Consider the following 72,089-nt stretch of genomic DNA (forward strand, 5'->3'; position numbering starts at 1 on the left):
TACTTAACAGTTTTCACCATTCAAAAACAGTTTTCAAACTTTCTCAAAACACCTAAGTGTAAACAATCGGTTGTTTCGATAAAACAATCGGTTGTTTCAACTTAGTTTGAAAAACATTTCACTTTGATAAAGATTGAGATGCTAATTGCTTGAGATTTAATCCAAGGGTGGATTACAACATTTAACCTACCCCAAAACAAAGCTTAAACCAGCATAGCAACACTAAGCAAAGCAGAGGCTTCAACATCCTTCAAAGGATTTGGATTCTTCAAAACATTGAACATCAGTTGGTTCAACATCTACCTCCATTGGTGTATCCGAAACAGGCGGAGGATCAAGTACCATGAATACGCCTCTCTTTGTCTTCAAGCTATTTTCATAGCATTTCCGGGCCTCCTCTTGATCAGATTTGATCACGATTACCTTGCCACTAAGATCTGACATCTTCATCTTCATGTGGCGCGTGGAGGCCACTGCTCTTAGCCTATTCAGCGCTGGTCTTCCCAACAAGATGTTGTAGGGTGAATCGGCATTCACAACTAGATACCGGATGGTTTTGGTTCGCGACGTTGTTCCATTGGTAAACGTCGTCCTCGGCTCCAGGTAGCCACGCACCTCAACTTGGTCCCCTGTGAACCCATACAAGCATCCAGTGTAGGGCCTCAGCAGGTCAGGAGACAAATGCAACTTATTGAACGTCAACCAGAACATGACATCTGCAGAACTGTCCTGGTCGACGAGAACCCTTTGCACCTTTCTCCCAGCTGTGACAATCAAAATGAGCACGGGGTCATTGTCATGTGGGACAACATCTCGTACGTCAGCCCTCGTAAACACAAGGTTTGACTCCCACTGATTATCCGAGCCCCCTCAGCAGCTGAAGTCACTGCCCTCACATACCTCTTGCTTTGAGAGGCAATGGGCCCTCCTCCAGAAAAGCCACCAGAGATGGTGTGCACTTCTCCATGGATTGGCATTTCATCTGCCTAATCCTCCTCTGGTACTATCAGGACTGTGGTCGTAGCAGACCCAGCAAGATAATCCTTCAGGAAACCATTCTTCACAAACTCATCCAACTGATAGCCCAGCGCCAACAGTTGTTGATATGGTGCCCAAACGCCTCGTGGAACTCGCACCACGACTCTTTGTGAGGCCTCAACACCTTGTCAGACTTCACCAGTGGCCTCAACCTGTTAGCTATGTTGGGCACAACAATGAGGTCTTTTAGCTCCACCACGAAATTGTGCCTCAGCGGTCTAGTTCCTTCCCTCATTGGCTTGTTTCCCTCTGCTCAACCCCTGGGCTGGGGCCTCCTTACGTCGTAGGGGCGTCTCCTCTCCTGGTTCTTCCTTCTTGTCGTGGCCTCGTTGACCCTGGCGGGTTGCGCACGCGTCTGCATTCTTGGGCGTGTGGGCGCAACACTTGTGCGTTTCTCGTACACTTCACCCTCAGAGGCGATGTGTTCCACCGCGTGACGCCTTATCTCAGCAAAAGTTTTGAGGCGGTTGCGGATGATTGACTTGCAGAAAGGCCCAGGGCACACCCCCTTTCTGAATGCGTATACGATCATGGGCTCTTATGTGGTGCCAACCTTCACCACTTGCGCCCCGAAATGATTTATGTATTCCTTCAAGGTCTCGCCTTGATACTGCTGCACGTCGAACAGGTTGTATGAAACTGGTGGTGAAGCCTTGTTGGCTAGATACTGCTCTTTGAATAACTGCGAAAGCTGTGCGAAAGACGTGATATGACCCTCTAGGAGGCTGATGAACCAGTCCATGGACATCCCAGTCAATGTGCTCATGAAGAGCTTGCACCTTACGGCGTCGGAGCCGCCTACCAGCATCATCTGCGTGTGGAACGCAGTGAGATGCGCCTCAGGGTCCTCCATCCTTGTGAACGTCACCTTGGGCCCAGTGAAAGTGTTGGGGATCACCATCTCCAGCATCGGCTGCGAGAACGGTGGAGTGAAATGTTCAGGCTCATCTATGTTGTGTTGTCCTGTGTGGTTGCGCCACCCGCGGTGCAACTCCTCATTCATGCGATAGAGCTCCTCATTTCTTGCCTGAGACGCCGCAAGATCCTCCTGCATGCGCTCTTGTTCAACCTTCGACGCTGCCATTGCTTCTTGCAATCCCTGCATCATACCCATGAGCTGTTGCATGGTCATCTCTTCACTCTCAGCGCACGTCGAACCTTGCCTTGTGGACCTCATCAACTGCGGTTTCTTGAAGAACTTTGAACTTTGACGGTGATTCTTGAAAATCCTCCGGTGAAAACCGAACGAAAACACAAACGAACGGTTGGAAAGAAAAAACTTGAACAAGACCGAAAAGAATCGGTGAAACTTCAAGATAAACGGTGAATCTTGAAAGATTCTTGAAAAACTTTCTCCAAATCTGCTACTGAATCTTCAACAATCTTGCGGTGGGACTAATGTTTTAAATCGGCCCCACGGTGGGTGCCAAATGTTCCCGTCGGTTGACCAGGAAAGTCTTCGTGCGTGGCTTCTACTCGCGAGCTAGGGCACCTTCATCTTCAACTTCAGACTCCCGTCTTTTCCCGTCGTGAGCACCTGAAAAGAAGTGAATAAATGGGCGCCCTCGCGGCCGTTTGCACTCCGACGATCAAGTCAGCAGGCGAGAAACATCAAAAGGGACGCACCTCCGTATCGGAGCATCGTGAATGGATGCTCTGAAGGTGGTCAAATAACTGAGTAACTGATTATCTCTCTAATTTCCTGTGCGTACAGTGGGTTCGCGAGCAAGCAACTAAAGTGTGTGTGTGAAACTAGGTCTGGATCACATCCCCTGTCTCAAACGTCTAAGGCCTCTTTTAAACGTCTAAAGCATTCAAAGCGTCTTAAAGTGCAGTTAAAGCGTCTTAAAGCGCATTTAAGGTGTTTAAAAACATTCAACGCATTTAAAACGTTCAAAGCATTTAAAGCGTTTAAAGTGCTTTAAACCAACTGAAACGTAAATTGAATAAAGACGTACCTTAGCAAACTTTCTGGGAAACTTATATACCTTGATGTTTCAATGCTTACTGCCACGTGTTCTTCTGACTTGACCGCTGTTCTACGTGGAGGGCCTTACAGCGCCGTAACCCAACTTAGGGATAATCCATCGTGTAAGTCCTCCTTCCTCGACGTGCATCTGGTGCAAGGGGTGACTTTCTGGGTGCCAACTCATGCGCCCCAACCTCTAGTCACTCGCCCTAGGAGTGTATCTACCTTCCTCTCGTACCACGCACATGGTTCGCCCCAGGGCGTGGCCCTCTCATGGGTACTTCACATGTCAGGTTACTCGTCACTGATACTGGGAATATGGCCTTGAAGCCACCTTTCTCTTCTCTTTATTACTGTTCTGAGGTACTGAGGCCCCTCGTGGTGTCGCCCCCTCCACGTTCTTTCCTACCCGTGGGTATCGGGGGGTGACACCGTCGACGCCTTAACCTGGCGACGCCCACACCTAGCGATGCCTACACCTGGCGACGCCTCATATTGGCGACGCCTACACCTGGCGCCTTAAGCGGTCAACCCGTTGACAATCTTCCTTGGGCCCCCTTGAGGGGTCCCACCATATGTTGACTTTGACTTTGAATTTGACTTTGGTCAACGCCCGGGGACGGGACGGTACAAGAAGTATATCAAAATTCAAAATAGAAAAAAAATGGGAGATGAAAAACGGACAGAGTGCAAAAAGAATCTAACTCTAGAAAATTTGAATCGGCAGTGAATTTGAAAAAGTTATTGTAATATTTGGCGCACTGTTTTTGTGAAATTCCAACACAAAAATTTAGCTTAAACATTGAAGTTTCTATGGTTAAAATTTGAAATTTAAATTTGAAGTAATTTGTGCAGCATAAATTAGGCAAGTTAAAATAAAATTGGCACAAAATTTTGTAATGTTGTTTTGGTTTTATTCATCTGTTCTAGTGTCATTCTCTATGATTCAATTTGTGTGCTACCTTTTCTTGTGAGCTTTAATTTTTTGCTTGTCAACTTCTTGACCACTCTTTCAAGTCATGTCGATTACCAATTCCATTTGAAGTATTCCTTAATTTTTAAATTTGAGTTTTGTTGCTTTGAAATTGTTTAACATCTTTTGGTGGAAGTGACCTAATGTACTTTGGTGAGTTGTGGAGCTGAAAATTTTTGGTGCAAGCTACATCACTAAAGAGGTAAAAACCTAATATCTAAGGTTGAATATCCTAAAGAGGTAAAGCAAGAGACAACAACAAACTCACACAAAAATATACACAACCAAAAGGAGTTACAAGTGAAGGAGTGCACAGAATAGGCCTTTAATTTTTTGTGCATAAAAATTGTTGACCTAAATTTCTTTGTATTTCTTTGAGTTGTAATTTGGAAAAATTTGATTAATTAGTGGATTAAATTCGTCTTATTCGGTAGTGTGTCTTCAAGGTTCAAAGTGCCAAGAAGCCTCACCTCAGGAAACACCTAGTTCAAAAGCTTTCTAGTTTGCAATTTCTTTCAAGTGTTTTATTGCTTTGCATTTTTCTTGCATAACATTTTGTTTTCATCTTTGATTGTGCTCTAAGTAAATTTCTTAGAGAAAGATTTTTGAAAGTGTAGTGGGATAGTATCTGGCAAGGAAAGGCTTAGTACTTAAGAGATCCTAGTGATCCACCTCCCTTTCCTGGGAAATTACCTACTTCACTCCGTCTATCTTTCTCTTTGGAAATTACTTTTATCACATAACTCTAGACATGTCTACTCTTTCTTCAAGTCATAGTTAAAGTGATAGGAAATCTACAAAATCTCTTTTGAAACAATTGGCTAGATTTTTTCAATCACTATCACTTATAAAATTGCAATACGAGGCTCAAATTTTGGAAAAAAAGAAAGAAAGAGATGCCCATCTTGCAATCTTGGAAGAAGAGTTGAAAATTGTTAGAGAAAAAGATGAATATATTAGAGAACTAAAAAAATGACATGCATCTAGTTCTAGGTGGAGTGACTCACATGTTGAGGGGAGTCTTAAAGTGAATGAATATTATCAACCTCCACCTAGAATAACTAGAAGAGAATGCCAACCAAAAGAGAATAGGGTAGACCTACCTTATTTTTATGGGAAGGAAAATGTTGAAACTTACCTTGATTGGGAAATTAAAGTAAAAAAACTTTTTGCTTGCCATCATATTAGTGAGTTAAGGAAAGAGGGGATGATGGAAGAGCCCCCAGCCACTCACAACCACACAATAAGGAGGATAAAGACCTAGAGGTTGTTTATGGATTAATTTGCACATATTGGGATTTTGTTTATTTTTTTAGGCCCAATAAAGAGGAAAACTCTAGGGTGAAACAATGTACAAAAATATCCAAGAAGACCTCCAAGTCATTAAAACATAAACTAGAGCTTTGGTCAAAAGAACACAAGAAGACTGAGTTTCTACTGACTAGTCAACATTATTTCTGGGACAAACTTTATCTTAAATAGATTGTATAAAGTTTTTTAAGGATTTCATGGGCCATGTATTGGGCGTAGTAGCATAAAATAATTGGACCAAATATTTGGACCAAGTAGTATATGTTTTTTGGCTTGTATTTTTGCCAATAGTAAAATAGGTCTAGTTAGGGTTAAAAGTAACTAGTTAGGGCAACAATTGGACTTCTTTGAGCCCAATGTAACCCTAAAACGTCTAGGGTATATTAGAGGACGAAAATTACATTGTCATGGAGCACATGGACATCCACATGACAGCCTAGGAGTAGAGAGAATTTAGCATGGAAGGTGTGAGCTTAACATGGAAAGCATGACTCCACATGGCACCTTCTCATTGGAGAGTTTTACTTTGAATTTTCAAATTTTTTCTCCAAAATGTTCACCTCTCTCTCCTTTAAATTTTGGTGCTTGGCTCATGAATTATTAAGAGCAATATATGAGTGAATTGCAGCCAAGTTTGCAAGCCTGCTCACTCCCTTGTCTAGACCTCTTTAGGATAGACACTTTTATCTTCTTCTTCTTCACCTCTTCAAGTGTTATGCCCAACCAATCATTCTCCCTACTCTTCATGCACCTTCAAGGAAACCTTAACTCCATTGGAGCCATCCTTGTTTCATTCCATCCATCAAGCTTCCACTAATCCTCTAAAAAATCCAAGGAAACAATCAGTCATGAAGGCAACACCGTTAGTGATATATGACGAGGAATTATTTATTATTTCATTAACAAATATAATGGATGATTCTTCACAATCTGAATGCTAAGAGTTTAAAATTAAAAGGGATCTAACGCAATAGTGAAACATTCGACGACGATGAGAGACAATAGAACCACTCACCCACACACGAAAAAATTTCCATTATGCTAATTCTTACAATAATATGGAAAGGAAATATTACACAAACTCCATGGCAGGCACAACATGTGACATTGAAAGATGAAAGCGGAAAAAAGGAAGGAAGAGGGATCACTCAGTACCCACAACGGTAAGAAACTCAGAAGAGGGTGAACACTTTTGGGCTATTGGGCTCACTAGAAAACTGGCCCAAACACAAGGTGGACGAGATGTAGCAAATAGGCCCACTATTAGGTTTCAAGGAACAATATGGCTAATTCTCCCTGCACCATACCATTTTTGACATGCACCCAACATCACTATGTGAAAATTCCTTTGTACCCTTAATGAGGAATCTTTGTCTTCTAGATATTAATATCCGTAAGCTTAATAAAACCATTTCGGATATGGAAATACGAAACTCTAACTAACTTCTGGATATGAAAATCCAAAAACTCAGAAAACACTTCCGGATATGGATATTCTGAACTCATAGTTCACTTTTGGATATGTCCATTTGAAACATAAATGAGAAATAAAAATTACTTTATGTGATGGCAAATTCATGGAGCTCTTCTCGGAATCATGTGAAGAATGGTGCGGAAGCTATGGATGTATATGTGCAAGATCCTCCTAAGAGCTATGGTGATCTTGAAGGTGCATGATGTGTATGGAAGTAGGGAGGTTCGGCCAGCCCTATGGTTGGTGAGGAAGATGAAGATTAGAGCCTAGAAACTAGGTAGAAGCAAAGCTTGGCACAATGTTGGCAGCATAACTTTACTCTCATTAATCTTGGAAAATACAAGAGATGGCTTCTCCTTTTATAGCCAAGGAGGCCGTAAATCCTAAGCTAATTACACATGAAATGTGAGCAAAATGAAATGCAAATGAGAAGGTACATGGCACATGGCCGGTCATGTGTGCTAAGGTTCTAGAATGTGCACAAATCTAGGGTAAATCACATATAAGACAAATTTGTGCTTTCTAACACTACCCTAATTACTAAGCCACCCCCAATGGGCCTCCATGTAACATATACAAGGTCTTCTCTCTTCCATCCGTGGCTAGGTCCATTTGGGCGTGAATGTGCTTAGCTATTGACCTTGTAATAGGGCCTAGACGGTCTAGGCCTCCTCCTAGACGCTCCATGTGTAGCCTCCCCTCATCATGTCCTAGACGCTCCCTTCTTGAGTCTAGACGCTCATCACGGTCTACTCTTGGGTCTTGGCTTCCATGGTGAGGTGTGCTTGGCTCTTCTCCATCATCCCCTCCCCCTTGGAAAGGATTTGTCCTCAAATCCAGCTCGTCCTCATCGTCATTGGTAGAGAGATCAATTACATTAAAAGTGTCATGTACTCCATATTCAAGAGGTAGGTCCAACTTATATGCATTGTTATTGACTCGCTTGAGGACTTGAAAGGGTCCATCACCTCGGGGACTTAGTTTGGACTCCCTTTGAGTTGGAAATCTATCTTTGCGAAGGTGAAGCCAAACTAAGTCTCCTTCCTCAAAAATTATTTCTTTCTTCCCTTTATTGTTGTATTTGGTGTACTTCTCATTTTGTTGTTGTATTTGGAGTTTAATCTTCTCATGCATTTTTTTCACAAAGTCGGTTTTGATTACTCCTTCCTTATGCACAAAGTCTTGTGGATTAGGAAGAGGCAACAAATTCATGGGTGTGAGAGGACTAAACCATATACTACTTCAAAAGGAGAAGCATTAGTAGTCTTGTGAACTACTCTATTGTAAGCAAATTCAATGTGGGGAAGATACTCATCCCAAGATTTATGGTTACCCTTCATGATAGCCCTAAGCATAGTCCCAAGAGATCTATTGACTACTTCGGTTTGGCCATCCGTTTGAGGATGACAAGAAGTTGAAAATTGTAGTCTTGTTCTAAGTTTGCCCCAAAGAGTTTTCCAAAAGTGGCTTATAAACTTGGGATCTCTATCGGATACTATACTTCTAGGGAGACCATGAAGTCTCACCACTTCTCTAAAGAAGAGTCTAGAAATATTTTGAGCATCAAATCCAGCCACATACATCCACATAATGATGATGAAGAAGAAGCATTGGATTTGAGAACAAATCCTTTTCAAGAGGGAGGGGATGATGGAAGAGGCCCAAGCCCATGATAGAAAAAGCCCAAGCCCAAGCCCAAATACAAGTTCAAGCTTCAACTCAAGCCCAACAAATAGAAGATATGAGCAAACTAAGCATCATTGGATGTCTTTCTTTTGTAATTACTTTTGAGTATTTTTTAGTAGAACATAAAGGGAGGTGTAGATATAAATATAAGAGGTGAAAATGTATAAAGCTAAGTCACACCTTCCATGTGCACAAAAGAAGGTGTAGGTATAGATTTAGGAGGTGCCAAAAATAGAAACCAAGTCACACTTCCCCTGTGACTAGGAATTCGCTTCAAATTCAAATGCTTCTCATTTGAATTTCCCTCCACTTTCTTTTGAATTTCCAGCCCTATAAACACTATAAATAAGAGGGCTTGGCTCATGTATTTTCAAGATTGAATAGAGTATTGTTATGCTGCCAATTTAGTGCCATACATTACTCCTTGCCTAGTTTCTAGGTTTTAATCTTCATTTCACCACCTTCAAAGTGGCTGGCCGAACCTCCCCATTTCCACACTCTTCATGCACCTTCAAGGTCACCACACCTCTTAGGAGGACCTTGTCCATCTCCTCAATTAAGCTTCCGCACCATCATCAACAAAAATCCAAGAAGAGCTCATAGGAAATCCATCATTTGGTATCATGAGCTATGGTTCTTCAAAGATGAATATCTCTTTGTCATTTTCTTTTTGAGTTCTTCTTAAATCCGTGTTGTTCTTCATCTTCCATATTTGCTTGCTGTTTTTTAATTTTTGTTTTGAATTGGTGTGCTGTTTGGAAATTCCAATCGGTGCATCTTGTTCAATTGTTCTTGAGCAATCTTTGTGCTATTTTTGGTAGGATTCCATATACTTTGTGTTGTTGTTTTTTATTTTAGGTATTTGAGTCCTTATTGCAATTTTAATTGGTTCATATTATGTTCATTTGAGTCTTTTAATTTCTGAATCTATATGTGTTTTGTCTAGTCATGTTTCTTCCAAAAATGTCATCAAATCATAGGAGTACTTTGTTTGGCTTATTTGTTTCTTGTTTTTGGTATAAATGCTTGATCTGAATCTGCTGTGTTTTTGATCCTTTGGTTCTTTTTATTTTTAGCTTGAGTTCATATTTGTGTTTAGATCTACACAAATTCCATTTCACCAATTCCATTGTGTTTTTCTTTTGGTATATCTTGCTGTTTTTTTCCAGATTTACAGAATCCCCTGTTTTGCATAACTCTGTGTTGGCTGTTTTGCTTAAGAAAATTATTTTTCCCACATAAAAAAATTTCGAGCCTCTGGATTTTGCAAGATTGAGGTGTTAGAGAAAAGACAAAAAAAGAATCAGTTCAAAAAAACAAATAGAAATAAAATTGATAAATATTATAAAAACAGTGTGCAATCCTGACGCTACAACTGGCGTAACTGAGCACTGATTTTAGAAAATTTATTAAAAGAAAATGGTGCATGCGTTTGGAGTGAAACCAACGCCAGAATTTTGTTAAGATCTTGATCTGTTTGCATATAAATTTTTAGAAGCAAATATTAAAAGTCCAGCTCAGCATAAATCAGTGAAAATCACGCTCTCTGGACCACAACAATTATTTTAGTGGTGCTGTTTTTTGATTTTGAAATCAAATCTAGTGCTATTCTATAGGTTCCATTTTGTGTGCCATCCTTTCTTCGAGTACCTTTTTATTTGCTTGTCTAATTTCATTGGAACTCTTTCTAGTTGTCACAATTAATTCCTTTTGTGTGGTACTGTTTTTCAAATTAATTTGTTTCTTGCTTTAATTCTTTGACCTCTAAGCTTGGTGGTGGATTAATTATCAATTGGTACTTGATTGAGTGGGATTTGACTTGAGGGGAGTCTAGTTTGCTTAATAGGTGCTGGATTGAATAATTAATTACCTAATTCCAAGAGGAACAAAGGCAAGGGGCAGAAACAAACACCTTCTAAATACACCACATACATTGGAAGGCCCAACAAAGAAGAGACAACAAAGAAGTGCAAATAGAAAAATCAACAAAAGGGAGTTCATCTAATTTCTTTCTACTTAACTCTTATTAATTACTTGTTTAATTACGCAATTAGACGGTGAGTGTGTCTTCAAGGGCTCCAAGTGTCCAAGAAGCCTCACCTAGGGCTGACTAGTTTAGAACTATCTAGCTTAGCAATTGTTAATTGTTTTAATTGCATCTTTTTACCTTTAATTAGCTACGCTTATCAAACGGTTTGTCTTGTTTAAGCTTTGTTAATTTTGCTTGTTTAATTAGATAGTTTGCATTTTTTTCTTGCATTAAAAATTTGATTTCTCCAACTTAATTGTGTTTTAAGTGGTTTACCAAGAGAAAGATTTGTGTGAAGACATTGAGGAATAGTTTTTGGCTAAGGCAAGACTTGGTATTTAAGTAGTCCATTGTGACTCACCTCTCTTACCTGGAAAACTACCTTCTTTAACTTCCCTAATTTTTCTCAAAGTAAAACACTTTTATACACAAAACTCTAGCCATGTCTTATCCTTCTCATTCTGCAATGTCTATTGAAAGTTATGTAAAGTCCATGAAATCTATGTTAAAACAACTTGCAAAGGACGTACAACTCATTTCATATAGACAATTGGAAAATGAGTCTAAAATCAATGAGTTAGCTAGAGAAAAGGAAGAGAAATCCCAAAGTTCAAAAAAATCCAATAACCATGCATCTCTTTCACAAATCAAAGAATCTCCAGGGGAGGGAAGCCTTAGAATCCATGATTACTACCAACCACCCCCTAGGAGAAATAGAAGAAGAGAGGAAGAGAGCCCAAGGGAAGTAAGGGTAGACCTACCCCATTTCTATGGTAAGGAAGATGTAGAGGTATACCTAGTTTGGGAGATGAAAGTAGAGCAACTCTTTGCTTGCCATAGGGTGAGTGAAGAAAGGAAGGTACCCTTAGCAACCCTTAGTTTCCAAAGTAATGCCATGTATTGGTGGACCTCTCTAGAGAGAGACCGGCGTCTTCATAGGGAGCCTCCCATAGAGTATTGGAATGACCTTAGGGGAGCCCTAAGACATCGCCACATACCTTCCTACTACCATAGGGAGTTAATGTACAAGCTCCAAAGACTCCAACAAAAGAACATGAGTGTGGAAGAGTATAGGCATAAAATGGAGCTCTACATGATGAGAGCATCCATTAGAGAGGAAGACATCACCACCATATCTAGGTTTTTAAGTGGGCTCAACCTTGAGATAAGGGATAGAGTAGAACTTCTACCTTACCAAGACTTGAATGACTTGGTTCAACTTTGCATTAAAGTTGAACAACAAAATTTGCGCAAAACTTCAAATCAAAGGGTGGGTTCTTACTCCAACTTTTATCCCAAGAAAGACTTTAAAAGGGAAGGTAGCACATCTAGAGACGAACCCAAAGAAACTACCAAACCTTTAGTGAAAGATGCCTCCACCCCATCCATCCATGCTAGGGACACCAAGTGTTTTAAGTGTTTTGGAAGAGGGCATGTGCAAGCGCAATGTCCAAACCAAAGGGCTTTGTTCTTAAAAGGAAAAGATGAGTACACTATTGGTGAGGATGAACCTAGTACACAAGAAAAGGGGGAAGGAGAGAGGATAAATCCTTTGGAGAGGGACTTATTGATGATTCAAAGAATCCTCCACAATCAACCTAGTGCATCCATCGAGACACAACGAGAGAACATCTTCCATACTAGATGCAATGTTTTAGAAAATATATGCTCTCTTATTGTGGATGGTGGATCATGTTGCAAATGTTGTAGCACTAGATTGATTGAGAAACCAAATATTGTCAAATTGAATCAACAAAGGAGAAGGAAAAGAGCAAACCGAACAGAAATTAAAAAAAACTAAACAGAAAATAGATGCTGGAAAATTAAAGAAACCGAACAAAAACAACTCAAAACTCAAGGAAACAAGAACAAATTGAAGAAGAAGAAAGGAAGGAGAAGAGAATGCTCATGAAGATGGAGGAATGGTTGGATGATCACGCCACTAGAAGAATGGATGCTCCTAGATGAGTGTGGAAGCCGCCACTTGAGGAAACCATGGTCCTTCAAGATAAGACTAGAGAAGAAGCTCAAAGCTCTCCAAATGCTCACTCCAATTTTGAGTATAGTTTCTTTAGATAAAATTCAAATCTGAATTTTACAAAGGAAGCACCTCTATTTATAGCCTAAGGTGCTGAAAAATAGGTGGGAAATTTCAAATAAACTCATTTGAAATTCCCACCAAAAACAAGTCACATGGGAGGTGTGACCTTTTTCTACTATGACACCTCCCAAAAACTATACCTACACCACTCTCCTAAGTCACATGGACAATGTGACTTTATTTTACATTTTCACACACCTTTATTTAATAACCACACCTCCTAAAACTATACAAGAGTATTTCAAAGCTTGGCCTTGCCCCTCATGGGATGGACTTGGGCTCTTTGGGCTTTGGCCTTCTTGGGCTTGGGCTTGGGCCTCATCTTTATTTTATGTCTTCTTTTAATTTTGAGAAGACTAGAAGGAAGAACTTCAAATGTGAGGGTGGATGTCCTCTTCCTCCATTAATAAAAGCCTCCTTTATTTGATTCTCATCATAGTTCCTCATCCAAAACCTTACAATTTACAATGGATCAATGAGAATGGGGAACTACGTGTAGACAAACAAGTGGAAATTAAGTTTTCTATAGGTAACTACAAAGACAATGTTTTAAGTGATGTAGTACCTATGGAAGCTTGCCACATCTTATTAGGTAGACCATGGCAATTTGATAAGAAAACCTTGCATGATGGTCTAACTAACGAGATTTCCTTCATCCACAAGCACAAAAAGTTTGTACTTAGCCCTTTACCACATTCCCAAGTGGTAAAAGACCAAATACAAATGAAACATAAGAGGGATGAAGAGAAAATAGAAAAAGAGACAACTTTTGGGAAACAAAAGGCGTGGGAGAAGAGTGTTCCTTCCCACAAGGTCATTCAACAAGACAAGCACATTGAAAATACCCTTGAAAACATGCTTCTTGTTGAACAGCCTAGCCTTACCTCTTGTAAAGGAACCCTTGCAAGCATAAGCAAAAAAGAAGAGTCTTTAAAAGAAGCTTGCATAGATAAAGACTATTTCTCATATGTGCTAGGATATCACCAAGAGAATGTCAAGTTATCTATAAGCATCTACAAAAACAAATTTTTGTGTGAAGTAGTGCCTAGAGCAACTTGTCCTGTCTTATTGAGACAACCATTGCAAAGTGTACAAATTTCCATAAACAATGGTTGTAACAACGAGACTATCTTTACACATAAGAGAAAAAGTCTACATGAAGGAGAACTCATGGGCCAAATTAGAGTTGATAAAACTCTAAAGCTTTTAAAAGGAAAACTTTTGTCACCCATGAGAAAAGAGGTTCAAAGACATTACTTTAGGTACAATTCTTGTTTTCAAACTACACCTAAGGCAAAGTCTCAAGAACTGTATACTCCTTAACCTTTTGTAAATGATCCTTGGGAAGACACAAATTTCATATTAGAGCTTCCTAGGACAACAAAAGGTTTTGATTCCTTCTTCATGGATGTGGATAAACTCTTCCTAAGAAAAGTGACAAGTCTCCATGATTTATCTTCAAAAATAGTGATGGATAGAGCTCCAAAATTTGAAAACATAGCTCTTCCTTCTATGCTTCACGAAATCATGAGGGACACCCACAATTCTTGGGATAAGAATCCTTTTCCTATTGAGCATACATACAATGGATTAGTCCACAAGATTACTCATATTTCTCCATTAGAAGTTGTATGTGAACATAGTCCTCTTGCCCTTTTAAAGTTGTTACCACCTCCTAAAGGAATTATGCCTAAGGGAAAAGTAACTACTATAGGAAATTTTAGAAAACATAAGAGGATTAGAGGACACATATAACCATCAAAAGGGAAATATTGTGAGAAGTTGCCAAAAACAAAAGAAAAACAAAAAATGGCAACTTCACACAATTAAGTTTTCTCCAAATGCTCACACTAACTCCTTTGCTTTGTTTCAAGGTTCCCATAGATTGACATTTGATCCGGGAGGACACACCTTGACGAAGCAAGAGGCTGCTATTCGAGATCAAGTCTGTAGATCTGAGGACAGATCTTCTCAAGAAGGAGGAGATGATGGACACCATCCAGCCACAGCCATCCCCCTAGTTGAAGAAAAAGCATTGGATTTGAGGACAAATCCTTTTCAAGAGGGAGGGGATGATGGAAGAGGGCCAAGCACAACCTCCCATGAAAGGCTAGACCCCAAGTCAAGAGCGTCTAGACCCAAGCCAAGCATCTAAGACCAAGCTAGGAGCGTCTAAGATCAAGCTAGGAGTGTCTAAGACCAAGCTAGGAGCATCTAAAATCAAGCTAGGAGCGTCTAAGACCAAGCTAGGAGCATCTAGGACAAGAAGACTTGGATCAAGCTATGAATGGGAGAATGACATATTGGTACATGTTCCGTGAAGGCCCATCAAGTGTAGCCTAGTTTTAATTGGGGTGTAAATAGCATAGCCATGTGGACAAATGTTTATTTTTATGCACATTAGAATTAAGGAGGAGTTAACCTTGATTAGCTAAAGGTTTCTAGAAGCCTTCACTAATCAAGTTCGGCCATGTGTAAGTTGGAGGGCCATGTGCACCCATGTGCCATGTGCTCCATGTGCCTCCATGTGTCACCTCATTACATTTCATTTGGCTTACGTTTGTGTAGCATTTAGGTCATCAAATCTGGTCCTCCTTAGCCTATAAAAGGAGGAGCCTACACCTTGTATTTTCAAGATTGAATAGAGTATTGTTATGCTGCCAATTTAGTGCCATACATTACTCCTTGCCTAGCTTCTAGAATCTTCATTTCACCACCTTCAAAGGGGCTGGCCGAACCTCCCCATTTCCACACTCTTCATGCACCTTCAAGGTCACCACACCTCTTAGGAGGACCTTGTCCATCTCCTCCATTAAGCTTTCGCACCATCATCAACAAAAATCCAAGAAGAGCTCATAGGAAATCCATCATATATTCTTTAAATTGGTTTAGTTTAGGGGGTTTTAATCCATTAAAAGTATCAAAATCATCATATTGCCAAAAAATAAAAGTTGAGGATGATTGGCTTCCGGATATGTATATCCGGAAGCATGATGGTGCCTTCGGAATAAACATATCCGTAGTCAAAGAGTACAATTCCGGATGACAATATCCGTAGGCAAGTATGGCACTTCTGGATACCAATATATGTAGCCAAAGCTAACACTTCCGGATAGCAATATCCATAATCAAATATGTGACTTCCAGATAATCGCATCCATAAACAAATATGTGACAAGGGAAAAGTTGGATTTAGAAATTTAGGTTGGGTGCATATAGAAAATGATATGGTACATGGAGAAATCTCCGAACAATATTGAGTCATAGCACACGTACCAAAGGCCATTAGACGCTCTTAGTCATCAAATGACAGATAAAAAATAATTTTTCAAACCTAGAACCCTAAGGATGTCAATATTCTCCGATCAAATTCGGCCGGGATTGACAACACTTTCAATGAAAATCATGAGTCATCAACATCGATAGCTAGCGTCCAACCAGAGGACGAAGTACTTGGGGATAACAACAAATGAAGCAGATAAAGGTCACAAACATTACCCCAGATGAATTCACGTACAAAATAAATTTTCATGAGGGGGAAACGAGCAATACCAAGAGATTAGGAATGGGTGAAGCTAATCATTGCAACTCAACAGCCATACGGTGATAAACATCTAGGTTAGATAGTCTCGATATATCATAGGACAATAAAGGGATATATCATAGCTTAGGGGATATGGAGGGAAGATATAAATTTACCAATAGTGATTGCAAATATATATTCTCCAAGCAGGGTGTGTGACAAAGTAACCATGTGGGAAGAGATTAGTAACATAAGAAGGGTACAAAATAGTAGGGCATGGTGGTTCAATGCACAATTAGATACCCGAGGGAAAGGAGAGGAATTAATACAATTGGAGAGATTCAGAGGTTTTTAATGGATTTATAAAAGGATGCAAGTAATGGATATTTGAATGGTAGGAAGAAGATTCACATAGCCTAATGGGTAGGCCAAAAGTAAACTAGATAGAATTATAATTTCGCTCAAGTGGTTGGAAGTTGGAAAAGTGGGTTGAGAGTAAGCAAGAAAGAGGTTAAAGATTGGTGACCGAAACCTTTCAGGAATTTGGAAGTCTGGAATAACGGTTTGAGGTTTAGAGAATCGATCAAATCAAAATGGAATATCTATAAGCTTAGAGGCAACGAGTTGTTAGTGATGAAAAAAAGCTAACAGGCTTAATTCAGATATAAAGGTGTGAAATAAGGAGTTGTTTGGAGATGTAAATAACCGAGTGGAGGAATTGAGAAAGAAAATAAAGGTATTAGATGTTAAGGACCTTGACTTTAAAGGGAAAAAGGATAGAAAGGTGTTGCTCGCTGAACTTAATAGTTGGACGTCCCAGGATGCTGTAGCACGGCAAGGCTAAAAAATTGGATAGTACATGGCTACTTGAACACAGTTTTTTCACAATGTCATCAGATGGTTAACGGAGTAGTAGACGGGGACGAGTGGTGTGAGGAACCTTCTAGAGTCAAACAAAAGTGAAGGAATACTTCGAGGCCAAATATAGATGGGTTGTAGGTTAGGTTAGATAATATTAATTTCCAATCAATTAGTGGGGAGGATAATGACATGTTGATTGGACATTATAAATGAACAAGAGATTATAGATGTAGTTTCAAGTTGAGATAGTAACAAAATCCCGGGCTTAGTGAAGATTCTTTTTACGACAAGTGTATTGAGTCAAAAGTAATAATTTGTTTCTAGGGATGGATATCGAATCCACAAGGAGTAGTTGTTTAAAATCTGAATAGTAACATTCACCAAGTATAAGAATATGTACAATAATTTAATTTTATATGATATTGATAATAGTTTGCATGAAATTTAAATAAAAACAAAGTAAAGAGTTAGTTGATTCAATTGAGAAAATTGGGATTGAGGTTTGTCCTTCTTACTCCTTTTGTATTTTGATTAGCATGATAATATTTTATCCTTTGATTGATATTGATGCCCGTATAAAAATTATTTATATCAATTCCTCACATATAAAATTATTAAGGAGTCTCCTAAATATTGATTCATCGCATATTTATAAAAACTTCTTATCATTATGATCAGATGTTGATAAAAATTAACATTTCAAATCTATTTCTAGCATTCAAATATGTTAAGCATTATCATTTGGGTCAAAAGCTTATAAGTACTTTCCAGTCAAATCTAAGGATCGAGATCATGGTAAACCGGCATTACAAACAAAATTACAATACCAATCATCAATCAAGAACATAATATTATATTTAAATATCACCTCAATACATAAGAGATTTGAAAGATTACTCTGAATCCCAAATGGTAGAAATAGCCATACATGTTGGTTGTTATAAGCATGGAGAGCAAGAAAAGAAGATCCAGGATGGTTCTCCTTGACGGTTGCCTCTTCTGGGGTTTCTAACACCTCATATTCTCCAAATTCGATGTCTATGGTTCTTCCTCAAGCCTCGTATTTAACCTATAGTTGGGGTTGGGTTAAGTGACTTCTCGCCTAAGCGTTATTGGGCTCGTCTGGGTGAGTTGCACGAAAAAGGCCCAATGTCATTGGAGTGATCTAGCCTGGGCAAGATTGGGGCTTGTTTAGGCCAGATCCTCTAGGGCTTCTTATTTGGGCGAGTTTGGTCAAGCTTGGGTGAGTGTTGCTGCGTTCCAACTTTCCCTTTTTAGCTTTGTATATTCTCTTTCTGCCCTTTCATCTCCATTCTTCCCTAGAATCCTGAAATTAACACAAATTTGGGATAAATTGTTCTTATTCAAATTAAAATAAAAAAATATGTAAAAAGGTAAAAATTCATAAATTAGGGGTGATATTATAGTTATTTTATCAATTAATATCCATAAGTGTATGTATTTTAATATGCAATATTACTAAAATATGACATTTATCAACTCCTCCAACTTAGAATCTTGTTTGTCCTCAAGGAAAGTAAATGAATATAACTAAACAATATTTTAATTTAAATATCAAAACAGTTTTATTCAATAAAAAGCATATTAAAGTAGAAACTTATGATACTTCCAAATTCAAATATAGCAAAATATAGATACATTCAACTTCCAGGATCAAATCAAAACAATAAAATGACAATTCATAAAGGAACTTCTTATATGCTCACAATTAAATTTTTCTCTCTATTTTCACTTAATCATATCAAATCACATTTGCTTTTCATTTTCTCTTCGAAACACAAACATATTAGAAATATGAATCTTGAGGTCTTTTACAGGGTTATAATGAGGTTGGGCTTCCAAAAAGTATTGGTTTTTCAGATAACAAAATGCACATATTAAAGAAGAAGAACATACCTACTGATCCTGCCTATTGACCGGAGCGCTGGAAACTGCCTCGTCAAGGGATCGACGTGCGCACCGCTTCTCACCTCCGTTCCTCCTCGGGATCTATCTCAAGAACCTGCAAAGAAACAGTACGGCGCCGCTGCGGCCGATCGCACTCCGACGCTCAAGTCAGTGACGGTATCACCAAATACTAAGAACAAGAACCGTGCAAATCCTCTCTCACAGTCAGCTCTATCACTCGCAAGCGTAAAGTGTATAAACTGAACGTGCGTACCTCAGAAAGTTTGTTAAGAACTCTTATATACCTGGTAGCTTTCTCTCTCCTGGCAGTTACAGACTTGGACACGTGGCCCGCATCCAACTGTACACGTGCCATCATCTGGAGGCTCCCTGACTTGGCGCTGCTTCTACTCTCATTTTGGCTAAGTTACTTATGCATGGTACTGCCCAGTGCATAGCTAACTTGGGAGTGCGATCTCTACTGGAACTGGCGAGTTAGGGGCCTTCATACTCCTTCCCTGTGGTCTCGCCGGCCGCCTTCACAATCTGCTTCTCCTTCATCTTCGGCGATGTGCTCGCTCTGGCGATCTCCAACGACTAGGCCGCCTGAATCTACATCTGGCAACTTCACCTTCAACCTGGCGATCGCCGCTTCTGGTAAGCTGGAGATCGGAACACGCCAATATAACAACTGGCGACTACACGGGCCCCCCGACTTCCTTCCCTTCTGCCAACCTGGCGTCTTGTCAACACGCCTATACTGTAGCAGGATGCCTCGTCATCACACCCGACCACCGGGCGGTACACAAGCCCCCCAGTCTTAAGCGAAGACTTGTCTAGCGAAAAGACTGAAAGAGCCTTCGTTAACACCGATCTACGTGGCACTGACGCGGAATTCCAAGCGGTTGTACCTTCTGCTGCTCTGACGCTCCACCAAACCCTTCACTCATCGCTCGACACGTGGCTTCATCAACGACTCTCTTCATTTGCCGTTTGCGCTTCCTAAACCATTTCGAAAAAACCCTTAACCCATTTTCACTCAGCACTGTTTCATCACTTTCCCTCGCATTCACGAACGCTCCAACTTCTTTCTGCGAAAACTCTCAACACTCTTCAACGCTCTAGATCACCATCTTCCTCCACCGTCTTCCTGATCATCGTAAGGTAACTACTTTCCTTCATCTGCTGGGTTTCCTTGCATTCTCACCGATTTGCATCATCCTGTAACTGCCTGGTGCATACGCTGTGGGTTGTTTTTTCCATTTCTCATTCTGCACAACTTAGGGCTTCGTCAATCGTCGCAATGAACCTTCATTCGTTCGTTCTTCACCTTCCTTCTATGATCAAGTCAGCCTCTGTAACCCCCTGACCATTTTTCCTTTCTTCTTCCTTTGCAGCTGCTATCATGACTCGCACAAAGATTACCCCGAACCCTCCTCCTTCAGCACGAAACCTTCCTTCACAAGCACACGACTCAACACAAGTTCGTGGCGCTTCGTCTTCGCAGGCTGAGAGGCCTGCGTCTTCCCAACCTGTCCTGGCCCAGGCGACTCCATCTAACGCTGGAGGAGCCCCCGTTCCCCTGCCCGACTTCAAAACTTTATACCCCTGGGCTAACTCAACCCTTCTGAAAGAGACATCTTCCGTGAACACTGCGGGAGCAGTCTTGCGGCTGACAAAGGGGGACGAGATCCATCAATCGTTTCACAAGGAGCACGACGAGAGGATGATGGTGCTGCCTTGCCCCGCCGATCTGCCTGTGTGTGTTGATGACAAAGTAAGCGCCGACGGGCCCTTCTGCTTTGTCTATACGACTTTTTTCAAGAAAGTCAAGCTCAGGTTCCCTTTCACCCGATTCGAGAGGGAACTTCTGACCGAGCTCAACATTGCTGCCGCCCAGCTTCACCCCAACAGCTGGGCGTTTGTTCGAGCCTTTCAAATAACGTGCGACCACCTGGGTTTGCCCGCGTCGGTGGACGTGTTCTTGTTCCTCTTCGAAGCCAAGCACCCAGGAGAACGCCTGTGGGTCAGCTTGAACGCGATTGCTGGGAGGTCCATTTTTACCATCTTCCAGCAATCGTACAAAGACTGGAAGGGGAAGTTCGTCCAAGTACGTGCGAACGACAAGGACGCCTCCCTTCTTGATGGCTTCCCCTTGTACTGGGTGGACAAGGGGAAGAAGGAGTCCAAGAGCTGCTTCAGGAGGCCCAGAAGTCCTGACAGCATGGGAGCATTGGACAGAGACCTCTGTCTTTTCTGGAAGAGGGTGGCGGACGCCAATATAACATTCCTGACCACCACCCTGATATCCTTCGAATTCTATGAAGATCAGCTAGAATTTCAAATAGGTTAGGACATTCAAACTGTTGCTTCGATACTGCTTCTGTTTAACTGTTCTGGGCGTCTTGTGCGTTATGCACAAGACTTTGGTTTTATCTTTCCTGCACATACCATCTGCTCTGCTGTTTATTACCTTATACACTTATCTTTTTCTTCTTTGAGTTAACCCATATGCGTTTTCGTTTTATGCAGACAACATGCTGGGGAAAGGCATGCTCGCCGAATTGAAGGCGCTCGCCCGAAACCACGGGTTGGCGACCGGTTCCCAAACGGTGCCCAACTCGGCGGTCGAGAAGGCCATCGTTCATGGGCGATCACCGCCCAAGGAACCCACCCAGCGCAAAAAACTGGTTCTTAAGAGATCCAAAAGAAAGGCTCCTCAAGTCATTCATGAGGAAGAAGAAGAAGAGGATGACGAGGTCACTAAGGATGGCCTCGTTACGAAGAGGAAGAGGGTGGCCCCTTCTTCACCACCTGCCCCGCCCCCTCTTCCAACCTCAACACCACCATCGACGCCTGCTCCTCCTCCATCATCACCAACACCGCAGGCTCCTCCCTCTCCAGTCCAAGCGGTTCCACTGGCCACTGCGCAACCTGCAGCTGAGGCCCAAGAGCCAAATTTCCTGGAGGACCCCCCAAGCGCCTCTACGCCATACATGTCAGCTGGAGGGGGCCCCGCTTCAAACGCTTCAGCTGCAGAAAATGCTCCCATCGGGGATGAGGTTGCTCATACCTCTCCAATTCTGATTACCGAGTCCCCGATTGCGTCGCCACGCCAGGAAGCAACTGCTGAAGATATTGCTAAGGAAGGTGGCGGCGAGAACCCACAACAAGCCCCCCTGGCGCCTCTCCAAGCAGCAAACCTTTCCCTTGAAGTCACAAGGATGTGGGAGCCTCTAACCGCCAAGCTGAAAACCATAGCAGAGGATATCCCCGCGACCATAACAAGGGCTGTGGAGAGCTCCACCAGGAGGCTTCAAGACGATCTCTTCAACCTCAAGACTGACAATAGCACCATGAAGGTCGAGGTGGAGAAATTGTCTTTCAGCCTGACGCTCGCCGAAATCGAACACTCCCGAGTGGAGGATGCCATGAATACCGAGCTCAGGCTAGCGCGCAAGGAAGCCGCCGACCTTCGCCACAAAGTCCACCAGCTTGCCCAAGAGAAGATCGAGCTGGAAAGCAAAATCGTGCCTCTTCGCGCCAAGGCGGTCGACCTGGAGGCTCTCATGAAAGCTGACGCCGCTAAGGTGCAAAAACTAGAGCAGAGGTCGATCGACCGAGAGAAACTACTTGGGCAAGTAGAAAAGGTGAGGGACGACGCCATGGCTGATCTCGTCGAGGCCAACAAAGAGAAAGAAAAGATGGCTGCTGAGTTGGCCCAAGCGCAGTCAGAATCCAAGAAGGTTACTGAAGACCTTCTCCATGCTCAAGAGACCAACGAACAACTTAGGAAACAGGTTGAAGAGCTGGAGCAGCAGAATAAAGAGCTCAAGAAGCAGGTTGAGGAACTTCAAGGGCAAATTGAAGAACTTAAACTAAACTCTGCTCAGATTCTGGCTGCCGAATTCGAAGCCGCTCGGGAACAATTCGCATGCTTATTCCCCGATCTCGACATCAGCATGGTGTCGTTGGACAACGAAGTAGTAGATGGAAAGGTCGTTCCTGCTGAAGACTAATCAACTCCACCTCATCTGCTACTTTTACGATTTCCCTTGTATATACCTTGTAATAAACTCGTGCATATGTGTTGTAAACAGATACTTAACTCGATGACAAAGTTTGGATATTCTTTCTCCTGACTTCTTTAAGCGCTTTAACCTTCTTGGCATGTTTAACTTTGTCGGATTTAACTTAACGATTTTACAAATACGACTTTTTGACTTAACTGCTTCGAACCGCTTCAAACTTAAGCAATAAACACTTTAAACAACTTGTACTCTTAAGGAACTAACCTTATTGTAAGAATAACTTTCAAGCAACGAACTGTAACTCAATTATTGGCTCAAACACCGTCCCACTCGATCTGCTTCATCAAACAGGTATTTTAACCTTCTCGCCGCTATTTGAACTCTTCCCGATCGCCAAGAACTCTTGGTAATATCAGCCTCTTTTTGGCCTCATGCTTTGGCAATTGTTTCTTTATCTGGGGTAGAAGCGTCCTCTGGGACCTTTCTTTGCCCCCCCCTGAACTTCAGAGCGAAAGACCGGCAGACTAGGCGTTCTCTTCGAACCTACCTTAGCCACCTTCCAAACTTCTTCCACCCTCCGCGCCATACCTGAACTCGTTCGAGACGAGAAGGATTTTATCTTGCCTATGCTCGCATGTAAGCGAGAAGGTCTTTAACTCGCCTGAACTCGCTCATCGGCGAGAAGGACTTTAACTAGCCTGAACTCGCTCATCGGCGAGAAGGACTTTATCTGGTGCCTCAACTTGCTCAGGGTGTACATCTCCTCCCCCTGGATGCACTGAGGACCTTTTCTCTTTCTCGCCTGCGCTCGCTCGACGGCGAGGAGGTCTTTATCTTGCCTGTACTCGCTCAACGGCGAGAAGGACTTTACCTGGTGCCTCAACTTGCCCAGGGTGTACATCTCCTCCCCCCTGGATGCACTGAGGACCCTTTCTCTTTCTCGCCTGCACTCGCTCGACGGCGAGGAGGTCTTTAACTTGCCTCTACATTGCCCCAGGGGTTACATCTTCTCGCCCCCAGAAACACGGAGGACTTTTACCTGGTGCCTCAACTTGCCCAGGGTGTACATCTCCTCCCCCCTGGATGCACTGAGGACCTTTTCTCTTTCTCGCCTGCACTCGCTCGACGGCGAGGAGGTCTTTAACTTGCCTCTACATTGCCCCAGGGGTTACATCTTCTCGCCCCCAGAAACACGGAGGACTTTTACTGTTTCTCGCCTGCACTCGCTCGACGGCGAGGAGGTCTTTAACTTGCCTCAAAACGCGCGAGGGCGTTGAGGTCTTTCATCTGGTGCCTCCGATCGCCGAAAGACGATGAGGACTTTGAAAACTTAACTGATGCCTCCAATCGCCGAAAAACGATGAGGACTTAAAAAACTTTAACTGATGCCTCCAATCGCCGAAAAACGATGAGGACTTAAAAACTTTAGCTGGAAAACATGCGACATGTCTTTTCTTGCCTTAAATCACTTACAAGTGACAAGGTCTTTCTTCAAAACTTTTGGAAAACAGCAAACATGCAACCATAAAACGCCTTATACTTCGAAAACTCTTCTTTTATTGGGTGGTCTCATTAAAAACCCTCCTTAGGGAAAAAAGAGTGCCCCCTTTCAAACTGTTTCATCAGAGACATTGTATTATGACTTTGTGTTTGTCTTTACTTACAAAGCTCTTAGCTATAGTACAACTTCAGGTGTGTGGCGTTCCAGGTGCGAGGAATCGCCCCTCCTTCCAGCGTTTCTAAGCGGTAGGCTCCGTTCCCGAGCGCCTCGGTTATTCTGAACGGTCCAGTCCACTTGGGTGATAGTTTATTCTCCATCTCGTACTGGTGGGCCTTTCTCATCACCAGATCGCCTTCTCTAAACTGCCTTGGCATCACCTTTGAGTTGTATCTTCGTTCGATCCTCCTCTTCACCGCCTCAGCCTTCAGCCTCGCCTCTTCCCTGACTTCATCCAGTAGATCCAGGTTCAGCCTTCTCTCTTCATTCGAGTCTTCCTCTACGAAGTTCTGGAATCTCGGCGAGCTCTCCTGGATCTCCACCGGAATCATGGCGTCACACCCATAGACCAAGCTAAACGGGGTCTCATGGGTTCCTGACTGCTCGGTGGTGTGGTACGCCCAGACTATACGGGGCACCTCCTCAGCCCAACTTCCCTTGGCTTTCTCAAGCCTTCTCTTCAAACCTCTCAACCTGGCCATTTGTCTGAGGGTGCTCGACGGATGCAAACACTTGTTGAATTCCAACCTCTTCACAAAGCTTCTTCAACAGGTGGCTTGCAAACTGCGTCCCATTATCTGACACCAGGCGTTTAGGCACTCCAAACCGGCACACGATGTTCTTCCATACAAAACCTTCGATCTTGTGCGCGGTGATCTGGGCCACTGGTTCTGCTTCAATCCACTTGGTGAAATACTCAATCGCCACCACCAAGTACTTCATCTGCCTGATTGCCAGCGGGAAAGGTCCCAGGATGTCGATTCCCCAAGTATGAAACGGCCAAGGGCTATAGATCGACTTCAACTCCTCAGGAGGTGCCTTATGCCAATCGGCGTGCTGCTGGCATTGTTTACAACATTGGGCATATTTCTTGCAATCTTCTCTCATGGATGGCCAGTAGTAGCCTGCACGGAGAGTCCTTGCGGCCAGAGCTCGACCCCCGACGTGGCTTCCGCATATACCTTCGTGGAGCTCTGCCATGATTCTCGTGCACTTCTCACCGTGTATACATTCCAGGAGTGGGTGAGTGAACCCAAACCTGTACAGATCGCCATCAATCAGTGTGTACTTGCTGGAATTTTTCTTTACCTTCCTAGCTTCTGACGGATCCAACGGGAGGAGACCATCTGCCAGGCACCGCTTGTACTGTGTTATCCAAGTGTCTGGCTCATGGGCGGCGCAGACCTGCATCACATTCACCTTCTCTCCTCGACATGCTCTAATTCTCGGCGATCTCAGAGTTTCTTGCGTTAAAGACTTATGGCTTCTCGCTGCTCTCTCCGTCGACCTGCTTATCTGAAGGACCAGGTGATCTGCTACAAATGCCCTTGGCGTCTTCAGAGTTTCTTGGATCACCGTCCTCTGCCTACCCCCTTTGCCTGAGCTGGCGAGCTTAGCAAGCAAGTCAGCTCGGGCATTCTGCTCTCTGGGCACATGTACTACTTCAATGGAGGCAAAGGAACTCTTCAATTCCTGCACATACGCCAAGTAAGCCGCCATTTGTGGATCTTTAGCCTGGAACTCGCCTGTTACTTGCCCCGTGACTAGCAGCGAGTCACTCTTTGCCATCAACACCCTAGCTCCCATTTCCTTGGCCAGCAAAATCCCGGCGATTAGCGCCTCATACTCTGCTTGATTGTTGCTGGCTTTGAAGGCAAACCTCAAAGATTGTTCAATCAGCACGCCGTTGGGCCCTTCCAATATGACTCCAGCACCGCTACCTTGCTGGTTCGACGATCCATCCACCGAGAGTACCCAACGGAAATCGTCTCCTTCAACCCGCGTCGCCTCTGATGAGAGCTCAACCACAAAATCTGCAAAGATTTGCCCCTTGATCGGGCCTCGAGGCTCGTACTTAATATCAAACTCTGACAACTCTACCGCCCACTTCACCATCCTTCCCGCAACGTCGGGTTTCTTCAAGACCTTCTGGATGGGCAGGTCAGTCATCACCAGTATTGTGAAACTGTGGAAGTAGTGGCGCAACCTCCTCGCCGAAAACACCACAGCCAGCGCAGCCTTCTCCAGGGCCTGATATCTCGTTTCTGGGCCCTGCAACACCTTGCTCACAAAATAAATAGGCTTCTGAGCCTGATCTTGATCCTGGGCGAGCACCGCACTCACCGCCCTCTCAGTTACAGCAAAATACAACCTGAGAGGGATCCCCACCAGCGGTTTGCACAGAACCGGCGGGCTCGCCAGATACTCCTTCAGCTTGACGAAAGCTTCCTCGCATTCTTTCGTCCAAGCGAACTTGCTATTGCGCCGCAGACACTGAAAATAGGGATGCCCCTTTTCTCCGCTAGCTGACACGAAGCGAGATAGGGCCGCCATCCGACCTGTTAGCTGCTGGACTTTCACTGTAGCCGGGCTCCTCATCGCCAAGATGGCGGCACACTTGTCTGGGTTGGCTTCAATTCCTCTTTCAGTCAAGAGGAAACCCAAAAACTTTCCAGCCTCCACGCCAAAAATGCATTTCTCCGGATTCAGCTTCAATCTGAACTTGGCGATCGTCATGAACAATTCTTCCAAGTCTGCAACGTGCTTGCTCTTTTCCGGCGAGGTCACGACCATGTCATCGACGTAGGCTTGCACGTTCCTTCCCAGCATCGGTGCAAGTACTCGATCCATCAGCCTCTGGTACGTGGCCCCCGCGTTCTTCAGCCCAAACGGCATCACCTTATAGCAATAGCACGACCTCTCCGTCATGAAGGCTGTTTTCTCTTCATCCATGGGATGCATCTTGATCTGATTATATCCTGAGAAAGCATCCAGGAAACTCAGCAACTTACACCCTGCAGCACTATCAACCAGGGCATCAATGCTTGGCAAAGGATACGAATCCTTTGGGCAAGCTTTGTTCAGGTCGGTGAAGTCGACGCACATGCGCCACTTCCCGTTACTCTTCTTCACCAGCACGACATTTGCCAACCATTCAGGGTACTGGACTTCCCTGATGTGTCCTGCAGCGAGGAGTTTCTGCGTTTCATCTCAAATCGCCTGCCTCCTCTCCTTGTTGAACTTCCTTCTTCTCTGTCGCACCGGTCTCACCATGTTGTCCATCGCCAGATGATGGCACAAGAAGTCGGGATCAATCCCGGGCATGTCCGAAGCGGACCATGCAAACGCGTCCAGATGCCGCCCAATCACCTTGGCGATCTGGTCCTGGAGATCGACCTCCAGAGATCTTCCCAGCTTGAAGATTTTCCCTCCGATCTCCTTTTCGAGCTACTGCTCGACGGGTTTAGGCCTGGATTCTCTGGCGATCACCGCCCTGGCGATTCCCTGCTCTCTCGCTTCTTTAGGGCGATTCCGCGCCTCTTCCTTCTCCAGACCAGGATTCCTCTCCCCAAGCTCAGCGTCTACCATCTCTACATCCCTTCCGACGGCCTCCTCTGTTACCGGTGGTCTGGGCTTCACACCGGGAGGCGGGGTGGTTGTTACATAACTCACTGATCTTTTGTTTTTCAGGCTATTCTCATAGCACCTTTTCGCTTCTTTCTGATCAGACTTGATCGTGATCACCACCCCTTCCATGGACGGCAGCTTTACCTTCATGTGCCGCGTCGACGGAATGGCGCCTATCCTGTTAAGCGTGGGCCTTCCCAACAGGATGTTATACGCTGAGGGTGCGTTTACGATGAGGTACTTGATTTTCTCCGTTCTCGAACCAGCCTCATCAGTAAACGTGGTTCTCAGCTCTATGTACCCCCTGACCTCCACCTGGTCACCAGCGAACCCATATAGGCACCCTCCATAGGGCCTTAGCTGGTCAAGGGGCAACTCCAGCTGCGTGAAAATTGGCCAGAACATCACGTCTGCCGAGCTTCCTTGGTCCACTAGAACTCTGTGGACCTTCCTCCCCGCCGTAACCAACGAAATAACTATGGGATCGTTGTCATGAGGAACAACGTCCCGAAGATCCTGCTTGGTGAACGTGATGTCCACTTCGGGCGAGTGATCTTCAAACATATCCACTGTCATCACCGATCGCGCATACTTCTTCCTCTGCGATGCGGTGCATCCACCACCTGAGAAGCCCCCCGCAATGGTGTGGATCTCCCCGTGGATAGGCATCTCGTGTTGCTGAGCTTCTCCACCTGCTGGCTGGGAACTCGACGCTCCCCTCGTCCTCCTGTCCAGCAGATAGTCATTTAGGAACCCGCTCTTAACCAGATCGTCGAGCTGATATCCCAGAGACAAACACGAGTCCAGAGTGTGGCCAAAACACTGGTGGAACTCGCACCAGGTATCCGGCTTCGACCCCAGCACCTTGTCGCCCACCTTCTCAGGCGCTTTCGACCTAGCAGATATGTTAGGGATGGCGATCAGGTCCGCGAGTCCCATGACAAATTTGTGCTTAGGCGGGCGATTGTATTCCCGGCGTGCTGGTTGCTGGCGCGCTTGGCTTCTTCCCTTGCTCCTCCTATCGTAAGGATGGCGAGTCCTCTGGTCCTTCCTGGCCGCCGCCGCCGTTTCCAGCACCCTCTGCAGCTGGATCCTGGTCTGGGCGCGTGGCCTGGCGGGAGCCACGCTCCCTCTCTTCTCGGCGACTTCATTCTCGTTAGCGATGTGAGCCACCGCAAGTCGCCTGACTTCAGCAAACGTCGCAGGGTGAGCCCTGATTAAGGCTTCGCAGAATGGTCCTGGCTGCACGCCCTTCTTGAAGGCATAGACCAGCATTTCTTCATCCTTGGCCGGCGATCTGACCATCTGCGCTCCAAAGCGATTCAGGTACTCTCTGAGGGACTCTCCCTGGTACTGCCTTATATCAAACAGGTCATAAGACACCCTGGGCGGTGCCTTATTTACGATGTACTGCTCGACAAAAATCTTCGAGAACTGTTGGAAATTGGTTACGTGGCCGTTAGGCAGGCTCACGAACCACTCTAACGCCGTTCCCTGGAGCGTACTCACGAACATCTTGCAGTAGACGACGTCTGACCCTCCTGACAGCATCATCTGCGTATGGAACGTGGTGAGATGAGCCTCAGGATCCTCCACGCTGGTGAAAACAGCCTTAACCGGAACCACGCTCGCGGGAATGGGCGTGTCTGTGATCGCCTGAATAAAAGGCATGGGAAAAACACGAGGTGGCGACGATGGCGCAACCTCTTCCGCGGCAGAACGCCCTTGCTGCTCCTGAAGAGCTTGACGCAGCTCCTCAGTCATCTTGCTGAGCTCCTCATTCCTGGCGCGAGAGGCGACCAGGTCCTCATGCATTCTCGCCTGCTCCACGCGTGAGGCTTCCACAGTTGCCTGCAACGCGCGCATCATCTCCGCCATCTGCGCCATGGTCATGGCAGCGGCACCTTCGGCAGCGGCAGGCGCCACGGGCGCAACCGGACTTGATTGATTGCTTCTCGTTTTTCTCATGAACTTCAGCGAATCACAGGAATGCAGCGAACAACACTTCAGCCTCGATCGAATCGGCGATCAATCGGATAAAATAGCGCGAAACTGCGCAAGAAAACTCAAGAACACCGTAAGCCTTCAAAGAAAACCACAACTTCACCAGAAATCCTACAAACAACCGATCGAGCGAAAGAACTAAAACTCCACCGAACGAATCGTGCGCAAACAGCAGGAAACCTCACTCCACCGATCGAAAAGCCAAACGAACGGTACAAAACGCAAATTCACCGAACGAAACTCAGACAAACCGTGAACGATGGTTGCACCAGCACACAACCACGCAGAAAACTTCGAAAACCCCCACAAACTCACGCTGTGGATGGGAGCAAGTTTTACACGGCCCCACGGTGGGCGCTTGATGATCCTGCCTGTTGACCGAAGCGCTGGAAACTGCCTCGTCAAGGGATCGAAGTGCGCACCGCTTCTCACCTCCGTTCCTCCTCGGGATCTATCTGAAGAACCTGCAAAGAAACAGTACGGCGCCGCTGCGGCCGATCGCACTCCGACGCTCAAGTCAGTGACGGCATCACCAAATACTAAGAACAAGAACCGTGCAAATCCTCTCTCACAGTCAGCTCTATCACTCGCAAGCGTAAAGTGTATAAACTGAACGTGCGTACCTCAGAAAGTTTGTTAAGAACTCTTATATACCTGGTAGCTTTCTCTCTCCTGGCAGTTACGGACTTGGACACGTGGCCCGCATCCAACTGTACACGTGCCATCATCTGGAGGCTCCCTGACTTGGCGCTGCTTCTACTCTCATTTTGGCTAAGTTACTTATGCATGGTACTGCCCAGTGCATAGCTAACTTGGGAGTGCAATCTCTACTGGAACTGGCGAGTTAGGGGCCTTCATACTCCTTCCCTGTGGTCTCGCCGGCCGCCTTCACAATCTGCTTCTCCTTCATCTTCGGCGATGTGCTCGCTCTGGCGATCTCCAACGACTAGGCCGCCTGAATCTACATCTGGCGACTTCACCTTCAACCTGGCGATCGCCGCTTCTGGTAAGCTGGAGATCGGAACACGCCAATATAACAACTAACGACTACACGGGCCCCCCGACTTCCTTCCCTTCTGCCAACCTGGCGTCTTGTCAACACGCCTATACTGTAGCAGGATGCCTCGTCACCACACCCGACCACCGGGCGGTACACCTACAATCCAATTATAACACATATATGTTATCTAATCACTATTTTATTTTTACTTCCCGCTTGTCCTGATTTTTTTTTTACTTATTCATGATTTTTTTTTGTTTCTCTTTTTTTTCATCAATAGGAATAAATTATTTCTATTTTGAACTTTTAGCAATTAGACCTGACCATTTCCTTTTCTATACATATTACATCTATGTTCTGCTTCCTTAAACATATCAAAGGGTAGGAAAATATATCATTAAAGGTTTGGGTGCAATAATAACAAAACTTATTGGCTCAAAGGGATATATGAAAAAATTGAATTCTAGTAAGATAAATGTTGACTATTTGGTCCTAAGTGCCTAATTAACACAAATGCGTCAATCATCTTCATGCTCGTTTATGATGTAACAAAAAATAAAAATTAAGCAACCATAACTATCAATTAATCAGTAAAAATCTCAAAACTTTTTAAGGTTCAGACACTCACTTGGTTTAATAGGTCCCATTCATTATTATTTTATCATTCTTTGTTCTAATCAAATATCCTGATAAATTTTCATGTATCACAATTTCAATTACATTTAAATAGGGATTAAATCATATTTTCTTTTTTAACCTCCTTCTAATTCATTTCACTATTTAATATTTAAACATAACGTCCTTTTTTCCACAATTCAAATTTCAAATTTAATATTGCAATTATCTTTTTTTTAAGAAAATTAAAACTACAAATATACTCAACAATTAATTTAAAACTGAAATTGATTCAAGAAAAATAAATCAAGACATAAAAATAACAAAATAACAAATAATCAAAGAAAATTATTCAAAAATACCAATACAAACCATTTAAAACAAAATAAGCAAATAAAAAAACAAGAAAATAAGGAAATAAAATAAAAAATAAGCAAATAAAATAAAAAAATAAGAGAATAATTAAATAAATAACAAAATAAGCAAATAATCAGAAATAAACTAAACAAAAACTGAAAAGAAAAGAAAACTAGAAAACTAAATCATAATTTTGCTCAATCCTCTCTTCCTAAGAAGTCATCCAGCTCTGTGTTAAAGTTTTCATCTACAGCTATAAATGACCTTGCTTTGTTTGCTCTGTTTGAGGGATTTGCTCCCACTAAATAATAGAACCTATCCCCATGCCAAGCTACATAGGCTGCAATTTGATTGGGAGGCATGTAGGGATTGGGTTGCCCTTAAGGGAAGTTTTCATATATATATATATATATATATATATATATATATATATATATATATTGTTGTAATTGTTGATCAAGAGTGATCATGTGCTCAGTGGTCAAAAGCATTTAATAAAGGAGCCAAGTGAGTTAGGATCATTAAAAAATATTAAACCTGCTTAACAGAATTTTGTTAAGGTTTTCAGGAAAACAATCGATTGTTTTGTCGAAACAATCGATTGATTTGGTTTGATAGCAAAGTCAACCAAGTCAAACAACTTTCAACTCTTTTCAAAAACAACTAAGGTAAAACAACTTGTTGTTTCAAAAAAAACAACCTGTTGAATTTTTGACAGCTTTTTAGAAAACACATCTTTTCAAAAGGTTAAAGATTCAAATGAACTTGGATCATCTTAAGGAGTGAATTAACAAGTTTCAAACAACTAGACAACACACACACACCCAATAGCAAGGTCTTCAAGCTTTTCTCTTGGATTTGGAGACATCAAAGCATCTTGTTCAACAAGAGTATCTTTCTAATTCATGATGTCTTGTACGTGGAAGGACTAAAACACAACCTGCTTAGCATTAGCCAACTGTGTGACAAGGGTTATCAAGTCATCTTCAAGCCAAACTCTTGTGAAATTTTCCTTCCCACTTCAAAGGAGGTAATGTTGATTGGTAAACGAATCAACAATGTCTATATCTTAAATATCTCTTCTCCTTGTTCCATTGGTTGTCTTCTCTATAAAAATGATGAATCTTGGTTATGGCATAGGAGAACACCTCACATTCACATGAATCATTTGAACAAATTGATTTCAAAAGATCTTGTGATAGGGTTGCCCAAACTTAAGTTTGAGAAGGACCACACATGTGAAGCATGTCAAAAAGGGAAACAAAATAAAAATTCCTTTGAACTTAAAAATGTTGTTTCATATTCAAAACCCCTTGAACTGTTTCATATGGATTTGTTTGGCCCTTCCAGAACCATGAGTCTTGGTGGCAACTATTATGCTCGTGTTATTGTTGATGATTTTTCTAGGTGCACATGGACACTCTTCTTGGAATCAAAGAGTGATGTTTTCTCTGCCTTCAAAAAGCTTGCTAGAAATTTACAAAACACAAAAAACAGCAGCATGGGCTCAATAAGGAGTGATCATGGAGGGGAATTTCAAAATGAGAAATTCATCAAATTCTGTGAGAAGACGGGGATCTTGCACAATTTTTCTGCACCAAGAACTCCTCAACAGAATGGTGTAGTGGAGAGAAAGAACAGATCTCTTGAAGAATTAGCAAGAACCTTGCTAAGTGAATCTTCCCTACCCAAATATTTTTGGGCTGATGTTGTTAGCACCTCTTGCTATCTGATGAATAAAGTACTAATAAGGTCAATCTTAAAGAAAACTCCTTATGAAATCTTCAATGGAACGAAGCCAAACATTAGTCACCTAAAAGTGTTTGGATGCAGTTGTTTTGTTCTGAATAATGGGAAAGAAAATCTGGGAAAGTTTGATGAAAAAACGGACAATGGCATTTTCATTGGCTATTCCTCAAATAGTCATGCTTATAGAGTCTACAAGAGGCTCATGATTGTAGAAGAATTTGTTCATGTGGTGTTTGATGAAGTTGATCACAAATATTTGAAACCCTCAAAGAACAGCACAGAAGAGGATGAATAGAACATCGTTATGCAGAAGCTGGATTGTTGTCCAGAAAAACAATCGATTGATTCATCGAAACAACCGATTGAAATTCTGCAGTAGGATGAGTTGCCTAAATAATGGAGAATTCCAAGGGATCTGTCAGTGGAAAACATTACAGGACAGATAAAGGAGGGTGTTTCTACACGTAGTTCTATCTCAAACTTTTGCAGGCACACTGCTTTTGTCTCTCAAGTTGAACCAAAGTCAATTGAAGAAGCTCTTAAAGATGAGAAATGGGTGGATGCAATGCATGAAGAGCTGAATCAGTTTGCTAGGAATGATGTGTGGTTTCTTGTTCCCAAGTCAGATGAGAGGAGCATCATTGGATCTAAATGGGTCTTCAGAAATAAGTTAGATGAGGCTGGTGTGATTACTAGAAACAAGGCAAGGCTAGTTGCCAAAGGTTACAATCAAGAAGAAGGAATTGATTATGGTGAAACCTTTGCTCCTGTTGCAAGATTAGAAGATGTAAGGTTGTTGCTGGCTTTTGCTTGTATGAGTGGATTCAAACTATTTCAAATGGATGTGAAGAGTGCTTTTCTCAATGGAATTATCAATGAAGAAGTCTATGTTGAGCAACCACCGGGCTTTGAAGATCATCAATATCGGAATCATGTTTTTAAGTTGAAAAACGCATTGTATGGGCTTAAGCAAGCTCCAAAGCAGTGGTATGAGAGACTTAGTAACTTTCTTTTATCTAATGGCTATGAGAGAGGGATGATTGACAAAACTCTTTTCGTCTAGAAAGCAAATTCTGAAATTATTTAGGTCCAAATCTATGTTGATGACATCATTTTTGGTGCTACAAAAGATAATTTATGTGATGAATTTGTAGCTTCCATGCAAGGTGAGTTTGAAATGTCCATGATGGGGGAGCTTTCATTCTTTCTTGGACTGCAGGTCAAATAATCCAAAGATGGAATTTTCCTATGTTAATCAAAGTATTGCAAAGAAATTCTCAAGAAATTTGAAATGGAAAGTTGCAAAGAAGCTAGCACACGTATGCCTTCAAGCTGCTACATGGATGCTGATGTTGCTAGAAAAAGGGTTGATCAAACAAAATATAGAGGTTTAATTGGTTCTTTACTCTATCTCACAGCAAGTAGACCGGATATCATGTTTGTCGTGTGTCTTTGTGCAAGGTATCAAGCAAATCCAAAGGAATCTCATCTCAAGGCTGCAAAAAGAATCCTCAAGTATCTCAAAGGAACAACCAATGTTGGTCAATGGTATCCTTCTTACTCTCATATACACTTAATTGGATATTCAGATTCTGATTTTGCATGGTGTAAGCTGGACCAAAAAAGCACCAGTGGCACTTGTCATCATCTTGGATCAAGTCTTATTTTGTGGCATAGTAAGAAACAAGCTTGTGTAGCTCTTTCCACTACAAAAGCTAAATATATTGCTGCTGGAAGTTGTTGTGCAAAAATTCTTTGGCTTAAACAACAGCTGGCAGATTTTGGTTTGAAGATCAGTAAGGTTCCTTTGCTTTGTGACAATACAAGTGCTATAAATCTCACCAAAAATCAGATTCAGCACTCAAGAACAAAGCACATTGAGATTCGTCATCACTTCATAAGAGATCATGTGAACAATGGAGATTGTGAGATGAAATTCATTGAAACAAAACTGCAACATGCTGATATATTCACAAAACCTTTGCCAAAAGACAGGTTTTTCTTTTTAAGAAATGAGTTAGACATTCTTGACTCTCAAAATCTCTCTTAAACTGTTTTCTCTGCCTAAAGTCTATTTGTGAAGACAAATAGGGGAGAATATGGTTCATGTGTTGTCCTACAAACTGTTATAACCTGCTATAACTCTGATTTTAAATTCTTGCTGCATTCTGGTTTGTATGGAGTTGCTGTTTGGCTAGTTTTTCTACTGTTATGGTTAAGTAGAAGATTGGTTTTTGTGCCATCATAACCTGCTATGAGAGATGCTTTGCTTTTCATAGCTTTGTTGTTTGCAGGTATTGATTTCAGATTCAATCAGGATTAACACAAGCAACCAAGGATTTGTCTTCATCAAATAGGGTGAGATTGTTCATCAAGAGTGATTATGTGCTTTGAAGAATCCAAATCCAAGGTGTTTGATGAAAGGTTGGTGTTGCTGTTGTGTTTGGGTGGGATCTGGGTAGAATAAAGTGTGATCCACTCCTTTGTTGAATCTAAAACTGATGTGATTTAAAACCTTTTTGAAATCAAGTGTTTTTCCAACTAAGTTAAAAACAAACTGTTGTTTTGTCGAATCAACCGGTTGTTTTGCTCTTAGGAGTTTTGAAAAAGGTTGAAAACTATTTTGGTTTGGTTGACTTAAATGTCAAGCAAAACAATCGGTTGTTTCGTGGTTTCAATCGATTGTTTCTTTGAAAATCCTAACAGAATTCAGTTTTGAATGGTGAATCTGTTTTAAATGTTTTCTAAATGAATACGCTCCTTCATTAAATATTTTGACCAATCTTTGGAAAATATAAATGGTTTGTTTATGTTTTCAAACAAGTAAGAAAACTGTTTAGAGAAATTCGGTTTGACAGATTTGATTCTAAGATTTCAAGATTCATATCAAGCTTTGGATTTTCAAGAGATAGTGGAATAAGATTGCAATTGTATTCAATTCAGATTGTACTGTGATCAGGTGTAATCCTTTCTAAAACTACTGTATTTCTGGTGTTGTGTTGTCAATGAGTGTTGTGTGTTCTTGAGGTGTTCAAGATCAATACTCTTGGTGTGGTTTGCCTAAGGTAGTGTGTTTTTTGAAGGGTTTAAGGTCACTACTTTCGTGGTTTGTGTTTTCTAATCTGGTTTGATTGCTCAATGGATTACCCAGTGGTATTCTGGGGACTGGATGTAGCTTTTGGTTAGATCAATTGGATGTATGATTTTTTTATGATGGGTTTACCTTAACCGCATGAGTTGCACAAAAAGCAGTTATTAAAGCAGGAAATCCCAAAGAACCCTTTTCCTTCTGATTATTCTAGCTAACTTCTAATCTAACAAATTTATATATTTCTTGACAGATAATCTTAACAACATCAGCCGAATAAATCTTTCAAGAGGCAATAGAGAAGATGACACCTAAGAATAGTTAAGTTTGACACATCACCAATGGGTACCATGTTGGTCAACATGAATAACATCCAAACGTGAGATATGATTGATGACTTTCTACGACAAGTGCCCGCGTTTTTCATAAGTAATAATTGTCCCTAAGGACGAATATCGATCTCACAAGGAACAATGAACTATCGAGTACAATAATCGCTAAATATGAAACAAAACAATTAAAATGAGTGTTGAAGTGATTGTGTTGGTAATCATCAATAAGAAAACAGATAAAGAATTAGTTGCTTCAAATTGGAAAAATGGGGATTAGGTTTCATCTCTCTCACTCTCATATATTTTGATTAGCATTTCAATATTAAGTTCTTTGATTGAAATTGATGCTCGTGGAAAATTCATTTATATTGATCTGTCGCATATACAATTCTTAAGAATGTTTCCTAAATATGGATCTCTTGCATACTTATAAAAATAACTTAACATCATACTTAGACGTTAATGACAATTAACATTTCAAGTCTATCTCTAGCACTCAAATATGTTAAGTATTGATGCTTAGGTCCAAACCCTAAAAATACCTCTCGGTCAATTTGTCACGGAAATTTAGAAGTAAAACAACAACACCAATAATCAATCAAGAACTGAATATTTTAATATAAGATATCACCTCAATATGTAAAAGTTCGAGCAGATTACTACCAATCCCAAAGGATAGAATTAGCCACGCATACTTCTAACACCTTCCATTCTCCCAATTGGGTTACAATTCACTCAATGGTGTTTTCCTCTCAATCAGGTATCCTAGGGTTGAGCCTCTAGCCCCCTATTTAACCTAACTTTTTAGGGTTAGCTTGCTTCCTGAGTCTTCTTGATGGGCTAAGTGATAAAACATAAAAGAGGCCCAATTTGTCTAACGCATTCTCGCTTAAGCGAGAATCTTCTGTTGCAAAATTGGCTTTTTGGACACTTTTCTCCATTTTGGGACCTTCCATTTTTATCTCTTTAGCTCAAATCATTCTTCTTTAATCCAAATCTCCAATCTTTCCTGAAAACCTGCAATTAACACCAAATTTGAGATTAAAATGCTCTTATTCAAATAAATATCATAAAAAATGCAAAAAGGTATAAATTCGTAAATTATGTATTATTTTATATGTAAAATAGAAATAAAACCTCATAAATGCCTATATTTTAATATGAAATATTACTGAAATTAGACCCTTATCATTCTCCCAAACTTAGAATCTTGTTTGTCTTCAAGCAAAGTAAATGAATATATTTGAATTTAAATATCAAACAGCTTAATTTACTAAACAACAGATCAAATTAGAAACTTATGATGCTTCCAAATTCAAATATAGAAAAATGTAGACACAATCAACTTTGAAGATCAAGTCAAAACAAATAAATGACAATTCATCAAGGAATATCTTCTCATATGTTCACGGGTAAGTGTTTCTCTCTATTTTCTCTAAATCATAACAAATCACAGTTGCTTTTCATTTCATCTTTAAATCACAAACATATTAGAAACATGATTTTTTAGGTCTTTTCCAGGGTTGTAATGAGGCTGGGCTTCTGAAAAATATTGGTTTTTCAGATAAAAAAATGCACATCTTAAAGAAGAAGAACATACCTACAATCCAATTTATAGAGAACATATATATTATCTAATTACCACTTTCTTTCGATGTCACCTTTTTCCTCATTTTCTTTCTGACTTTTCATGATTTTCATGATGATTTATTTTTAATCAAGAATAGGAAAAGATTCTTCCTATTTTCAACTTTTTGAGCTTTCACAATTAAAACCAACCATTCCATTTTCTTTATGTATTACATCTATGTTCTCCTTCCTTGACAATATATCATTAAAGGTTAAGGTGCAATATTAACAAAAAAGTTATTGGCCCAAGGAGATATAAAAAAAAATGGAATTCTAATAAGATAAAGGTTGGCTATTTCGCCCCGGTTTCCTAATTAACACAACAAATGCCTCAATTATCTTCATGCACTTTTATGATGTAACAAAAATAAAAATTAAGCAACCACAATTGTCAATTCATCAGCAAAACTCTCAAAACTATTTAAGATTCACACACTCACTTGGTTTAATTGGCCCTATTCCTTTTTGTCTTGTCATTCTCTGTCATAATCAATCATCTTGTTAAATTTTCATGTATCATAATTTCAACTACATTTGAATAGGGATTCAATCATTTTTTACTTTTCTAACCTGTCTCTAATTCATCTCATTATTTACATTTAAATACAAATTCCTTTTTTTCCAAAATTCAAAATTAATATTCTAGTTCTTTTTATTTGAGAAAAATAAAACTAGAAAACACACAATTTAAAACTGAAATTTATTCAAGAAGAATAATTCAAGACATGAAACTAATAAAACAAAAAATTTATTCAAACTACAAAATAAGGAAATAAACAAACTAAGCAAATAAGAAAATAAACAAAAATAACCGAATAAAAAAAACTAAAGAGAAAAATAAAACAAAATTCAAATAGCTGAATAGAAAAAAGAATTAGAAAGAAAAACCATATTTTTTGCTAAATCCTCTCTTCCTAAGAACTCATCCAACTCTTTCTTAAAATCTTCATCTATAGTCTTTCTTTATTTGCTGGATTTGCCCCCCTTGAATAATAGAACTTGTCCCTAGGCCAAAATACATAACCTGCAAACTGATTAGGAGGCATATAGGAATTTGGGTGCCTATAAGAATTTATTTATTTAATCAATTAAAATAACAAATCATAAAACTAAAATTTTTTAGGAAGGAAAGGAAAAGGGAAAAAAATTATTTTTATAAAAAAAATTATTTATTTATTTAAAAAAAAAATCTAACTTGAACAAGAATTTCCGACGTCAAACTTGCTTGAGTGAGAATCCTTGCAGAAAACTCAAATTTTGCGTTGTAGAACTCGCTTGAGCGCCATTTGTCTCGCTTGAGCGAGATTCTATTCATGAAAGCTATATTTTTCGACGTCAAACTCGCTCAAGCGAGAGTTGACTTGCCTGAGCGAGAATCTCTGGAAGAAAACATAATTTTTGTAAGTAAAATCAAAACAAAAATAACAAAACAACATAAAACCAAAATGTGGACTTGGTTTTTTCCTAATAAGCGCGTTTAACGTCATCTAGCTTGATGCCTGTTTATTTCAAGGTGGAAATCTCTCTTTGATCCATCCCTTGATACACATTCTTCTGCAGCATTAAAATTTTTTAGACCATAAAAAAGATTTAAAGTTACCTCCTCATCTTGAGTTTTAACTTGAAGTTCTCCTTTGTCAACATCAACTGTGATTCTAGCAGTCTTCATAAAGGTTCTTGCAAGTATCAAGGGAACCTCCTCATCTTCTTTCATGTCCATCACAACAAAATCCATAGGGAGTGTGAATTTATCCACCTTGATGAGAACATCTTCAACCACACCATATGGATACTTGATTACTTGATCAGCTAACTTTGATGTTATCTTGGTCGATTTAATCTCTAAATCATCTATTTTCTTCAGCATTGCCAAATGAATTATATTAACGCTTGCCCCCCAAATCCAGTAAAGCATTGTCCAAAAATAAAGCACCTATAGGCACGAGAAGGTTAAAACTCCCTGGGTCCTTGGATTTTTTAGGCAAGCCTTTTTTAATAATGGCATTGTATCTATCCTCCAACTCTATATTTCTCTATTCAATATAACTCATGTTCTTTCAAAATCTCTCAAGTGTTTGAATCTTGCTTCATATTTCGTGCAAAATAATTTTTAGGGAGCAAATTGTCAAAATATTTTATGTCCTTCTCTTTTTTTGAAGAAGCATGAGGATATGATAAATCTTTTTTCAAGAACACCTCTCTCCTTATTTTCACTTTTTTTTCTTTTATTTTTTCCTCCACACCTCTTTTATTTTCTCTTTCTTTCTCATCTCTCTTCCCCTCCATCTCATCTTTTTCTTCTTTTTCAATCACTATATTATTGCAATGCCCTTTTGGGTGTGTGATGGTGTTGGCTGAGAATTTGTAACTTAGTGCATTTGCAATTTGTGCAATTTGTTTAGCCATCTGTCCCATCTGGATCTCTATACTCCTAATCGTGGCCATGCTATTTTCCTGCGCGATCACAATCTTTGCTAGGGCGTCTTCAGTTTTACTCATTCTTTCAAGAACGGATGGATCTTCAACTTCAGGTGAATTTTCTTGGTAAAAACATTGACCATTGGGATGATCACCTTCACCAAAATCACACCTGATTGGTTGACTTTGGCTTTGGATGAATGAACAACATATAATTGTTGGGGAAATTTCGTCATTTGTGCGGTTAGTTGATCAATTTGCTGTGTCAGAATTTTATTTTTAACCAAGAGTGCATCTTCTAACAACCCTTTATTCTGAAGACTTTGTCCACCGTGTTGGGCTTGATAATGAGTTGATGTCAATGCATTAATAATCCTTGTCGTCTGTTCTACATCATGAGCCATCATTGTGCCACCAGCTGCAGCATCTAAAAGCATATTTGTGTCGGATCTTAGACCATTGAGAAATATTCTTAGTTGAGCAATATCTTCAAACCCATTATTTGGGCATTTTCTCAATATCATCTTAAATCTTTCCCATGTCTCACAGAAGACTTCATTTCCCCGTTGTCTGAACATAGAGATTTGAAACCTGGCTTTTATGTAGCGAGAGATTGGTAAAAATCCTTGTAGAAATTTTTCCTCTACCTTTTCCCAACTAGTGAGGCTCTGATTTGGAAGTGATTTGAGCCACTCTTTAGCTTTACCTTCCAATGAAGAAGGAAACAAGCACATACAAACATTATCAACATCATCTGATTTAAAGCTCATTGCTCCCACCAAATCATAAAATCTCTCTCACTCATGTATTTTGATTAGCATGTATGATGACTTTGAGCTCTTGATCTTGCGGTTTTAGTGGTGGTTTTGGCGGAAGCATTCACGGATTGAGGTGGAATAAGGCTCTCCTAGGAGTTGTGTAAGCCTTAGAGGTGCATGAAGAGTATGAAGATGAATGATGGCATTCCTTTGAGCTCTTCTTTGATTTTGATGATGATGGTTGCGGAAGCTTAATGGAGGAGAGTGGAACAAGGCCTTCCTAGGAAGTGTGGGTTCCTTGAAGGTGCAGGAGGAGTAGTGAAGGTTGGAGTGGTTCGTCCATCTCCATTTGAGGGTGAAGATTGAAGACTAAAAACGTAATTCTAGAGAGCATTTGGCAAGGGAGTAATTTGAATGGCACTTGGGCAGCATTTCATTACTCAAAATAGTCTTGAAAATACAAGGTGTAGGCTCCTCCTTTTAAGGAGGACCATAATGCAACCCTAATGTTAATCAAAATGAAATGCAAATTATATCACATGGAGCACATGGCCGGCCATGTGGAGAATCCTTCTAGAATGTGACCAAATCTTTAGCAAATCTAGGTCAAGTCTCATGGAATCAAGTTTATGCTATTTACACCACAACTAATACTAAGTTACCCTTAATGGGCCTTCATATAGCATATACAAGTTGTTTTCTCTCCCATCCATAGCTTGGCCCAAGTCTCACATTCGTAGCTTGGTTATGGACCTAGTAATAGGTCATAGACGCTCTACCCTTCCTTCTAGACGCTCTCCCTTTAGACGCTCTCCACCTTGTGCTAGACGCTCTTCACTTTGGCCTAGACGCTCCTTCCTTTGGCCTAGAAGCTCTTGGTTTGGCTTTGGATGCTCATGTCTTGGCTTTTGTCTTTTTATATGAGGTTGTGCTTGGCCCTCTTCCATCATCCCCTCCCTCTTGAAAAGGATTTGTCCCCAAATCCAATGCTTTTTCTTCAACTAGGGGGATGAGTGTGGCTGGATGGTATCCATCATGTCCTCCTTCTTGAGAAGATCTATCCTCATATTTACAGACTTGATCTCGAATAGCAGCCTCTTGCTTCGCCAAAGCTTGTCCTCCTGGATCAAACGTCCACCTATAGAAATCATCAAATAAAGCATAGGTGTTAGTTTGAAAATCAATTTTACTAAGTTGCCATTTTTGTTTTTCTTTTGGTTTTGGCAACTTTGGACAATGTTTCTCTTTTGATTGTTGTATGTGTTCTCTAATCATCTTATGCATTTTGAAATGTTCATTTGTGGTTACTTTCTCTTTAGGCATATATCCTATAGGAGATGGTAACAACTTAAAAGGAGAAAGATGATTTAGCCCACATATAACCTCAAAAGTAGAAATACAAGTAGTTTTGTGAACTACTTTATGGTATGTATGCTCATCTCTAGAGTTGTGTTTGTCCTTTATGATTATTCTAGGCATAGTAGAAAGAGCTATATTTTCAAATGTATTTTGACCATGCTTTTGAGGATGATAAGAATTTAAAGTGTACAACTTAGTTGCAAGTTTTCCAAAGAGAATCCTCAAATCATGGTTTGCAAAATTTGGAGCTCTATCCAACACTATGCCTGAGGGTAAACCATGAAGATGTATCACTTCTCTAGATAAGAGTTTATCCATATCCATGAAAATTGAATCAAAACCTTTTGTTGTCCTAGGAAGCTCTAATATGAAATTTATGTCTTCCCAAGGATCATTTGCAAAAGGTGAAGGAGTATAGAGTTCTTGAGACATTGCCTTAGGTGTAGTTTGAAAACAAGAATTGTACCTAAGGTAATGTCTTTGAACCTCTTTTCTCATGGGGGACAAAAGTTTTCCTTTTAAAAGCTCTAGAGTTTTATCAACTCTAATTTGGCCCATGAGTTCTCCTTCATGATGACTTTTTCTCTTATGTGTAAAGATAGTTTCGTTGTTACAACCATTGTTTATGAGAATTTGTACACTTTGTAATGGTTGTCTCAATAAGACATGACAAGTTTCTTTAGGCACTACTTCACATAAAAATTTGTTTTTGTAGATGCTTATAGATAACTTAACATTCACTTAGTGATATCCAAGCACATATGAGAAATAATCTACATCATCTTTATCTATGCAAGCTTCTTTTAAAGACTCTTCTTTTTTGCTTATGCTTGCAAGTGTTCCTTTACAAGAGGTAAGGCTAGGTTGTTCAACAAGAAGCATGTTTTCAAGAGTATTTTCAATGTGCTTGCCTTATTGAATGACCTTGTGCTTACCAAAAGTTTTCTCTTTTTCTATTTTCTCTTCATCCCTCTTATGTTTCATTTGTATTTGGTCTTTTACCACTTGGGAATGTGGTAAAGGGCTAAGTACAAACTTTTTGTGCTTGTGGATGAAGGAAATCTCGTTACTTAGACCATCATGTAAGGTTTTCTTATCAAATTGCCATGGTCTACCTAATAAGATATGGCAAGCTTCCATAGGTACTACATCACATAAAACTTTGTCTTTGTAGTTACCTATGGACAACTTGATTTCCACTTGTTTGTCTACACGTAGTTCCCCATTCTCATTCATCCATTGTAAATTGTAAGGTTTTAGATGAGGAACTACTTGTAGATTTAGTTTCTCAACCAATCTAGTGCTACAACAATTGCAGCATGATCCGTTGTCCACAATGAGAGAGCATATATTTTCTAAAACATTGCATCTAGTATGAAAGATGTTCTCTCGTTGTGTCTCGATGGATGCACTAGGTTGATTGTGGAGGATTCTTTGAATCAACAATAAGTCCCCCTCCAAAGGATTTATCCTCTCTCCTTCCCCTTTTTCTTGTGTACTAGGTTCATCCTCACCACTAGTGTACTCATCTTTTCCTTTTAAGAACAAAGCCCTTTGGTTTGGACATTGTGCTTGCACATGTCCTCTTCCAAAACACTTAAAACACTTGGTGTCCCTAGCACGGATGGGTGGGGTGGAGGTATCTTTTACTAAAGGTTTGGTATTTTCTTTGGGTTCTTCTCTAGATGTGCTACCTTCCCTTTTAAAGTCTTTCTTGGGATAAAAGTTGGAGTAAGAACCCACCCTTTAACTTGAAGTTTTGCGCAAATTTTCTTGTTCAACTTTAATGCAAAGTTGAACAAAGTCATTCAAGTCTTGGTAGGGTAGAAGTTCAACTCTATCCCTTATCTCAAGGTTGAGCCCACTTAGAAACCTAGATATGGTGGTGATCTCTTCCTCTCTAATGGATGCTCTCATCATGTAGAGCTCCATTTTCTGCCTATACTCTTCCACACTCATGTTCTTTTGTTGGAGTCTTTGGAGCTTGTCCATTAACTCCCTATGGTAGTAGGAAGGTATGTTGCGACGTCTTAGGGCTCCCCTAAGGTCATTCCAATATTCTAAGGGAGGCTCTCTATGAAGACGTCGGTCTCTCTCTAGAGAGGTCCACCAATACATGGCATTACTTTGGAAACTAAGGGTTGCTAAGGGTACCTTCCTTTCTTCACTCACCCTATGGCAAGCAAAGAGTTGTTCTACTTTCATCTCCCAATCTAGGTATACCTCTACATCTTCCTTACCATAGAAATGGGGTAGGTCTACCCTTACTTCCCTTGGGCTCTCTTCCTCTCTTCTTCTATTTCTCCTAGGGGGTGGTTGGTAGTAATCATGGATTCTAAGGCTTCCCTCCCCTAGAGATTCTTGGATTTGTGAAAGAGATGCATGGTTATTGGATTTTTTTGAACTTTAGGATTTCTCTTCCTTTGCTCTAGCTAACTCATTGATTTTAGACTCATTTTCCAATTGTCTATATGAAATGAGTTGTACGTCCTTTGCAAGTTATTTTAAAAGAGATTTCATGGACTTTACATCACTTTCAATAGACTTTGCAGAATGAGAAGACATGGCTAGAGCTTTGTGTATAGAAGTGATCCTGCCTGTTGACCAGAACGCTGGGAACTGCCTCGTCAAGGATCGACGTGTGCACCGCTTCAAACCTCCGTTCCTCTTCGAGATCCACCTCAAGAACCTGCAAAGAAACAGAGCGGCGCCGCTGCGGCCGATCGCACTCCAACGCTCAAGTCAATGACGGTATCACCAAATACTAAGAGAACAAGAACCGTGCAAATCCTCTCTCACAGTCAGCTCTAACTCGCAAGCGTAAAGAGTATAAACTGAACGTGCGTACCTCAGAAAGTTTGTTAAGAACTCTTATATACCTGGTAGCTTTCTCTCTCCTGGCAGTTACAGACTTGGACACGTGGCTCGCATCCAACCGTACACGTGCCATCATCTGGAGGCTCCCTGACTTGGCGCTGCTTCTACTCTCATTTTGGCTAAGTTACTTATGCATGATACTGCCCAGTGCATAGCTAACTTGGGAGTGCGATCTCTACTGGAACTGGCGAGTTAGGGGCCTCCATACACCTTCCCTGTGATCTCGCCGGCCGCCTTCATAATCTGCTTCTCCTTCATCTTCGGCGATGTGCTTGCTCTGGCGATCTCCAATGACTAGGTCGCCTGAATCTACATCTGGCGACTTCATCTTTAACCTGGCGATCGGAACACGCCAATATAACAACTGGCGACTACCTTCCCTTCTGCCAACCTGGCGCCTTGTCAACACGCCTATACTGTAGCAGGATGCCACGTCATCACACCCGACCACCAGGGCGGTACACAAGTCCCCCAGTCTTAAGCGAAGACTTGTCTAGCGAAAAGACTGAAAGAGCCTACGTCAACACCGATCTACGTGGCACTGACGCAGAATTCCAAGCGGTTGTACCTTCTGCTGCTCTGACGCTCCACCAAACCCTTCACTCATCGCTCGACACGTGGCTTCATCAACGGCTTTCTTCATTTGCCGTTTGCGCTTCCTAAAACCATTTCGAAAAACCCTTAAACCCATTTCGCTCCACTGTTCCATCACTTCCTTTGTGCTTGCAACGCTCTAACTTCCTTCTGTGAAAACTCTCAACGCTCTTCAACGCTCTAGATCACCATCTTCCTCCATCGTCTTCCTGATCATCGAAAGGTACCTACTTTCCTTCATCTGCTGGTTTCTCTTGCATTTTCACCGATTCGCATCATCCTGTAACTGCCTGGTGCATACGCTGTGGGTTGTTTTTCCATTTCTCCTTCTGCGCAACTTAGGGCTTCGTCAATCGTCGCAACGAACCTACATTCGTTCGTTTTTCACCTTCCTTCTATGATCGAGTCAGCCTCTGTAACCCCCTGATCATTTTTCCTTTCTTCTTCCTTTGCAGCTGCTATCATGACTCGCACAAAGATTACCCCGAACCCTCCTCCTTCAGCACGAAACCTTCCTTCACAAGCGCACGACCCAACACAAGTTCGTGGCGCTTCATCTTCGCAGGCTGAGAGGCCTGCGTCTTCCCAACCTGTCCTGGCCCAGGCGACTCCACCTAACGCTGGAGGAGCCCCCGTTCCCCTGCCCGACTTCAAAACTTTGTATCCCTGGGCCAACTCGACCCTCCTGAGGGAGACATCCTCTGTGAACACTGCGGGAGCAGTTTTGCGGCTGACTAAGGGGGACGAGATCTATCAATCGTTTCACAAGGAGCACGACGAGAAGATGATGGTGCTGCCTTGCCCCGCCGATCTGCCCGTGTGTGCTGATGACAAAGTAAGCACCGACGGGCCCTTCTGCTTTGTCTATACGACTCTATTCAAGAAGGTCAAGCTCAGGTTCCCTTTCACCCGATTCGAGAGGGAACTTCTGACCGAGCTCAACATTGCTGCCGCCCAGCTTCACCCCAACAGCTGGGCATTTGTTCGAGCTTTTCAAGTGATGTGCGACCACCTGGGGTTGCCTGCATCCGTGGATGTATTCCTGTTCCTCTTCGAAGCCAAGCACCCAGGAGACCGCCTGTGGATCAGCTTGAACGCGATTGCTGGGAGGTCCATATTCGCTATCTTCCAGCAATCTTACAAGGACTGGAAGGGGAAATTCATCCAAGTACGCGCTAATGACAAGGACGCCTCCCTTCTCGATGGCTTCCCCTTGTACTGGGTGGACAAGGGAAAGAAGGAGTCCAAGAGCTGCTTCAGGAGGCCCAGAAGTCCTGACAGCATGGGAGCATTAGATAGAGACCTCTGTCTCTTCTGGAAAAGGGTGGCGGACGCCAACATTACTTTCCTTACCACCACCTTGATCAGCTTCGAATTCTACGAAGATCAGCTAGAAATTCAAACAGGTTAGGACATTTGAACTATTGCTTTGATACTGCTTCTGTTTAGCTGTTTCTGGGCGTCTTGTGCGTTATGCGCAAGACTTTGGTTTTACCTTTCCTGCACATATCATCTGCTTTGCTGTTTTACTACCTTATGCACTTATTTTTTTCCTTGAGTTAACCCATGCATTTTCGTTGCATGCAGACAACATGTTGGACAAAGGCATGCTCGCCGAACTGAAGGCGCTCGCCCGAAACCACGGGTTGGCGACAGGTTCCCAAACGGTACCCAACTCGGTGGTGGAGTCTGCCATCGTCCACGGGCGATCGCCACCCAAGGAACCTGCCCAACGCAAGAAACTGGTCCTTAAGAGACCTAAAAGGAAAGCCCCTCAAGTCATTCATGAGGAGGAAGAAGAGGATGACGAGGTCACCGAGGATGGCCTCGTTACGAAGAGGAAGAGGGTGGCACCTTCTTCACCACCTGCTCCACCCCCTCTTCCAACCTCAACACCACCATCGACGCCCGCTCCTCCTCCATCATCGCCACCCCCACAGGCTCCTGCCTCTCCAGTCCAAGCAATCCCACTGGCCACTGCGCCACCTGCAGTGGAGGCCCAAGAGCCAGATTTCCTGGAGGACCCCCCGAGCGCCTCTACACCATATGTGTCAGCTGGAGGGGGTCCCCCTTCAAACGCCTCCGCTGCAGAAGATGTTCCAATCGGGGATGAGGTTGCTCATACCTCTCCGATTCTGATCACCGAATCCCCGATCCCGTCGCCACGCCAAGAAGCAAACACTGAAGAACCTGCTAAGGAAGGTGGCGGTGAGAACCCACAACAAGCCCACCTGGTGCCTCTCCAAGCCGCAAACCTCCCCCTTGAGGTCACAAGGATGTGGGAGCCTCTAACTGCCAAGCTGAAAACCATAGCAGAGGATATCCCAGCGATCATAACCAGGGCTGTGGAAGGCTCAACCAGGAGGCTCCAAGACGACCTCTTCAACCTCAAAACCGAAAACAGCACCATGAGGGTCGAGGTGGAGAAGTTGTCCGCCAATCTGACACTCGCGGAGATGGAACACTCCCGAGTAGAAGACGCAATGAGCACCAAGCTCAGATTGGCGCGCCAGGAGGCCACTGACCTTCGCCGCAAGGTGCACCAACTTGCCCAAGAGAAAGTCGAGCTGGAAAGCAAAATCGTGCCTCTTCGCGCCAGGGCGGTCGACCTGGAGGCTCTCATGAAAGCTGACGCCGCTAAGGTGCAAAAACTGGAGCAGAGGTCGATCGACCGAGAGAAACTACTTGGGCTAGTAGAAAAGGCGAGGGACGACGCCATGGCTGATCTCGTCGAGGCCAACAAAGAGAAAGGAAAGATGGCTGCTGAGTTGGCCCAAGCACGAACGGAATCCAAGAAGGTTATTGAAGACCTTCTCCAGGCTCAAGAGACCAACGAACAACTCAAAAAACAGGTTGAAGAGCTGGAGCAGCAGAATAAAGAGCTGAAAGAGCAAACTAAAGACCTCAAGAAGCGGATTGAGGAACTTCAGGGGCAAATTGAAGAACTCAAGCTAAACTCTGCTCAGATTCTGGCTGCTGGATTCGAAGCTGCTCGGGAACAATTCGCTTGCCTATTCCCCGATCTGGATCTCAGCATGGTGTCGCTGGACAACGAAGTAGTAGATGGAAAAGTCGTTCCTGCTGAAGACTAATCAACTCTTCTTCGTCTACTACCTTCGTGTTTTCCCCTGTATTACTCTGTAATAAACTCTTGTATATGTGCCTTTAACAGATACTTATCTTAATGACAACGTTTGGATATTCCTCTTCCTGACTTCTTTAAGCGCTTTAACCTTCTTTGCATGTTTAACTTTGTCGGATTTAACTTAATGATTTTGCAAACACGACTTCTGACTTAACTGCTTCGAACCACTTCAAACTTAAGCAATAATTACTTTAACCAACTTGTACTTTTAAGGCACTAACCTTATCATAAGAATACCCTTCAAGCAACGAACTGTAACTCAGTTGCTGGTTTAAACACGCTCCATCCGACCTGCTTCATTAAACAGGTCTTTTAACCTTCTCGCCGCTGTTTAAACTCTTCCTGATCGCCAAAGACTCTTGGTGATATCCGCTTCTTTCCAGCCTCCCGCTTTGGCCATGGTTTCTTTATCTGGGGGTAGAAACGCCCTTTGGGATCCTTCTTTGCCCCCCTGAACTTTAGAACAAAAGACCGGTTAACTAGGCGTTCTCTTCGAACCTACCTTAGTCACCTTCCAAACTTCTTCCACCCTCTGCACCATACCTGAACTCGTTCGAGACGAGAAGGATTTTATCTTGCCTAAGCTCGCATGTAAGCGAGAAGGTCTTTAACTCGCCTGAACTCGCTCATCGGTGAGAAGGTCTTTAACTCGCCTGAACTCGCTCATCGGCGAGAAGGTCTTTAACTCGCCTGTACTCGCTCAACGGCGAGAAGGTCTTTAAACTCGCCTCAACATTGCCCCAGGGGTTACATCTTCTCGCCCCCAGAAACACGGGGGACTTTTTACTGGTGCCTCTACATTGCCCCAGGGGTTACATCTTCTCGCCCCAGAAACACGGAGGACTTTTCTCTTTCTCGCCTGCACTCGCTCGACGGCGAGGAGGTCTTTACTTGCCTCTACATTTCCCCAGGGGTTACATCTTCTCGCCCCTAGAAACACGGAGGACTTTTCCTCTTTCTCGCCTGCACTCGCTCAACGGCGAGGAGGTCTTTTACTTGCCTCAGGACGCGCGAGGGCGTTGAGGTCTTTTAACTGGTGCCTCCGATCGCCGAAAGACGATGAGGACTTTAAAAACTTTTATTGATGCCTCCAATCGCCGAAAAACGATGAGGACTTAAAAACTTTAACTGGTGCCTCCAATCGCCGAAAGACGATGAGGACTTTAAAACTTAACTGGTGCCTCCAATCGCCGAAAGACGATGAGGACTTTAAAACTTAACTGGAAAGCATGCGATATATCTTTTCTTGCCTTAAATCACGTACAAGCGACAAGGTCTTTCTTCAAAACTTTTGGAAAACAGCAAACATGCAACTAGAAAACGCCTTATACTTCGAAAACTCTTCTTTTATTGGGTGGCCTCATTAAAAACCCTCCTTAGGGAAAAAAGAGTGCCCCCTTTCAAACTGTTTCATCAGAGACATTGTAATATTACTTTGTGTTTGTCTTTACTTACAAAGCTCTTAACTATAGTACAACTTCGAGTGTGTGGCGTTCCAGGTGCGAGGAATCGCCCCTCCTTCCAGCGTCTCTAAGCGGTAGGCTCCGTTCCCGAGCGCCTCGGTTATTCTGAACGGTCCAATCCACTTGGGTGACAGTTTATTCTCCATCTCGTACTGGTGGGCCTTCCTAATCACCAAGTTGCCTTCTCTAAACTGCCTTGGCATCACCTTCGAGTTGTATCTTCGTTCAATCCTTCTCTTCACGGCTTCTGCCTTTAGCCTCGCCTCTTCCCTGACCTCATCCAGCAGATCCAGGTTCAGCCTTCTCTCTTCATTCGAGTCTTCCTCTACGAAGTTCTGGAATCTCGGCGAGCTCTCCTGGATCTCCACTGGGATCATGGCATCACACCCATAGACCAAGCTGAACGGGGTCTCATGGGTTCCTGACTGCTCGGTGGTGTGGTACGCCCAGACTATACGGGGCACCTCCTCAGCCCAACTTCCCTTGGCTTTCTCGAGCCTTCTCTTCAAACCTCTCAACAACACCCGATTAGCTGACTCCACTTGGCCATTTGTCTGAGGGTGCTCGACGGATGCAAACACTTGTTGAATTCCCACTCCTTCGCAAAGCTTCTTCAACAGGTGGCTTGCAAACTGCGTCCCATTATCCGACACCAGGCGTTTAGGCACTCCAAACCGGCACACGATGTTCTTCCACACGAAACCTTCGATCTTGTGTGCGGTGATCTGGGCCACTGGTTCTGCTTCAATCCACTTGGTGAAATACTCAATCGCCACCACCAAGTACTTCATCTGCCTGATCACCAGTGGGAATGGTCCCAGGATGTCGATTCCCCAAGTATGAAACGGTCAAGGGCTATAGATCGACTTCAACTCCTCGGGAGGTGCCTTGTGCCAATCGGCGTGCTGTTGGCATTGTTTGCAACACTGGGCATACTTCTTGCAATCTTCTCTCATCGATGGCCAGTAGTAGCCTGCACGGAGAGTCCTTGCGGCCAGAGCTCGACCCCCAACGTGGCTTCCGCATATACCCTCGTGGAGCTCTGCCATGATCCTCGTGCACTTCTCGCCGTGTACGCATTCCAGGAGTGGGTGAGTGAACCCGAACCTGTACAGATCGCCATCAATCAATGTGTACTTGCTGGAATTTTTCTTTACCTTCCTAGCTTCTGTCGGATCCAGCGGGAGGAGGCCATCTGCCAGGCACCGTTTGTACTGTGTTATCCAAGTGTCTGGCTCATGGGTGGCGCAGACCTGCATCACATTCACCTTCTCTCCTCGACACGCTCTAATTCTCAGTGATCTCAGAGTTTCTTGCGTCAAGGACTTATGGCTTCTCGCTGCTCTCTCCGTCGACTTGCTTATCTGAAGGACCAGGTGATCTGCTACAAATGCCCTTGGCGTCTTCAGAGTTTCTTGAATCACCGTCCTCTGCCTACCCCCCTTGCCTGAGCTGGCGAGCTTAGCAAGCAAGTCAGCTCGGGCATTCTGCTCTCGGGGCACATGTACTACTTCAAAAGAGGCAAAGGAACTCTTCAATTCTTGCACATACGCCAAGTAAGCCGCCATTTGTGGATCTTTAGCCTGGAACTCGCCTGTTACTTGCCTCGTGACTAGCAGCGAGTCACTCTTAGCCATCAGCACCCTAGCTCCCATCTCCTTGGCCAGCAGAATCCCGGCGATCAGCGCCTCATACTGTGCTTGATTGTTGCTGGCTTTGAAGGCAAATCTCAAAGATTGTTCGATCAGCACGCTGTTGGGTCCTTCCAAAATGACTCCAGCACCGCTACCCTGCTGGTTCGACGATCCATCCACAGAAAGTACCCAACGGAAATCGTCTCCTTCAACCCGCGTCGCCTCTGATGAGAGCTCAACCACGAAATCTGCAAAGATTTGCCCCTTGATTGGGCCTCGGGGCTCATATTTAATATCAAACTCTGACAACTCTACAGCCCACTTCACCATCCTTCCCGCAACGTCAGGCTTCTTCAAGACCTTCTGAATGAGATCGGTCATCACTAGTATGGTGAAGCTATGGAAGTAGTGGCGCAACCTCCTCGCCGAAAACACCACAGCCAGCGCAGCCTTCTCCAGGGCCTGATATCTCGTTTCTGGGCCCTGCAACACCTTGCTCACAAAATAAATAGGCTTCTTAGCCTGATCTTGATCCTGGGCGAGCACCGCACTCACCGCCCTCTCAGTTACAGCAAAATACAACCTGAGAGGGATTCCCACCAGCGGTTTGCACAGAACCGGCGGGCTCGCCAGATACTCCTTCAGTTTGACGAAAGCTTCTTCGCACTCTTTCGTCCAAACGAACTTATTGTTACGCCTCAGACACTGAAAATAGGGATGCCCCTTTTCTCCGCTAGCTGACACGAAGCGAGATAGGGCTGCCATCCGACCTGTTAGCTGCTGGACTTCTTTCACCGTAGCTGGGCTCCTCATCGCCAAGATGGCGGCACACTTGTCTGGGTTGGCTTCTATTCCTCTTTCAGTCAAGAGGAAACCCAAAAACTTTCCAGCCTCCACGCCGAAAATGCATTTCTCTGGATTGAGCTTTAACTTGAACTTGGCGATCGTCGTGAACAATTCTTCCAAGTCTGCAACGTGCTTGCGTTTTTCCTGCGAGGTCACGACCATGTCATCGACGTAAGCTTGCACGTTCCTTCCCATCATCGGTGCAAGTACTCGATCCATCAGCCTCTGGTACGTGGCCCCCGCGTTCTTCAGCCCAAACGGCATCACCTTATAGCAGTAGCACGATCTTTCCGTCATGAAGGCTGTTTTCTCTTCATCCATGGGATGCATCTTGATCTGGTTGTATCCCGAGAAGGCATCCAGGAAACTCAGCAACTTGCACCCTGCAGCACTATCGACCAGGGCATCTATGCTTGGTAAAGGATATGAATCCTTTGGGCAAGCTTTGTTCAGGTCGGTGAAGTCGACGCACATGCGCCATTTCCCGTTACTCTTCTTCACCAGCACGACATTTGCCAACCATTCAGGGTACTGGACTTCCCTGATGTGGCCTGCAGCGAGGAGTTTCTGTGTTTCATCCCTGATCGCCTGCCTCCTCTCCTCGTTGAACTTTCTTCTTCTCTGTCGCACCGGTCTCACCATGTTGTCCATCGCCAGATGATGGCACAAGAAGTCGGGATCAATCCCCGGCATGTCCAAAGCGGACCATGCAAACGCGTCCAGATGCCTCTCAATTACCTTGGCGATCTGGTCCTGGAGATCGATCTCCAGAGATCTTCCCAGCTTGAAGATTTTTCCTCCGATCTCCTTTTCGAGCCACTGCTCGACAGGTTTAGGCCTGGATTCTCTGGCGATCACCGCCCTGGCGATTCCCTGCTCCCTTGCTTCCTTAGGGCGATTCCGCGCCTCTTCCCCAGCTCAGCGTCTACCATCTCTACATCTCTTCCGGCGGCCTCCTCCGTTATCGTCGGTCTGGGCTTCACACCGGGAGGTGGGGTGGTTGTTACATAACTCACTGATCTTTTGTTTTTCAGGCTATTCTCATAGCACCTTTTCGCTTCTTTCTGATCAGACTTAATCGTGATCACCACCCCTTCCATGGATGGCAACTTTACCTTCATGTGCCGAGTTGACGGAATGGCGCCTATCCTGTTAAGCGTGGCCTTCCCAACAGGATGTTATATGCTGAAGGAGCGTTTACGATGAGGTACTTGATTTTCTCCGTCCTCGACCCAGCCTCATCAGTAAACGTGGTTCTCAGCTCTATGTACCCCCTGACCTCCACCTGGTCACCAGCGAACCCATATAGGCACCCTCCATAGGGCCTTAGCTGGTCAAGGGGCAACTCCAGCTGCGTGAAAGTCGGCCAGAACATCACGTCTGCCGAGCTTCCTTGGTCCACCAGAACTCTGTGGACCTTCCTTCCCGCCGTAACCAACGAAATGACTATGGGATCGTTGTCATGAGGCACAACGTCCCGAAGATCCTGCTTGGTGAACGTAATGTCCACTTCCGGCGAGTGATCTTCAAACATATCCACCGTCATTACCGATCGCGCGTACTTCTTTCTCTGCGATGCGGTGCATCCACCACCCGAGAAGCCCCCTGCAATGGTGTGGATCTCCCCGTGGATAGGCATCTCGTGTTGCTGGTCTTCTCCACCTGCTGGCTGGGAACTCGACGCTCCCCCCGTCCTTCTGTCCAGCAGATAGTCATTTAGGAACCCGCTCTTGACCAGATCGTCGAGCTGATATCCCAAGGACAAACACGAGTCCAAAGTGTGGCCAAAACATTGGTGGAACTCACACCAGGCGTCCGGCTTTGACCCCAGCACCTTGTCGCCCACCTTCTCAGGCGCTTTCAACCTAGCAGATATGTTAGGAATGGCGATTAGATCCGCCAGTCCCATGACAAACTTGTGCTTAGGCGGGCGATTGTATTCCCGGCGTGCTGGTTGCGGGCGCGCTTGGCTCCTTCCCTTGTTCCTCCTATCGTAAGGATGGCGAGTCCTTTGGTCCTTCCTGGCCGCCGCTGCTGTCTCCAGCACCCTCTGCGGCTGGATCCTGGTCTGGGTGCGTGGCCTGGCGGGAGCCACGCTTCCTCTCTTCTCGGCGACTTCATTCTCGTCAGCGATATGAGCCACCGCAAGTCGCCTGACTTCAGCAAACATCGCAGGGTGAGCCCTGATCAAGGCCTCGCAGAATGGTCCTGGCTGCACGCCCTTCTTGAAGGCATAGACCAGCATTTCTTCATCCTTGGCCGGCGATCTGACCATCTGCGCCCCAAAGCGATTCAGGTAATCTTTGAGGGACTCCCCATGGTACTTCCTTATATCAAACAGATCATAAGACACCCTAGGCGGTGCCTTATTCACGATGTACTGCTCGACAAAAGTCTTCGAGAATTGTTGGAAATTGGTTACGTGGCTGTTAGGCAGGCTCACGAACCACTCTAACGCCGTTCCCTAGAGCGTACTCACGAACATCTTGCAGTAGACGGCGTCTAACCCTCCTGACAGCATCATCTGCGTATGGAACGTGGTGAGATGAGCCTCAGGATCCTCCACGCCGGTGAAAACAGCCTTAACCGGAACCACGCTCGCGGGAATGGGCGTGTCCGTGATCGCCTGAATAAAAGGCATGGGAAAAACACGAGGTGGCGACGATGGCGCAACCTCTTCCGCGGCAGAACGCCCTTGCTGCTCCTGAAGAGCTTGACGCAGCTCCTCAGTCATCTTGCTGAGCTCCTCATTCCTGGCGCGAGAGGCAACCAGGTCCTCATGCATTCTCGCCTGCTCTACGCGTGAGGCTTCCACAGTTGCCTGCAACGAGCGCATCATCTCTGCCATCTGCGCCATGGTCATGGCAGCGGCGCCTTCAGCGACAGGTGCCACGGGTGCAACCGGACTTGAGCGATTGCTTCTCATTTTTCTCATGAACTTCAGCGAATCCCAGGAATGCAGCGAACAACACTTCAACCACGATCGAGTCGGCGACCAATCAGAGAAAACAGTGCGAAACTGCGCAAGAAAACTCAAGAACACCGTAAGCCTTCAAGGAAAACCACAACTTCACCAGAAACCACCGCTTCCCGCGAACAACCAAACAAGTGACAGAACTCAACTTCCACCACACAGATTACACGTAAACAGCAAGAAACCTCACTCCACCGATCGAAAAGACAAACGAACGGTACAAAACGCGACTTCACCGAACGAAACTCGAACAAACAGCGAACGGCGGTTGCACCAGCACACAACCACGCAGAAAACTTCGAAAACTTCCAAGAACTCACGCTGTGGATGGGAGCAAGTTTTACACGGCCCCACGGTGGGCGCCTGATGATCCTGCCTGTTGACCAGAACGCTGGGAACTGCCTCGTCAAGGATCGACGTGTGCACCGCTTCAAACCTCCGTTCCTCTTCGAGATCCATCTCAAGAACCTGCAAAGAAACAGAGCGGCGCCGCTGCGGCCGATCGCACTCCAACGCTCAAGTCAATGACGGTATCACCAAATACTAAGAGAACAAGAACCGTGCAAATCCTCTCTCACAGTCAGCTCTAACTCGCAAGCGTAAAGAGTATAAACTGAACGTGCGTACCTCAGAAAGTTTGTTAAGAACTCTTATATACCTGGTAGCTTTCTCTCTCCTGGCAGTTACAGACTTGGACACGTGGCTCGCATCCAACCGTACACGTGCCATCATCTGGAGGCTCCCTGACTTGGCGCTGCTTCTACTCTCATTTTGGCTAAGTTACTTATGCATGGTACTGCCCAGTGCATAGCTAACTTGGGAGTGCGATCTCTACTGGAACTGGCGAGTTAGGGGCCTCCATACACCTTCCCTGTGGTCTCGCCGGCCGCCTTCATAATCTGCTTCTCCTTCATCTTCGGCGATGTGCTTGCTCTGGCGATCTCCAATGACTAGGTCGCCTGAATCTACATCTGGCGACTTCATCTTTAACCTGGCGATCGGAACACGCCAATATAACAACTGGCGACTACCTTCCCTTCTGCCAACCTGGCGCCTTGTCAACACGCCTATACTGTAGCAGGATGCCACATCATCACACCCGACCACCAGGGCGGTACAAGAAGTGTTTTACTTTGAGAAAAATTAGGGAAGTTAAAGAAGGTAGTTTTCCAGGTAAGAGAGGTGAGTCACAATGGACTACATAAATACCAAGTCTTACCTTAGCTAAAAACTATCCCTCAATGTGTTCACACAAATCTTTCTCTTGGTAAACCACTTAAAACACAATGAGGTTGAGAAATCAAATTTTTAATGCAAGAAACAATGCAAACTATCTAATCAACCAAGAAAAATTAGCAAAGCTTAAGCAAGACAAAACAATTAATAAGCGTAGCTAATTGAAGGCAAAAAGATGCAAATAAAGCAATTAACAAAAACTAAGTTAGATAGTTCTAAACTAGTGGGCCCTAAGTGAGGCTTCTTGGACACTTGGAGCCCTTGAAGACACACTCACCGTCTAATTGCGTAATTAAACAAGTAATTAACAAGAGTTAAGTTGCAAAGAACTTAGATGGAACTCCCTTTGTTGATTTTCTATTTGCACTTCCTTTGTTGTCTCTTCTTTGTTGGGCCTTCCAATGTATGTGGTGTATTTGGTAGGTGTTTGTTTCTGCCCTTGCCTTTGTTCCTCTTGGAATTAGGTAATTAATTCTTCAATCCAACACCTATTAAGAAAACTAGACTCCTCTCAAGTCAATTTCCACTCAAACAATTACCAATTGATAATTAATCCACCACCAAGCTTAGAGGTCAAAGAATTAAAGCAAGAAACAAATTAATTTGAAAAACAGTACCACACAAATGGAATTAAATGTGACAACTAGAAAGAGTTTCAATGAAATATTAGACAAGCAAATAAAAAGGTACTCAAAGAAAGGATGGCACACAAAATGGAAGCTATGGAATAACACTAGATTTGATTTCAAAATCAAAAAACAGCACCACTGAAACAAATTGTTGTGGTCCAGAATGCGTGATTTTCACAGATTTATTCTGAGCTGGCCTTTTAATATTTGCTTCTGAAAATTAATATTCAAACAAATCAAGATCTTAAAAAAGTTTTGGCGTTGGTTTCACTCCAAACGCATGCACCATTTTTTTTTAATAAAAAGTGCTCAGATTAGCCAGTTGTAGCGTCAGGATTGCACACTGTTTTTGTATAATTATCATTTTTTTCTATTTCTTTTTTTGAACTGATTCTTTTTTTGTCCTTTCTCTAACACCTCAATCTTGCAAAATCCAGAGGCTCAGAATTTTCTTATGTGGAAATTAATTTTCATAAGCAAAATCATCCAAAACAGAATGGTGGAAAACAGAGGATTCTGTAAATCTGGAAATAAAAATAGAATGATATACCAAAAGAAACACAATGGAATTAGTGTAAGGAATTTGTGTGGATCTAACACACAAATATGAACTCAAACTAAAAAAATAAAAAGCACCAAAGGATCAAAACACAGGAAATTTCAGATCAAGCATTTATACCAAAAACAAGAAACAAACAAGCCAAAACAGTACTACTAGGATTTGATGACAAATATGGAAACACAAGACTTGACAAAACTTATAAATTCAGAAAATAAAATGACTCAAGCATATTAATATGAACCGAATAAAATTTCAATCAAGACTCAAGGAACCTAAAGTTAAAAACAGCAACACAAAGTATCAAGAATCCTACACAAAATTGAAATAAGATGTTCAAGCACAATTTGAACAAAAACTACCGATTGAATTGAATAGAAAAGCATTCAAATCATATTAAAAACAGAAAAACAGCAAGACAACTTGGAATCAAGATGAACAACTAGGAAATAAGAAGAACTCAAAAGAAAAAAAACACAAAGAGATACTCATCATTGAAGAACCATTGCTCATGATACCAAATGATGGCATTCCTTTGAGCTCTTCTTTGATTTTGATGATGATGGTTGTGGAAGCTTAATGGAGGAGAGTGGAACAAGGCCTTCCTAGGAAGTGTGGGTGCCTTGAAGGTGCAGGAGGAGTAGTGAAGGTTGGAGTGGTTCGGCCATCTCCATTTGAGGGTGAAGATTGAAGACTAAAAACCTAATTCTAGAGAGAATTTGGCAAGGGAGTAATGAAATGCTGCCCAAGTGCCATTCAAATTACTCCCTTGCCAAATTCTCTCTAGAATTAGGTTTTTAGTCTTCAATCTTCACCCTCAAATGGAGATGGCCGAACCACTCCAACCTTCACTACTCCTCCTGCACCTTCAAGACACCCACACTTCCTAGGAAGGCCTTGTTCCACTCTCCTCCGTTAAGCTTCCGCAACCATCATCATCAAAATCAAAGAAGAGCTCAAAGGAATGCCATCAAGAGAGGTTCGGCCAACTCTCCTTGAGGTGTAGTTTTGGAAGATTAAGACATTTTAGGCAAGGGAGTATGAATGGCACAAATTTGGCAGCATTTCAATACTCAAAACAATCTTGCAAATACATGAGGTAGGCTCCTCCTTATATAGCCTTGGAGGACCGGAAATGAAAAGGTAATGGTCATGAAATGCTAGCCAAATGACATGTAAATGTGGCACCTAGGAAGTCACATGGTAAGCGTGAACTAAGAGTGGCTTTTAGTGCGCCTAAGCCTAAAATGACCGGCCTAAGTTAGCTTAGTAGTTTCTAGAAACCGTAAGCTAACTTTGATTGGTTTTTAGAAACCAACATTTTTCCTACTTACAATTTAAACAATTTTACAAAAGGAAATTCTATACTATTTTGACAAGAATTTAAAAACTATGCTACGCTTGATTTGGACTTCTTGGAACATGTAAAGGTAGGTTTCTCTGCCATCAGTGGCAGTGTCCCAATCCTCATCAAGCCTCTTGGTCATTGCCCTTATAGTTGGCCCTATATGTCTTTGTGTATGACCTTCCTTTGAAGTGGTGCTTGGCCCTCTTCCATCATCCCCTCCCCCTTGGAAAGGATTTGTCCTCAAATCCAAATCGTCCCCTTCTTCATTGGTACCTACAAATGGAGATAAATCAATTACATTAAAGGTATCATGTACTCCATATTCAATAGGTAAATCCAATTTGTAAGCATTATTATTGACTTTCTAGAGGACTTGAAAGGGTCCATCACCACGGGAGCTAAGTTTGGACTTTCTCTTAGTAAGAAATCTATCCTTTCTAAGATGAAGCCAAACTAAGTCTCCCTCCTCAAAAATTATTTCTCGCTTCCCCTTATTGTTGTATTTGGCATACTTCTCATTTTGTTGTTGTATTTGTATTTGAACCTTCTCATGCAATTTCTTAACAAATTCGGCTTTGATAACTCCTTCCTTATGCACAAATTCTTGTGGATTAGGAAGAGGTATCAAATCCAAAGGAGTAAGAGGGTTAAATCCATATACAACTTCAAAAGGAGAAGCATTAGTAGTTTTGTGAACTACTCTATTGTAAGCAAACTCAATATGGGGAAGGTACTCATCCCAAGATTTGTGATTACCCTTCATGATTGCCCTAAGCATAGTACTAAGAGATCTATTGACTACTTCGTTTTGGCCATCCGTTTGAGGATGACAAGATGTTGAAAATTGTAGTCTTGTGCCAAGTTTTCACCAAAGGGTTTTCCAAAAATGGCTTATAAACTTAGGATCTCTATCGGATACTATACTTCTTGGTAAACCATGAAGTCTTACCACTTCTCTAAAGAAGAGTCTAGAAATATTTGGAGCATCATCCACTTTGTGGCAAGAAATAAAATGTGACATTTTACTAAAGCGATCCACTACCACAAAGATGGAATCATGACCTTTTCCAGTCCTAGGAAGTCCTAAGATGAAATCCATGCTAATATCTTCCTAAGGAGCATTTGCAATTGGTAAAGGGGTATATAGTCCATGAGGCATTGTTCTAGATTTTGCTTTTAAACATGAAATACATCTAGAACAATGTCTTTGGACATCCTTTCTCATGTGTGGCCAATAGAATTTTCCTTTTAAATGATCAAGAGTTTTATCAACTCCAAAATGGCCCATGAGACCCCCTTCATGTGATTCTTTTACTAGAAGTTTTCTATGTGTACCTTAGGGAATACAAAGTTTGCCTTCTTTAAAAAGATACCCCTTGGTCACATAGTAAACTTATTGTGCTCTATGTTCACATTTAGCAAAGATAGATGAAAAGTCTTGATCTTCTTGATAAATTTCTTTTATGTTGTCAAATCCAAGAATTTGAGCACCAAGTTTTGAAAAGAACACATGTCTCCTTGAGAGAGCATCCGCCACTATATTTGTGCTACCCTTCTTGTATTTGATGACATAAGGAAATTGTTCAAGAAATTCCATCCACTTTGCATGCCTTTTATTGAGCTTGTGTTGGCCTTTTCAAATATTTTAAAGACTCATGATCACTATGAATAACAAATTCTTTTGAAACAAGATAATGTTCCCAAGTCTTTAAGGCCCTTACAAGTGCATAGAGCTCTTTGTCATAGATGGGGTAATTAAGGGTGGCACCATGAAGTTTTTCATTAAAATAAGCAATTGGATGTCCACCTTGTAACAATACCGCACCTATGCCAACCCCCGATGCATCACATTCTAACTCAAAAGTTTTATCAAAATTTGGAAAGAGCTAGAATGGGTGCATTGGTAAGTTGAGCTTTTAGCCTTTGAAAGGCTTGCTCGTGCTTTTCACTCCAACAAAATGTAATATCTTTCTTTACAAGCTCATTAAGAGGTGAAGCTATGCTTGAAAAATTTGGCACAAAGCGTCTATAGAAGCTAGCTAAACCATGAAAGCTTCTAACATCACTTACATTTTGTGGAGTTGGCCACTCTTGGATGGCTTTGATTTTTCGGGGTCATCATGTACCCCCTTTTGTTTACTATAAAGCCTAGGAAAACTATACTATCTACAAAAAAAGTAAACTTATCACTATTTGCAAACAAACTATTATTCCTAAGTACTAGAAAAACTTCCCTAAGGTGGCTTAGGTGGTCTTCTAGGTTTTTACTATACCCTAAGATATCATCAAAATATACTACTACATATTTACCTATACAATCTCTCAAGGCATGATTCATTAGCCTCATGAATGTACTAGGTGCGTTGGTGAGACCAAAAGGCATCACCAACCATTCATATAATCCAAACTTGGTTTTAAAAGCGGTTTTCCACTCATCACCCTCCTTGATTCGAATTTGGTGATACCCACTTTGATGAGAATCAAATAAAGAAGGCTTTTATTAATGGAGGAAGAGGACATCCACCCTCACATTTGAAGTTCTTCCTTCTAGTCTTCTCAAAATTAAAAGAAGACATAAAATAAAGATGAGGCCCAAGCCCAAAGCCCAAGCCCAAGCCCAAGAAGACCAAAGCCCAAAGAGCCCAAGTCCATCCCATGAGGGGCAAGGCCAAGCTTTGAAATACTCTTGTATAGTTTTAGGAGGTGTGGTTATTAAATAAAGGAGTGTGAAAATGTAAAATAAAGTCACATTACCCATGTGACTTAGGAGAGTGGTGTAGGTGTAGTTTTTGGGAGGTGTCATAGTAGAAAAAGGTCACACCTCCCATGTGACTTGTTTTTGGTGGGAATTTCAAATGAGTTTATTTGAAATTTCCCACCTATTTTTCAGCACCTTAGGCTATAAATAGAGGTGCTTCCTTTGTAAAATTCAGATTTGAATTTTATCTAAAGAAACTATACTCAAAATTGGAGTGAGCATTTGGAGAGCTTTGAGCTTCTTCTCTAGTCTTATCTTGAAGGACCATGGTTTCCTCAAGTGGCGGCTTCCACACTCATCTAGGAGCATCCATTCTTCTAGTGGCGTGATCATCCAACCATTCCTCCATCTTCATGAGCATTCTCTTCTCCTTCCTTTCTTCTTCTTCAATTTGTTCTTATTGCCTTGAGTTTTGAGTTGTTTTTGTTTCGGTTCCTTTAATTTTCCAGCACCTATTTTCTGTTTAGTTTTTAAATTCTGTTCGGTTCTTTTGTTTTGAAGTTCAATTCTGTTCGGTTTGTTCTTTTCCTTCTCCTTTGTTGATTCAATTTGACAATATTTGGTTCATCCAAATGAGTTTGGGATTTGGTACTTGTTTTGGTGAGTTCTTGATCTTAGAACTATGATCCAACTTCTAAGAAAGTGCCTCTACATTTTCCAGCTCAAGGTGATTCCTCAAAGTGTCAAGAATCTTGTTCTATGTGGCTATTGGAATCACATCATGTGGTATCATGAGTCTTAGGTTCATTCTTGTTTAATTGTTGAGTTGTGTGCACTTTATTTCAAGAGCTCTTTAATTTTTCTTGCAATTTAAGTTTCTGTTTTAGAATTTTAATTGAGTATTCTTGCTGTTTTTCTTTTGCTCCAAGTGTTTGTGGAAAGGTTTATGGCACTCATAATTCTTATGAGTATGGTTGCTCTTTTGGAATGGCATTATCCTTCCTAGAGTTTACCTTAAGCTTCCTTCCACTTGTTACAATTTGTGTTGTGTCTTTTAATTTTTGAATCTTGTTAAGTTTTGTCTTAGTCATGTTATTCCATATATGTCATTACTTCTAGTAGTACTTTTATTGTTTTGATTGTTTCTTGCTTTGGTGTCATATATTTTCTGAATTAATGTTGATCCTTTGTGCATTTTCTTTTTAGAATTGAGTTCATACTTGTATTCTAGACCTATACAAGTTCCAATACATCATTTTCTATTATGTCTTTGCTAGTTCATCATTCTGTTTTTTTATTCCTATTAGGATTCCTCTGTTTCTGAAAAAAGTGCTTACTGTTTTTCCTTATTGCAATTGATTTACGTACTGTAAAATTCTGAAATTCTGGATTTGAGATATTCAAAGTGTTAGAAAAGAATAGAAAAAAGAATCATTCAAAAATATGAAGTACACAAAAAATGATAAATAAAATAAAAAAAGTGTACATTTCTGCCGAAAAAAATACGGTAATCTGGCAGCGATTTTGAAAAATTTATTTCTCTCAATTGGCTTACTGTTTTTAATTGATTCCAGTGCCATTTTTGAGTTAACATCTTGAAGTTTCTGTGGTATAAATTTCATAATCCAGTTCGCTCTACAACGTTCCAGTTAAATCAGTGAATATCAAACACAGTTTGCATTAAAAAAAATTTCCAGTAGCTAAATTTTTTTGTTTTCTTCATCTACTCTAGTGCTTTTCCTTAGGTATTCTTTTGTGTGCCTACTTTTCTCATTGAGTTCTTTATTTTCTTGATTGTCTTTCATTCTTACTCTTTGAGTTTGTCTTACATATAGTATTCCTTTTGCAATTACCTTTTCCTTGGTTATACCTTTTTTTTGTTTGTCTTTATTGTTTCTTTGGTTTTGTGGTGGTTTGCTCTTAAGATTGGTGTGCTTGCTTTGACATATTTCATTTGAGGATTCCAAGGCCTCAAGATCAGATTGGTGCAAGAACATTATTTCTTTGAGAGTGATCTCTTTTTTCAGCCTCATTTCACTTCGGCAGTTTCATTGCCAAGCTCACTGTTTTTGCTAATTTTGTTTCTTAACTTGTTTGTTGTTTTTGTGTGTTTGCTGTTTTTTATTTGCAAAATGGCTGGCTATTCAAGTGGTGCATCTTACAAACAGCATTCTCCTTCCAAAGCTTCAGTCCTTGGTGAAGAAGAACATAGAAGAAGGAGGCATCACCATCATTCTCATGAAGAGAGCTATAATCGTGACCAAAGATATCACCAAGTGTTCAACATTGCTTGTAAAAAAGTCCCTAGTTTTAATGGTGATAGTGATCCTAATGTGTATTTAGAATGGGAGACTAAGGTTGACCATTATTTTCATGTGTATAAGGTCCAAGATGACCAAAAACTTAGATTAGTTTCTTTATCCTTTTTGGGCTATGCCAAAGAATGGTGGCATAAAATTGTAATGGACATTATATATCGCAAGAAACCTCCCGTGGTTTCTTGGAATGCTTTGAAAGAGTGTATGCGCGCGAGGTTTGTTCCTCCTTCTAGGAAGGAACACTTGTTGAAGTTCCAAAGGCTTCCTCAAGGACATAGGATGGTAGATGAATACTTTCAAGATTTTGAAACAACTTTGACTAAAATGAATATGCATGCTAATGAAGAGTCAAAGATTAAATGGTTTGTACGTGGTTTGAAAAGAGATATTAGAGACTTTGTAGAATTAAAAGAATATTCTTCTTTAAAGAGCGTGTTTCGCAAAGCCATCAAGGTAGAATCATATCTTTTGAACAAAACTTTCAAAAATACTCATGATGATGCTTTCTACAACTCTTCTAGGAAGGATGTCAACAAAATTTCTACTCAAAATTCTCCTTCCAATTATTCCAAACAAACCATGTTTCCAAAAAAAGTTTCTACTACAAATCCTTCTACTCCTAAGTCACCTACCAAAACTTCAAATATCAAATGTTTTAAATGTTTAGGTTTTGGGCACATAGCTCTTCATTGTCCACAAAAGCAAATCTTAAAGATAAACAAGGTCAAACAAGACTTAATTCACCCACCTACCACAAGTAAAAATGAAATAGACAAAGAAGGCCAAATTGACATGGGTCTTATCCTTTCACCTCCAAGGTGTTTTCCTTCCTTATCTTTTTCATTACCCAAGGTTCCTATTTCACCACCATCTTGGTTAAAAAATGTTAGGGATGATTTGTTCATACCTCCTAATGGTTGTCACCATTTAAGAGGTCTTTTTCCAAAACATCACATCATTCCCAAACAAATTTTTCCAACTTGGTCGATTTATAGAACATCCTTTTCTGAAATCCCATTGTTTACAAATGCTAAGTCATGTTTACATTTTTCTTCCACTTTTAATTGTAAAACTAAACTGACTTTGTTATATGCAGGGATTCAGAATTCGTGGACGAATTCTCTCCAACTCGAGGAGTATGATGAGAATCAAATAAAGAAGGCTTTTATTAATGGAGGAAGAGGACATCCACCCTCACATTTGAAGTTCTTCCTTCTAGTCTTCTCAAAATTAAAAGAAGACATAAAATAAAGATGAGGCCCAAGCCCAAAGCCCAAGCCCAAGCCCAAGAAGACCAAAGCCCAAAGAGCCCAAGTCCATCCCATGAGGGGCAAGGCCAAGCTTTGAAATACTCTTGTATAGTTTTAGGAGGTGTGGTTATTAAATAAAGGAGTGTGAAAATGTAAAATAAAGTCACATTACCCATGTGACTTAGGAGAGTGGTGTAGGTGTAGTTTTTGGGAGGTGTCATAGTAGAAAAAGGTCACACCTCCCATGTGACTTGTTTTTGGTGGGAATTTCAAATGAGTTTATTTGAAATTTCCCACCTATTTTTCAGCACCTTAGGCTATAAATAGAGGTGCTTCCTTTGTAAAATTCAGATTTGAATTTTATCTAAAGAAACTATACTCAAAATTGGAGTGAGCATTTGGAGAGCTTTGAGCTTCTTCTCTAGTCTTATCTTGAAGGACCATGGTTTCCTCAAGTGGCGGCTTCCACACTCATCTAGGAGCATCCATTCTTCTAGTGGCGTGATCATCCAACCATTCCTCCATCTTCATGAGCATTCTCTTCTCCTTCCTTTCTTCTTCTTCAATTTGTTCTTATTGCCTTGAGTTTTGAGTTGTTTTTGTTTCGGTTCCTTTAATTTTCCAGCACCTATTTTCTGTTTAGTTTTTAAATTCTGTTCGGTTCTTTTGTTTTGAAGTTCAATTCTGTTCGGTTTGTTCTTTTCCTTCTCCTTTGTTGATTCAATTTGACAATATTTGGTTCATCCAAATGAGTTTGGGATTTGGTACTTGTTTTGGTGAGTTCTTGATCTTAGAACTATGATCCAACTTCTAAGAAAGTGCCTCTACATTTTCCAGCTCAAGGTGATTCCTCAAAGTGTCAAGAATCTTGTTCTATGTGGCTATTGGAATCACATCACACTTTTAAGATCAATTTTAGAAAATATGATTGACCCATGTAACTCATCAAGCATGTCCTCAAGCCTTGGGATTGGATGCCTATACTTGATGGTGATGTTGTTGATTGCTCTACAATCACAACAAATTCTCCATTTTCCATCCTTTTTGGGCACCAACAAGACAGGTACAACACAAGGGCTTACGGTCTTTTGTCCCAACCCTTCTCCAACAGATCTTGAACTTGAGACTCTATCTCCTTTGTTTCCTCGGGGTTAGTTCTATATGTTGGCATATTTGGTAGGCTTGCCCTCAGAATCAAGTCAATTTGATGTTCTATACCTCTAAAAGGAGGAAGTCCTACGGGTCCCTCTTTTGAGAATATATCACCAAATTCACTTAAAAGATTTTTAACTTGAGAAGGTAGAATCATGGCTTCAAGGTTTGTGGTAGTGCATACAAGTGTTCCTTTACAAAAGATAAGGCTAGGTTGTTCAACAAGAAGCATATTTTCAAAGGTATTTTCAAAAGTTTTGTCTTGTTGAATAACCTTGTGGGAAGGAACACTCTTCTCCCACGCCTTCTTATCCCTAAGGATTTTCTCTTTTTGTTTTTTTTTCCTCGTCCCTCTTATGGTTCATTTGTATTTGATCTTTTACCACTTGAGAGTGTGGTAAAGGATTAAGTACAAACTTTTTTTGCTTATGGGTGAAGGAAATCTCGTTAGTTAGACCATTGTGAAAGGTTTTCTTATCAAATTGCCATGGTCTACCTAATAAGATATGGCAAGCTTCCATAGGTACTACATCACATAAAACTTTGTCTTTGTAGTTACCTATAGAGAACTTGACTTCCACTTGTTTATCTACACTTAGTTCCCCATTCTCATTGATCCATTGTAATTTGTAAGGTTTAGGATGAGGAACTACTTGTAGACTTAACTTTTCAACCATCATAGTGCTACAACAATTGCAACATGAACCACTATCCACAATGAGAGAACATATGTTTTCTAAAACTTTACATCTTGTGTGAAAGATGTTCTCTCTATGTGTTTCTATGGTTGCACTAGGTTGGTTGTTGAGGGTTCTTCTTGTTCCGTCCGGTTGACTGGGACGTCTTCGTGCGCGACCTCAATCGTCAGCTAGGGACTCCTTCCCACTGGTTACCTGTGGATTCCTGCAAAAAGAGGACAAAAGGGCACCCTAGCGGCCGTTTGCACTCCGACGCTCAAGTCAGCCAGCAAGAAACACCAAAACTGTGCACCTCCGTCTCTGAGCACCGCGTATGGCACTCTGAAGGTCTTAAAAATGGACTGTGTATTGTGTGTATATTCTCGTTCTGGCAAACAATCTTTCCCTAGTCCCTTGTGCGTAACCTCAAGGCTCGAGCAAGCAACTAGAGGGTCTCTGGAAAATTTGCCAAAAGTTCGAACCCCGTTCCCAACATTCTCAGTGCTATTTAAACTACCCAAGCATTTAAAGCGCCTTAAAGCGCTTTTAATCACAAATGTAACGCACTCAATTAGCGTGTCTAATTAGAAAACATAGCGCATTTAAGACGTTGAAACGCTTGGGAGCCTTTATAGTACCTTAAACGCTCGAAACAGAAACTGTACTAAATGACTTTAATTACCTGGTACCTGACTAAAGGGTGTTTCTATTCTGACCTGGTTGTCGTACACGTGGAGGGCCTCACGACGCCATGACCCCATCTGGGGGCGTTTCTGCCCAGCTGGGGACGTTTCTACGTGTGAGTCCTCCTGCCTGGGAGTGCTACTGCGCAAGGGGTGACTTTTTGGGTGCCAACTCATGCCCCCAAGCCTCTAGTCACTCACTGTGAGAGCGTATCTACCTTCCTCTCGTGCCCTGTGCCTGGCTGCCCCCGGGCGTGACCCCTCTCCTGGGTCGTATCTATCCCAAGGGCGTTTCTGGACGACAGGGGCACTTCACGAGGCAGGTTGCTCTATACTGGCGCTATCTCTATGGCCTTGAAGCCACCTTTCTCTTCTCTTTATTACTGTTCCCTGGTTATCCAGGGTTTGGGGCCTTCCCACGGCGTCGCCCCCTCCATGGTCTTTCCTACCCATGGGTATCGGGGAGCAGTGCTGTGGTCACCTTGCCCTCGTGCCATTCCATCTTTGCGACACCCAGTTGGGCGGCGCCCTATCTCGGCGACGCCCTGCTAGGCGACGCCTTACCTTGGCGACGCTTTCTCTTGGCGAGGCCTGTATTTGGCGTCACCTCCACCTAGGCGACGCCTTACGTTGACTTTGACCTTGACTTTGTCAACGCCCGGGTACGGGACGGTACACAAGCCCCCAAGTCTTAAGCTGATGACTTGTCTTCAGCGAAAAGACTAAGGCTTCGCCCACGCCATCCACGTGGCACCCGGTGACGTGTCATTCTTGATGACGTAGCAACCTTGAAACCATTGACATGACACTCTCCGAACCCTTGGGGTGCTCTTAATGGCTGATTGGGCATCCTCTGAAACGGGGAAAGCAACGCTTTTTGGGGCCACGCTTAATCGCGTGCCACGTGGCTCATCACGCGGTCATCCTTAAGAACCTCTTGCGCTCCCCTTGAGCGCCCCATCCTTTGACACGCGGCACCATCGCACGGTCCCCAATTAACGCTCCTTGAGTTGCAAGTGTAACGTTTAAGTTACCCAAACCCCGCGCTTGGAACCACTGTTACATCCACTTTCTCTGCCTTTCCTCACTGTTCATCTTCTTCGAATCCCTTCTCTCGCGACCCCTGCCTTTTCGTGCTTCCGCTCTCCACGCCCTTCAACCCCCAAAGGTACGGTTTTTCCACGCCCTTCCGCTCTCGTGCCTGGGACTGTCCATGTTACTGCATTTCTTGAAATGTCGTTCTTGTGCTTCTTCGTTCCTCTCATTCCTCTTTTCTCTCGTGTGGGTAGGGTTCTCCTAGGATTCCTCCATTTTTCCCCTTTTATTCTCCAAACACTTTTTCTCTGAACCCTTTCTTTTCTCTTTTGCTCTTCAGCTCTTGCATCAATGGCGAAAACTAAGACCGCCGCGCCTCCCCCGCTCCCTAAGTCTTACTATAAAGGTGAGTATGACTGGGCCCCCGATGATCTCCTCGACGAATGCTCCACCCTAAACTCTGTTGAGGACGTGGAGGCCCACAGGGGGGACCCCGCGCTTTACAATTTCAACGCCTTCCATAAAACTCACGACTCCCACGTCCTGGTATGCCGGGTGAGACCTGGGATACCCGTTTGTGTGGACTCAAGGGACACTGGGGGAAGCCCCTTCTTCTTCCTTTACCAAATGGTAATCAAGAGAGTGGGCCTACGTCTGCCTCTTACTTCCTTCGAGAGGGAACTACTCACAAAGATAAACACCGCCCCAGCCCAGCTCCACCCCAACAGCTGGGCTTTCGTAAGGGGGTTTCAGATTCTCTGCGGATATCTGGGTGTCCCCTCTTCCGTGGACGTTTTTCTTCATTTTTTCAAGGTAAAGAAACAGGGGAAGAGCCTATGGATGAGCTTTTCTGGCGTCGCCGGGCGCATCATCCTCACGCTCTTCCAAAATTCGTTCAAAGGATGGAAAGGGAAGTTCTTCAAAGTACGTGCGACCAAGCGCGATCCTACCGCCCTAGAAGGCTTCCCCCTATACTAGACGGATAAGCCCATAACCATGAAGGCCCTGGCTTTGGATCAGCTCGCCTCCGTTGATCGGGACGTGTGCAAAGCCTTGGCGGGGCTTGGGGTAGTCTTCGATACTGCCAAGCTCATTGCAAAGGAATTCAACGCCCATGGGCTCTCTACCTACTTTGGTATCTGCCTTTGATTATTTATACTGCATTAGTTGTTGTGGTTATACGGATTCACTTGCTTGCTTGAACCCTTGTGGTTATCTGCGCGTGTCTGGCTATAAAACTCCCCTTCTGCTTTATCTGAATTAATCTTTGCTCTGCTATTCTTCGCTGCTGCAGGTACTGTGATGACTTCTTCGAGGCAGCTCGCTCTTGCCAAATTTTTGAAGAAGGCAAAATCTGCCAAAGAGGGTGGAGACGTCGTCGCCTCTGACGTGCCCACCGTCGCTTCCCTGCCGACTCCTCCACCATCTGCTTCTCCTCCTCCCATTGCCGCGGTTCCATTAGCCATGGCGTCGACCCCTGCCCCAACACGCCCCAACAAAGGAAAAAGGGTGCTGGTAGTAGACTTTGACAGTGAAGACTCGGGCACTGCCCTGGTTTCCCATAAGAGGAGGGCTACGGGCCTTTCTGCCTCATCAGCCGCGTCTCCCGGTGGTGGGAGCTCTCTCAGGGACG

The 72,089-nt window shown here is 42.7% G+C and overlaps 1 protein-coding gene and 1 pseudogene across 1 annotated transcript; both read left to right on the forward strand.

Moving 5' to 3' along the window:
• The first annotated feature begins 35,045 nt into the window (after window positions 1-35,045).
• LOC137838386 (secreted RxLR effector protein 161-like) lies at window positions 35,046-35,804 on the forward strand. The gene has a single exon (XM_068647630.1). The coding sequence runs from the start codon at window positions 35,046-35,048 to the stop codon at window positions 35,802-35,804; it is 759 nt and encodes a 252-aa protein (XP_068503731.1).
• Window positions 35,805-41,713: 5,909 nt separating this feature from the next.
• Window positions 41,714-41,819, forward strand: LOC137838948 (small nucleolar RNA R71; annotated as a pseudogene).
• The last annotated feature ends 30,270 nt before the right edge of the window (window positions 41,820-72,089 follow it).

This window comes from Phaseolus vulgaris, chromosome 4 (assembly GCF_000499845.2).
Source record: "Phaseolus vulgaris cultivar G19833 chromosome 4, P. vulgaris v2.0, whole genome shotgun sequence".
NCBI lineage: Eukaryota > Viridiplantae > Streptophyta > Magnoliopsida > Fabales > Fabaceae > Phaseolus > Phaseolus vulgaris.

Bases quoted from the DNA above. Each gene is read 5' to 3' on its own strand.
- LOC137838386 (XM_068647630.1), top strand. From the start codon at position 35,046: ATGGAAAGTTGCAAAGAAGCTAGCACACGTATGCCTTCAAGCTGCTAC.